The sequence below is a fragment of the Apodemus sylvaticus genome, chromosome 5 (assembly GCF_947179515.1).
Source record: "Apodemus sylvaticus chromosome 5, mApoSyl1.1, whole genome shotgun sequence".
Lineage (NCBI taxonomy): Eukaryota > Metazoa > Chordata > Mammalia > Rodentia > Muridae > Apodemus > Apodemus sylvaticus.
Window position 1 is genome coordinate 144,083,956 of NC_067476.1, and position 55,934 is coordinate 144,139,889.

General features: G+C 49.6%; 2 protein-coding genes across 2 annotated transcripts; both read left to right on the forward strand.

Annotated features, from left to right (window-relative positions):
• The first annotated feature begins 1,461 nt into the window (after positions 1-1,461).
• On the forward strand, positions 1,462-6,172 carry Slc32a1 (solute carrier family 32 member 1). Its single transcript, XM_052184160.1, has 2 exons — positions 1,462-2,101; positions 4,194-6,172. Exons 1-2 carry the CDS (start codon positions 1,712-1,714, stop codon positions 5,379-5,381), a joined length of 1,578 nt encoding a protein of 525 aa, XP_052040120.1. The 5' UTR covers positions 1,462-1,711; the 3' UTR covers positions 5,382-6,172.
• Positions 6,173-16,760: 10,588 nt separating this feature from the next.
• Positions 16,761-31,938, forward strand: Actr5 (actin related protein 5). The gene is made up of 9 exons (XM_052184161.1): positions 16,761-17,385; positions 18,610-18,839; positions 20,284-20,453; positions 24,115-24,332; positions 24,967-25,149; positions 28,134-28,253; positions 28,827-28,966; positions 29,595-29,727; positions 31,354-31,938. Exons 1-9 carry the CDS (start codon positions 17,011-17,013, stop codon positions 31,603-31,605), a joined length of 1,821 nt encoding a protein of 606 aa, XP_052040121.1. The 5' UTR covers positions 16,761-17,010; the 3' UTR covers positions 31,606-31,938.
• The last annotated feature ends 23,996 nt before the right edge of the window (positions 31,939-55,934 follow it).

Genomic DNA, 55,934 nt, shown 5'->3' on the forward strand with positions numbered 1-55,934 from the left:
GAGACTGGGGTTCCCAGTGAGAAAGAGTCTCCAGAGGGGAGAAGAGGAGCGGGAGTTGTTTTCATTTCTGTGCGCTTTCTTGGGCCCAGGGACGACGATGACGCTTCTCCTTTATCTAGGCTGGGACTGCTGCTAGACCCATGTCGTGGTTTGCTGCTTAGGAGTTTGAGAGAGAACCCAGCTGGGGGACACAGAAAGCAGCCGCGGCTGACCGGTACCTCACGGAGACTACAAAGGGGTTCACGCCAGCACGTACGTAGGCAGCTCCATTCAGAAGCATCAGCTCGGCAATGAAACTCAGCTGCGCACCAAGCCACACACAGAATACACGCACGGTTACCAAAGCTCACGCTCAGAGTTCACACAGCGCCAACCCACAGCGGTATCTGCTGCGATGTCTTTGTCTCTGGATCTCTTTCGTCTTCGAGCTTGCGCGCACACGCACTGCACTGACACTCAACCGAAACATCCAAGCTCCAGCAGTCCGGGGGGCGGTGATCCCAGCTTGGCTGAGCGCACCCGTGTTTCTGAGCTCTGTTCGCAAGGATATAAGCTCGCCTTTCGTCTATCCTGACCTTCTCGGATAAGCATTTGCTTACCGAAGGGGCATCCTCAGAATCCTGTTCCTTCTGAGAGAGAGAGAGAGAGAGAGAGAGAGAGAGAGAGAGAGGAGAAAGGAGAGAGAGGGAGAGAGAGAGGAAGGGAGAGGGAGAGGGAGAGAGAGAGAGAGAGAGAGAGAGAGAGAGAGAGAGAGAGAGAGAGAGAGCCCAAGGTTAGCCTTTCGACTCTTCGGTCTGGAGAGCAGTTGGTGGTGAGGCACCACGGCATCCCTGGACGGCAGAAACAGCTCAGGTGGTCTAACCCGGGGCTGTGCTTCTTTAAAAAGTGATCCAAGAGGGTCACTTCTGTCATCAGGATGGATTTGCAGAACAAGTGATAGATGGCAGAGACACAAACAGACGACCAGCCGGCCAGCCTGCTCAGCTAGACTCTCACCTGTCCTGATGGTCATCCGGACGGCTAGCCAGAGGATCCGGAGCCCGCACAGCACAGCTCGGGGACTCTGGAACATAGTTCCGAGGATGCGGACCTTCAAGAACCAGCCCACACCGAACTCCTCCCTCCTTGTGGTGGCTGCGAGGTGGGATGGGCCAGGACGTCCGCTTAGCACCTCCTCCAGAAATGCAGCACTTGGGGGCCCCCCACCCCTTCGTGCGCTCCTTCCCACCGTCCTCCCAAGGGTGCACCTCTCCAGCTTCTGTCGCACTTTCGAAACCTTCCGTGCCCCCCCTTCACCTGGTCCGGGACCCCACCTCAGGCCCCCTGGTCTGGACAGCATCTCCCCCTCTCGGCCCCCGCCCACGCACCGCCTGACTCCAAGGGGTGCGAGCGCATTGGGCTGCGCCCGCGTGGGGGCGCCGCGCCAGCCTCGCGTAGCTGTTCTGACGCTGCCGTCGCCGCCGCCCTCCGCAGCCCAGCCGGCACCCGCACCAGCTCTGCAGTGCACTCGTCGTCTCTCGGGCCGGTCCCCACCGAGAGCCAGACTACCGTGACCGGGGGCCAGCCTCGAACGTCAGGCGTGAGGGTCATGAGCCAGAGCGCCCTGGGGCGCCGTGCCAAGACTCAGCGGAGATAGCGACCCTCGCTGCCTTGACGCGTGCCCGCCGCGTCCCCAAACCCTTCCGTCCTTTTCTCCCGCCCCGCCGCCGCCATGGCCACTCTGCTCCGCAGCAAGCTGACCAATGTGGCCACCTCCGTGTCCAACAAGTCCCAGGCCAAGGTGAGCGGTATGTTTGCCAGGATGGGGTTTCAGGCGGCCACGGATGAGGAGGCGGTGGGCTTCGCGCACTGCGACGACCTCGACTTTGAGCATCGCCAGGGCCTGCAGATGGACATCCTGAAATCGGAGGGCGAGCCCTGTGGAGAGGAGGGCGCAGAACCTCCCGTCGAGGGAGACATTCATTATCAGCGCGGCGGCGCTCCCCTGCCACCCTCGGGCTCCAAGGACCAGGCCTTGGGAGCTGGTGGAGAGTTCGGGGGTAACGACAAGCCCAAGATCACGGCGTGGGAAGCGGGCTGGAACGTGACAAATGCCATTCAGGTGAGCGCGGGATTCCCAAATCTGCCTGCCATCACCCCCACCTGAGTTGTCGTTACCAAGCTCTGCCCCCACACGAACCCCGCAGGTCTATGTTTCAATGCCGTCTTCCCCCAGGACTCGGTGATCCTCTCCCCTTCTCTGACCTTCCTAGCCAGAGGGATCTACGCCCCCGGGTGGTGTTCTGTTCAGATCCACTCTCTTACTGTCCCCTCTACAGGACAGCCTGGCTGAGGTTTGGGGCGGGGGGGGGGCACAAATCCAAAAGCTGGGGACATGGAGAAGGGGGGAAGGGAGGCGGGGAGAATGAAGGAGAAAGAAAATCAGCATCCGAAGGAAGAGTTTGCCTTGAGCTCCGGAATGGAGTCACAGCTGCATTTTCGGAGGACAGGGAGAAAGAGTCTCCCCCCCCCCCCTGACACACACAGAAGTCGTGCACGGGGACAGCAGACATGTATCCACGGTCCCCTTCCTCACTAGCAAACAGGCATATGACGTGCATCTATTTATAGCTCGCAGGGTTACCCTAAATGCACTCGACTACACCCCAAGACGCTGTGCAATTCCTTTACATAGCAAGTATCTCTGCATTAGCTTAATCTTAATGAGTGTATACACACACACACACACACACACACACACACACACACACCACATGCAGATAGCATTCACTTGGCAGGTGCAGCTCTGTTGGAGACATACAGGCGGGTACATAGGAACGTCCATGGTCAGAGATACTCCGCGGTACGAAGCTGCGTAGACTCGCTCCTCTCCCCAGAAATCCCGGCTGCACCGCAGAAGCCTGAGCACCACCAAGCTGCTCCAGAGGCTGAGAACCGCCTTCAAGCCCGCCACCTATAAACTCTAATCCCAACCCCTATCCCAGTCCCGTTCCCACCAGGAACACGGCACTCCTCCGCGGGAGGAGTTGGAGTTCACAAAACGACCCCGGAGGCTGGCAGGGGTTGGTGGGTTCCAACTTCTGAGAGGAAGGAGGCCCCGATGCTGGGCACCCCGGAGCTCTGTGTCTCGGCTCCCTAGCATCTCTGGAGCGTTGAATCGTTAAAACAGAGAACACAGGTTTCTTAGGGGTGGAAGGCATTACTGGGTTTCTCTGGACCATAAACTCAGCGGGATACCAAGGAGTCCTACCCGGGGGCACTTCCTACTCCAGGTGCTGCCAAGACAGTCTTGACAGAATACAGGACAGGGTTGGAGTCCGTAAGGCCTTTTTTTTTTATTTTTTATTTTTCTCTGTTGTGGGGTGATTATTCTCCTTGGGTCTTTCAAGGTTCAGTTCTGTAGCTCGGAGAAAGGCCACGTGGTAGGCGGGAGTTTGTCAGGCCTCAGGAAATCCTATATTTCGTTAGCTTTTCTTCCCCATGTAAATTAGAAATCGTATTGCGCAGCTTTTGCCATCCCCTGTCCTCGGTTTCTAAAGACCTGCTGGCTTCGGCTTCCCGCAGCGCTCGGGCTTGTAGCTCGGAAGGGTCTCTATCTACTCTGATCCCACTTAATGCCCTTCTTATGGGTTCTTATTTCCAAACTCATATTTCCACCCCGTCTCCATTCCTCAAGACCCTGTGCCTTCTATCCAAAGCGTCTGTGTGTTTTCTTCCGTTTTTGGCTTCCTTCCGTTTTCAGCCGCTTCCTCTCTGCCGGATCTCGACTCCTCTGGCTTGACCCTTAGATCTTCGTGTTTTTCTCGTTAATGAGCACCCAATTCCAGTCCCTTAAATCAGGTGTCCAGTTCTCCAGACCTTTTCAAAGCGCCCTTCTGGGTCCCAGCTTTTTCTAGTCCCTATTGTCCATCCCTTCTTCTGGTTGTATCCCCAGGAACCATCTACGAGGATTTCTACATTCCCCTCTTCCCACAGCCTCCGCCATCCTCCCCCAGGCACCGGGGCTTTTTTCTCAGATCCTGCCTTAGGGCCCCTTTCACGAGGATTCACCCTCATTCTCTCCTCCTAATGGCTTAGGCACAAGTCTGTCACCAGATAGCGCCCTCTAGCGATAGTTTGGGGCTTATACCCCAGGGTCCCCTTCCGAGAGGATGAGCTGAGCTCCTGGGTCTGGTTGCCTCTTTGCACCACAGGGTATGTTCGTGCTGGGCCTGCCCTACGCCATCCTCCACGGCGGCTACCTGGGGTTGTTCCTCATCATCTTCGCCGCGGTGGTGTGCTGCTACACGGGCAAGATCCTCATCGCGTGCCTGTACGAGGAGAACGAAGACGGCGAGGTGGTGCGCGTGCGGGACTCGTATGTGGCCATTGCCAACGCGTGCTGCGCTCCTCGATTCCCCACGCTGGGCGGCCGCGTGGTCAATGTGGCGCAGATCATCGAGCTGGTGATGACGTGCATCTTGTACGTGGTGGTGAGCGGCAACCTGATGTACAACAGTTTCCCGGGGCTGCCCGTGTCGCAGAAGTCCTGGTCCATCATAGCCACGGCGGTGCTGCTGCCCTGCGCCTTCCTGAAGAATCTCAAGGCCGTGTCCAAGTTCAGTCTGCTGTGCACGCTGGCCCACTTCGTCATCAACATCCTGGTCATCGCTTACTGTCTGTCTCGCGCGCGTGACTGGGCCTGGGAGAAGGTGAAGTTCTACATCGACGTCAAGAAGTTTCCCATCTCCATCGGCATCATCGTTTTCAGCTACACGTCGCAGATCTTCCTGCCCTCGCTCGAAGGCAACATGCAGCAGCCCAGCGAATTCCACTGCATGATGAACTGGACGCACATCGCCGCCTGCGTGCTCAAGGGTCTCTTCGCGCTCGTCGCCTACCTCACCTGGGCCGACGAGACCAAGGAAGTCATCACGGATAACCTGCCCGGCTCCATCCGCGCCGTGGTCAACCTCTTCCTGGTAGCCAAGGCGCTGCTGTCCTACCCGTTGCCCTTCTTCGCGGCCGTCGAAGTGCTGGAGAAGTCTCTCTTCCAGGAAGGCAGTCGCGCCTTCTTCCCCGCCTGCTACGGAGGCGACGGTCGCCTTAAGTCCTGGGGGCTGACGCTGCGCTGCGCGCTGGTGGTCTTCACGCTGCTCATGGCCATCTACGTTCCGCACTTCGCGCTGCTCATGGGCCTCACGGGCAGCCTCACGGGCGCCGGCCTCTGCTTCCTGCTGCCCAGCCTCTTCCACCTGCGCCTTCTCTGGCGCAAGCTGCTGTGGCACCAGGTCTTCTTCGACGTGGCCATCTTCGTCATCGGCGGCATCTGCAGCGTGTCCGGCTTCGTGCATTCACTCGAGGGCCTCATCGAGGCCTACCGAACCAACGCAGAGGACTAGGGGGCGGGCACCCTGCCCCCAGCTCCCTCCCCGCCCACCCCTACTCCCCATCATCCCCGCCCCCACCCCCCCACCCCCAGCCCCCTGCGCCGTCGCGCAAGGGAGGCCGAGCTTTAAACACCTCCGGTTCCTAGTTGCTGATTATTCCGGGACCGGGTGGGGGAGGAGGGGATAGACATCCAAGATCCCCTGCGTCTGCGTTTCTGTCGTCCTTTCTAATTCACATCACCCTGATTTGGGGGGGAGGGAGCGGAGCGTATTAGTGAAGGGTATTTTCTGTCCTTCCTGGAACACCCCACCACCACCACCAAACTTTGACTCCATTCAACAGTGGGGGTGGGAAAGGAGGGGTAAGGAGAGCGAGCAGTTCGCAGGCTGGGAGACTTGACCTTGGGGGTGGGGTGGGGGACATTTCATAGCCATTCAGTGCTTGGAATCTACAGCGTCCAGCCATTTCCAGCAAGAGCGCTTCCCCCGTGCCCTAGACATTTCAACCTTGCGGTCTGAAAGGCTGACCGGGAAATCCATTTCGGGCGGGCGACTTCTCTCTGGAGAAGCCGCGGCAGGGGCCCCGTTTGCCTGCCGATTTTCAGGAACCCAAACTCATCTTGTGCAATGTATCCGGTTGTGGAACTGTATACTGTGCGTGTGGTGTGCTCGTGGTGAAAAGATGAAATGTATATCAGAAAAAAAAATCTATCTCTAATTTAGAGTGCGGTGCATAATAATTATATCCGCAAATAAAGAAGAAACAAAGGCGTCTCCGGCCTCCTGTTCACGGCTGCCCGGCGCAGTGGTAAGTGGGAGGCAGGTGGGGTGGGAGCATCCAGATCTTGACAAGGACAACGGGGCAGAGGCAAGGAGCAATGTGGTTAAAGGGTCCCGGGAGAAATATGTTGGTTCACCCTGGGATGTCAGGAGAGCTAAGGGTCCTAGAGGATCCATGGCGAATGTGGTGGGTTCTTTCTGCTTCTAGCCCTAAAGCAGGAGGGGTGCAAGCTTACTGAACAAATGACTATTAGGGCTAGGGCTGTGTTGGGTAACAGAGCAAACTCTTAGCTTACGGTGATGGGCGGGGGGGGGGGGGGTTGGATTTCAGGGAGGGGGGAAGCCAGACAAACGACCCATGGGACTGCAAACTGTAAAGGAGTGGGTTGTGGATTTGCCAGGCCCCAAGGGACCAAGAGCCAAAACCATTGCCTTGCAGGCACCTAATACCTGAAATCACCCTGCCTCAAGCCCCAACTGGGGGGTATACAGCCCCAGCAAAAGGACTGGCTGTTTAGGAGACATTGACGGTTCACTTCTTGTGCTGTGCAGCCTGGGAGTGTGAGGAATTGGCTTGGGCTGCCTTGGATGTTTTAGTTTCCTGTGCTGCCTTCAGAGGCTTCTCCCTAGGACTGCTGGGAAAGATCGGGGTACACTTTCCCCTTGGGAGCTGAAGGGCTGAGTTGCCCCCCCCCTGCTGTGGGAGGAGTCTTCATCTGGGCAAGGGCTTTTAGAGTGAATCAGACTTGGAAGTGAGGTGCCATTCCCTGCAATGGGGGAGGTCGGAAGGAGGGAGGGGGAAAGAGGGAGAAAGAAGGGGAGGGGAGGGGAGGGGAGGGAAAGAGGTGTATCTGTGTCTCACAAAAACCTTGGTAAATGAGTGTGTGTGTGGGCTCGGTCTGTAATGAACCTATGACAGAGGTGAGCTGGAGTCACTGTGGGTCTGCAGCCCCAGAACAGGAGTGTGGAAGAAGGCTGCCAAGCCCCTCTAAGAAAGCCATCTGAGACGCCTGTCCCCCTCCCTGCCTCGTAGCTTTCTTTCCCTTCAACACCACTGCTGTATGCTCAGGCCCCAGCACAATCCAAAGAATTCTATTTCCGGTCCTCCATGACTACGGAAGCCTCCCTAACCCAGGGAGGAAGGCATGACTGTCCATCCTCCTGCCTTGTGTCTGTCTGCTCCTCAGCAGACCAGGGGTGCTCTTAGACCCAGAGCCTACAATGCAGCCCTGAGACAAAGCTATAAAGGGTGGTATTCTGTCCCGCCGTGCCACCTACGTCCTTCGGATCTTCAGAAGGACAAATGAGATTGTCAGCAGTGGCTGCTAGCTCTGGGAGTTTTGCTTGTATTTCTCCAGTGGATTTTGACTCCAATTTTTGAGCTCAACATGCAGGAGCTCAAGTCTCCAAGAGCAAATCCTGATGGTGGCAGAGAGCACCCTATACCCTAGGGAGTGGGTCACTACTTATCAAATTAGGATTCAGGCTCCTGGGAGAAAGGTGGGCCAGACAGGTCACTCCTCCACATTTCCTCCCTTCTCTCCAATGTGCATGAATAGAGATAAAATGCAGACATCCTGGCTGGGCAGAGTGGTGCTGCATGCCTTTAATCTCAGCACTTAGGAGGCAGAGGCAGGCAGATTTCTGAGTTCGAGGCCAGCTTGGTCTACAGAGTGAGTTCCAGGACAGCCAGGGCTAAACAGATAAACCCTGTCTCGAAAAACCAAAAGGGGATGGGGACAGTTCTAGCCACATAGCCACAGGGTACTCAGGCATCTGTGTCTTAGGAAAACTCAGACTTTGAATAGAGTTGAAGACTATGTATCAGTAACTCCTGTCCCCCATCCCCCACATACACACACCCAGGGTTGCCATCAGTTCTTACAGTGCATCGGACACCATTTGTTGTTAACTCCAATAAGCTGCCCCTATCTGTAGCAGAGAGATGTTGGCATTCCACACTTGTGCCCTTGTGCCACGAAGGCCCAGAGTCTGTAAGTGACCCTATCTCACTTCCCCAGTGGCCATAGCACAAGCTGCTAATCTTGAGGAGGCTTCCTTCTTTATGATTTGGGTAACTGTTTTGGGGGCATACCCCGGAGTTCTTACTGCTTTTTCCCCAACCCTATCTCCACCTCCACCCCCATCCTCACCCCTACCTCCAACCCCGCCCCTACTCCCATGACCCCCATCCCATCCCCACCCCCTGGAGTTAATTACTGCACCCTGATCCTCCAGTGCTTTGTGAGTCTCCCCAGTATCACTTTCCGATAGTGGGCTCTTGCCAGGCTGAGTTGATGCTCTATTGTGGGAGGTTTTGTTATAGGATTTGGCCTATCTCAGAGACTGACACGCTCCTTGCTCGAGGACCTTAGATCAATGAAGGAAGCCAAACAGGTCCAAGCAGTGGAAAGGAACCAGGCTTTGCTGTTGGGAGGGGGGTCAGGATTCAGAGAGGGACTTTGATAAAGACAGGAGCTTACTCCTATAAATGAGTGGGGTTGAGGACAGGGCAGGCTAAACATCCATCCAGGCGTTCCAGCTGAGGCTGGATTGATACCAGGGAGCTTGCCTTGAGCCCCCCTCCCCCGCCCTGCACCCCAGTGTTCTTTTATTTTTCCCTGTTGAATATTAAGCAATTTCTTTAAAATTTTTTTTAATTTTATGTATATGAGTACACTGTAGCTGTACAGATAGATGATTGTGAGCCTTCAGTGGATGCTGGGAATTGAATTTAGGACCTGTGCTCACTCCCATCAACACTGCTCGCTCTGGTTGGCCCCACTTGCTCCAGTAGGCCCTGCTCGCTCGCTTGCTCCGGTTAACCTTGCTCGCTCAGGCCCAAAGATTTATTCATTATTATAAATAAGCACACTATAGCTGTCTTCAGACACACCAGAAGAGGGCGTCAGATCTCATTACTGATGGTTGTGAGCCACCATGTAGATGCTGGGAATTGAACTCAGGACCTTTGGAAAAGCAGTCAGTGCTCTTAACCACTGAGCCATCTCTCTAACCTCCTGCAATTTCTAAAATACAAGTGAGAGAGAGAGAGAGAGAGAGAGAGAGAGAGAGAGAGAGAGAGAGAGAGAGAAAATTTTACACTCAACATGTTGACGCCCATCACCTAGACATAAAGATCACCATCCACCGCACAGCTGTCTATCCAGCAACCCACCTTTGAAAGCAATGCCCTCCAAGCTCACCCATGTCTACCTGTGTCAGTTTCTGATTCTTAAAGAGGAGGACCTAGATGTGACCTGGGGATGAGGGGCAGCATTAAGTCAAGGTCTCCTGGAGCGCAAGGCAGAAGCAAGTAACTAAAGCTGGTTCGGTCTTTATTTCCCACTTCCCTATTGTAGCTACCCGACTCTTGTGAATGGCAGGGTCCATTTTGTATTGGTTTTGATTTTAAAACTATTAAACAAAGGTTGGGGAGGTGGCTCCATCAATACACCGTGAACTCTTAGTGCACGGTGTGAGAGGACTTGAGCTCTGATTTCTGTCACCAACATAAAAAGCCGGGCACAGTGGCTCACTCTCATAATCCCAGCACTAGGGAGGCAGAGATGCGGGGATCCCTAAGGCTTCCTGGCTAGCCAGTACAGTTGGATTGGTTCTCTTTAGGTTTGGCGGCTGACCCTTTTTAAGAAATAAAATGGATGGAGCTGGAGAGATGGCTCAGTTATTAAGAGCTTGGACTGCTCTTCGAGAGGACCTGAGTTCAATTCCCAGCAAAAATGTTGGGAAGGCTCACAACCAACCATCTGTAACTAGCTCTAGGGTATCCTATACCCTCTATATAAATAAAAATAAATCCAAAAGAAGAATAAAGTGAGCTGTGCACGACTTTAGTCCCAACACTCAGCAGGCAGAGGTAGGAGAATCTCTGAGTTTGAGACCAACCTCATCCACAGATGGAGTTCCAGGATAGCCAGAGATATACAGAGAATCTGTGCCTTGAAAAACAAAACAAAACAAAAGTAAGGTAGATGTTGATAAGGGAAGATACTTGATGCTATCTCCCTCTGTCCCCAAGTATTGACAACTCAGGAGTAGTGGTGCACATCTGTGAGCCTACCACTTAGGAGGCAGAGATAGGGATATTTTAAGGTTCAGGCCAGCATGGCATACAGTGCAAGATTCTACCTCAAAAACAAACAAACAAACAAACAAACAAACAAACACAAAAAACCCCACCAAAACCAAAAAATAAAATAAAGCAAAACAATAAAACAGGCAAAAATATCAATTTAAAAAAAATCATGCAACTTACTTCTTGCATTTTTTGACATCTTAAATTTTGCTCCTGGGGCCAGTGTTTTACTTTGGCTTCAGGCTATATTCCCAGCCCTGGGTGTGGTAAAGCCTGGGAAAGGAGGAAGCTCTCCAGAGATCTGGCTTGAACATTTCTGACAGTCAACAAAGAACTCCACAGTGATGCTGTGGGTGCCTCTGCCCACTGTAGGGTGTCAAAAGGGGACAAGAGAGATGGTCTTCCGTCCAGAGGCACCCAGGAAGATAATCTGCAATGCAGAGAACCCAGCTTTGTGGGGTGGGATGAAACATGGCAGAAACTGAGGGTGCTCTAAAAGGGATGAGAGGTGCAGGCCCTGGGCTAGGGAGGGAAGCGGTGAGGGTGGGCACAGGAAAGGAATTGCCTGAGCTGAAGATCTCCTGCTGAAGGATGCCAGGGAACCACTTACTGACCAGGGAACCACTTACTGACGATGGAGCACCTGCCCCAGTTATCCCCGAGAGTCCAGCAGTAAACCAGACAGAAATGGTCTCTGTAACAACTGTCAATGCCACCCCTTCATCTCCTGGATGCACCCAAGTTCACCAGAAGGAAGCAGTGCATACTTAGAACTCTGATGCCACCCAGACCCTGAACTCCAGGCTTACCTCCCTGAAAGCTTCCTAGGGTATGCTGAGACACAATTTGGAGTTAGAGAGTTATCTTCAGCACTGAGCCAGTTTGTGATTCCTGTCTCTGGCCCTCCGACGGAGTGATCTGAGGTCTGTTCCACAAGGATGCTCCAGAAGGGTCTGCTGGCTCATCAGACAAGTTTTGTCTGACTCCCTTTGTCCCTCTACTGTAGGACCTCTTTTTAGGGAGACCCCCACTCCATTCTCGGGATAGCGTCCACCCAAGGAAACACAAGAGACCGACTTGATGCAAATGCATGAGGTAGTTTATTATCAGAGCTCTGGATCGACACGTATCTCACACAGGAGACAGTGGAGTCGACCCTGAGGCTCAAAAGTTAGGGGTTTATATAGGAAAAGTCAAGGGGGTTGTCAGGGGGGTTTGGCGCGGTTACACATGATTTGCTGATTCAAACATTGGCGGGGGATTCTGGCGCGCAGGGTGGGTTTTTTTTTGGCATACGTGCAGATAGGGCCATCAGCAATGTAGGAGGGCAGTTTATTTTTGTTAACAGGAAGGTCATTTTAAACTGCATCCAAGGACAGGAGACAGGAGACTCCAGTCCAGATAGTGTATGACCCATAGGAGTTTTCCCAGGCATGTCCCTTATCTTTTATGGCTGGTCTGTTTGTGAAATGGCTCAACCACAACCTTGCTTCAAGCTTGTCCAGCATGCCCAGGCTCTAGTCTGCTTGCTGCCTCAACTATGCATTCTGAAAAGTCCCAACTCCCTTCACCCACACTGCTTGGGATCTCCTCTTAAACAAATAAAGTACTCTTGAATCTAAGGCAAGACATTTATTTACAAGGCTTTTAATCAATTAACGGAGAAAAGAAGTAGGAAAAAAGAATAAAGAAAACAAAAACAAAAATCCAAGGCTTTTTTCCCCTTCTTCTTGGTTTTTCAAGATGAGGTTTTTCTGTATAGCTCTGACTGTCCTGGAACTCACTCTGTAGACCAGGCTAGTCTTGAACTCAGAAATCCGCCTGCCTCTGCCTCCCAAGTGCTGGGATTAAAGGCCTGTGCCACCACACCTGGCAAACCCAAGGCTTTTAACCTAACATGGTAGCACCCCACTCTCCTGAGATATCTACCCAGAGACATGGGTCAGGCTGGAAGAAACAGGGTCAAATGACAACAAGAACTTTAGAGACTTCTACCCTACCTCACCCATAAATACTGAGATATTAACCACCTCTATTTTCCCCTCTTCTTGATGTGCCTTTGGGATTGCTGATGTGAGGAAGACTGAGGCAATGGGCTGGTGGATATGTGGATGGATGAATGGATGGACAGATGGATGGATGGACAGACGGATGGGCCAGTGGGGTGGGTGCTATCATGAGTATCAGTGGTTGGATGAATGAGCAAATGGGTGGACGAGTGAGAGGAAGGAAAAGTGGACAGATAGTTAAATGAGCCAGGGGAATGATTACTGTCTAGTTCAATGGATGGGAGGAAAGGAAATGAGGGGTTAAATGCGTCCAGAGCAACTATCCTGTTTTGGTTTGGTTTGGTTTGGTTTGACAAGGTCTCACTATGATGCCCTGGCTAGCCTGGAATTCATTATATAGTTCAAGCTGGCTTTGAACTCACAGAAATCCCCTTACTTTTGCCTCCTCGGTGCTAGGGTTAAAGGTGTGCACCACTACACCTAGTTTGTTTAGTATTTAGAATCTCACCTAGTCCAGGCTGGCTTAAACTTGCTCATAGCCAATGCTAGCTTTAAACTTCCCATTCTTCCACATCTTGAACGCTGGGATTAGAGGTGTATGTCACCACACCTGACTCACAGTGACTATCTTTAAGCATAGTAAACTTCCAGGGCAGGTAGTCTCTGCTTAATCCCCTCTGTATCTTCACTAACAGAGATCTCATACGCAAAATTTGCCTGAATGTGTTTTTATAACAGATAGATCCATATGTTTACAAGAAGATTATCAGCACACTGAAATAGCAAAACCACAGGAAAACAAACATGCGGTCAGCCAGTGAAGTATGTGGGGAAAAAATTCCTAGGGCAGGGCTCTGGAGTAATAATATTTAAAGATTAAGCAGTGGAAGAGTCCAGACAGGTTAGAGGCAGCCTGAGAAGTAGAATTAAAACAGGCTGATGAGCTGGAACTGAAGACGAGGATTCAAGGAAGAAAGGGAAAGACTTTGTTTCTTTTCTCTGCACAAACACCCTCTTGTTTGTAAAGTGCTCTGTCGGGGGCCGATGTCTGCAGAGGGTTCTGCTGAGCACACAGCAGGAGGGCAGCTCTGGTACACAGGGAGCTTGGGTACCTGCAGTTGGGGTTTCCCTGCAGCGCAGCACGCAGGGGTCACACTGGAAGCCTCTGAGTGGGGCAGCACATTTGGGAGCCAATGCGAGGATCATTTGAGCCACCGCAGGGAAGTAAGGGACAGAGAGGGAAGATGAGCTCACAGGACAGGTATACTCCTATGGGAACTTGGAGCTCAGCCCCGCTCCCCCGCCCCCCGCCGCCCCTTCCCCCCTCGAAGCCACAGAGGCTCCATGATGAACACATTTGGGGAGCAGAGGTTATAAATTAGTATCCTTGAACCTTCGCCAGCTGGAGGTTCAGGGATGTGGTAGTTAGGGGGCACTTCCAGCCTGGAATGCCCTCAAAATGCACTGACAGAAAGGAGCCGGAGTGTGGTTGGTAGCTGCGCCTAGCAGAATGTCCTCAGGCTCCAATGTCATTTGTTACAGAGGCCTTGGCACAGGCCCTGGAGACTAAAATGAGAACCAGATCATTTGGCCTCAAGCTACCCCCAGTAGCTTCTATCAGCTCTAGCTTCTCCATGGGAGAAGCTGGGCTAGGAGATTTAACAGACCAGAGGAAATCCCTCACTCTGAAGACTTTAGATGAGAACCTCTCTGAGTGTAGGTACTAAAGTCAGTGAAGGTGCTAATGTATAAGGTGGTAATTTAGGGGCTTGCTATAAAGTTTAGAAGCTTTAGGGAAGGTTCTAGAACGATAGGCTAGAAGGAATGGCACTAATGTCACTGCTGATCTCCCAACCCAGATGGGTGACTGAATCTTCCACATCTGGAGCACACACCCTGTCCTGGCTTCTGGCTAGGAATTCTGCCAGTGTGGCCACGTAGTTGATTTGTGTGAGGTAGTGGGGAGTCTCCTGGCAGAGAAACAGTTCTGGGGAAGAAATACCAAGAAAGGAAGGTGTGGAGTGGGGACATTCTAAAATCAGTATGGCACCTGATGGCATATTTGCTCTAGAAAATAGACCTGTGGCGCTCGCCCTGGGAAGAAGGGTTATTTAGAAAAACACAAAAAGCTGTTAAACTTAAGTCCCTGCCATATAATAAATACCAAATCATGTTGGCTTGGGGCTCCGAACAATGAACATAAATGAAAAAACATCTGTCTTCCAGGACAGCGGTGTCTTAGTAAGGGTTTTACTGCTGTGAACAAACACTATGACCCAAGGCAACTCTTATAAGGACAACATTTAATTGGGGCTGGCTTACAGGTTCAGAGATTCACTCCATTATCATCAAGGTGGGAATATGGCAGCATCCAGGCGGGCATGGTGCAGAAGGAGCTCAGAATTCTACATCTTCATCTCAAGGCTTCCAGCAGAATACTGACTTCAGGTAGCTAGAATGAGGGTCTTATAACACCCACAGTGACACACCTTCTCCAATAGGGCCATACCTTCTAATCCTGACGCTCCCTGGGCCAAGCATATACAAACCATCACAAGCAGTGTTGGCACAGAATCTTGGGAGTTCTGCCTTGTGGAAGGACGCCATAAGGCAGAGGTTCTCAACCTGTGGGTCATGACCCCTTTGGGGAAATTGAAGGACTCTTTCACAGGGTTTGAATAGCAGATATTTATATTACCATTCACAACAGTGGCAAAATTAAAAGTAGAAACAGGAATAATTTCATGATTGGGGAGTGACTACAATATAAGGATTTGTAGTAAAGGGTTGCAACATTAGGAAAGTGGAGAACCACTGATGGCAAAAGGGCCTGAAGGATTCTGGGAGAAGAGATGTTTGCAGACACGTCTGGAAGGTTACCTGGGCAGTTTCAGGAAAATTGGGAGACTTGGGCAGGAGAGAGAATGATCATGGGAGGTTTCCAATAGGGAAACAGAAGAAAGTAAGGACCAAGGGAATTGGAAATGATAACAGTCCAATCTGCAGGCCTCTCTGGGTATGAAAGCAATGGGCGCTCTTCCTGGAAATTGAGGAGCATGAACTATGGCCCAAGGATGGATCAAACTACAACCCGGATTTCAGCAGGGTAATGTAACTTCAAGCTTCCTCTTCTTGGTGTGTGTGTGTGTGTGTGTGTGTGTGTGTGATGTCTATAACCCTAATATATAGGAGGCTGGAACAGGAGGATGGCTGGGAGTTGAAGGCCAGCATGAGATGATACAATGACGTCATTAAAGACAAAAACAAAGCCGGAAAACCAACCAACTGCGCCCCCCCTCCACCATTCCTCATAAAACCTACAACAATCAAACCAACCCCCACCCGGGGGGGGGGGGAATAAAGGGTGTAATTAGGAGAAGTCACAAGCAGTATGTGATGGAAAATCGGGAGTTCAGGTGACAGCCGTGCTGTAGCTGCAAGGGCCTCTACCAGGCTGTGGAGTTCTGCAAGCAGAAACAATCCCATGCCACTTACGGTCGGACAGTTAATGTTTTTGTTTGTTTGTTTGTTTCAGCAGGGCTTTCTGTAGCTGAGGCTGGCCTGGAACTGCCAGCCTCTTACCTCTACCTTCCCAGTGCTGGGATTACAGATAATCGACCCTGCCCCACCCGAGACTGCTTTCACATGAGTGAAATAATCGAGGGATGGCTAAGTAATTAGTGGAGAGCCTGGGGTTGGGTTAGCAAAAAGCACAGCTGTGAGGTCCATCCTTAGTGATGGGACCCCCTTAACCTGGAGAAGGGGGAGCACAGGCAATGAGCATGCCATGTTTTCTGTTAAAACTAGTCGTTTGGCACATCAAACCTCACCCTACATCACCACATCACCCTACTTGCCAGAACTTGGAGATGTGGTTATATCTAATAAGATGACTACATCAGAGAGTTAGATCAGGAAAAGGAAGAAAGGGAAAAGATATATGTCAATAATTAGCAGTCCTTTTCTCAGTATTTGAGATTTTCCTGAGAGGGCAGGCTGAGGGAACTGAATATTTGTAGATTTTTGTTCAGTAATATACATACTGAAATATGCAATCTTAAGTGACAGCTTGATGAATTTTTTACAAAGTCCTTAAATATTAATTGTTGGCTGCCACGCCCAGAAACTGAAGTTAGTAGTAGTACTCCAGAGTTTGCAGTTTGAGCCCTTGAAAGTCCTGAGTTCCATCCCTGGAGCCTATTGGGGTGAAGAAAACAGACTTCCACACATGCATCTTGCCACGCTCCCGCACCCTTGAAGCAATAAATAAATGAACAGAAAATGAAGAGTCAAAGGTGAAGGAGAGTAATTAGCTTGGTCCCAAAACTAAGGGCTAGATCAGCAAGATAATGCAGAAACCCAGGGAAGCTAGAGGAACAGGGAGGAGCGGATTCCAGTCTAGTGGGGGTGGAGCCTTTGGTTAGCTACTTAGAGCCAGGGGCGTGGTCAAGCCCGCCCCCCCCCCCCCGCGCGTTCAGAGCTGGGGGCGGGGCACCGAGCCAGCCATTAGCGCGAGGAGGCGTGGTCACACGGAGGCTGTTGAGGACTAACTAGAGCTATCATTGGACTTGAGGCGGGATCAGCGGGGAATAGAAACCCTCGGAAGGTTCTGGAGCACCAGAAGCGATCCAGGTGCAGAAACCAGCGAGTCCTCCCGTAAGGAGGAAGCTTCCGGACGCTTCGGGACCTTGAGAATCTGACGCGGCCCGGGCTTCGTGACGCACTCGGCGTCAGGGCGGGGCCGGCGCTAGCCAAGATGGAGGCCAACGTGTTCCGGTTCCGAGATGCCCGCTCTGCTCCGGATCCGGTGCTGGAAGCCGGGCCGGTGTCCTTCGGTTCGCAGCCGGTACCTCTGGTGCTGGACAACGGGTCGTTCCAGGCTCGGGCCGGGTGGGCGTGCCCCGGGCCGGACCCCGGGCCAGAGCCGCGCCTGCAGTTCCGCGCCGTGTGCGCGCGCGGCCGTGGCGGGGCGCGCGGCGGGCCGGGGCCGCAGGTGGGCAACGCGCTGGGAAGCCTGGAGCCGCTGCGCTGGATGCTGCGCTCGCCCTTCGACCGCAACGTGCCGGTCAACCTGGAACTGCAGGAGCTGCTGCTGGACTACAGCTTCCAGCACCTTGGCGTCTCCTCGCAGGTGAGGGTCTGCTGGGCGGGGCGTACCGGGTTTCCGCCGTCGGGGCAGGCTGTCAAGTACTAAAAAACGAGTGTGTTCTTGTGCTACGAGCTAAGGGTACACCACGATGTCTTTACCTTCCAGAGGCTGGGCTGTCATAGACGCAAGGGACCAGTTCCAATTATCCAAGTGAGATGGGTTTTACAAGCACCAGTCCGAACCTGGAAGTATTTTGAAGATAAAACCAACATGGTTTATCAGTTAACAGTTTAGCCAAAGCTTGACTTAATAAGTTTGAAATGAGCCGGGTGTGGTTTCACCGCCCTTTAATCCAGGCACTCGGTTGGCAGAAGCAGGCAGATGTTTGTGAGTTCAAGGCCAGGCTGGTGGTCTATGGAGTGAGTTCCAGAACAGCCAGGGCTACATAGAGAAACCTTTAAAAACCAAACCAAACCAAACCAACCAACCAACCAACCAACCAACCAAAAAAACCAGACAGACATACAAAAAGCTTAAATTGACCGTTGCATTTTGCCTTTCTAAAATAACCTCCAGTAGAGATGAAATGTATTCCTTTTTTTTTTTTTTTTTTTTTTTTTTGAGACAGGTTTTCTCTGTGTAGCCCTGGCTGGCCTGGAACTCACTCTGTAGACCAGGCTGGCCTCGAACTCAGAAATCTGCCTGCCTCTGCCTCCCAAGTGCTGGGATTAAAGGCGTGCACCACCACCACCGCCCGGTGAAATGTATTCTTAAAATGGCTTGTGGGCACCTTTTTAAAGACTTATTCATTTATTTTGTATAAGTACACTGTAGCTGTCTTCAGACACACCAGAAGAGGGCATCAGATTTCATTACAGATGGTTGTGAGCCACCATGTGGTTGCTGGGAATTGAACTCAGGACCTCTGGAAGAGCTGTCAGTGCCGTAACCGCTGAGCCATCTCTCCATCCCCTCGTGAGCACCTTTTTAAAGATATGTGTGAGAGTGTTTGTGTACAAGCGTGTAGGTGCCTTACGCTCTCCATCTTCTGTGTCTGGAGTCAGAGATGAGGTGCTGGGAAGCAGATGTGGAGTCTAATGTGTTCTCCCTAGTGCTCGTGTCTGGTCCTGAGTGTGCCCCTCTCCACCCCCTTATATTTTTAATTATAGATCAAAAGTAACTTCATCCCTGCAGTTAGGATTTGGGGTTATGTTTGCATTTCACGAATGCTTCCATTTGTTTATCTGTGCTTGTCCTTCAAAGTAGGGCTGCGTGGATCATCCCATAGTTCTGACAGAGGCCGTGTGTAACCCGCTCTACTCCCGCCAAATGATGTCGGAGCTCCTTTTCGAATGCTACAGGATCCCAAAGGTTGCCTATGGGATAGACAGCCTCTTCAGTCTCTACCACAACACGCCCAAGCACGCCCTTTCCAGTGGCCTCGTCATCTCCTCTGGCTACCAGTGCACACACATCCTACCCGTCTTGGAAGGGAGGTGAGCTGCTCTGTGGTGTCTGAGACGCATCCTTTCAGGACTTCCTGGAAACATGGATGGTGCCTGTTGGAAAGTCTGGGAAGTGCTGGGTGGTGAACTGATTAGGCTGGGCTCAGACCTACATCAGCGCTGTGACTTCACAAGTCACTCTACCTGCCCTTTGTCACCTCCTGGAGAGACTGCAAGTTAGTCTCATGTCTGATTGACAGTTATAAAATGTTAGAATTCTGATTTATGGGGGAATAGTTAACACGGTACCTGCCCATAGTAGACATTCAGTAAACATGGTTTGAGTGAGTTATTTATTTATATTTATTTCTCTCTCTCAAAAAAAAAATCTTTATATGTGTGTGCATGCCCGTGTGTCTGTGTCTGTCTGTCTGGACTTGAGAGTGCTTGGCAGGAATCTGGAAGTCAGGACAGTATAAGGGTGTTGGTTGTCAGTTTCCATCCTGTGGGTCTCAGGGATTGAACTCAAAGTCTTCAGCCTTGACAGCAAGTGCCTTTACTCCTGGGTCATCTCCCTTTCTCTTAATTGAATCATTTAATTTACACCATCTGGTATTAAAGAATTTTTGCCAAAAAAAAAGTTTGCACTGCAAACTCTTAATTCATATTGTCTATACCTTTTATTTTTGGTTCTATTACCTAACACATACTAGGCAATTATGCAACTGTTTAGAAGAATAAAAGGCAGGCATAGTTTTAGTCTGTTCCTGTCTCAGAGTTTAGCTTGTTTGATTTTCTTGTGCCCTTAAAGGTTTCACACATAGCCTGAAGGACTGTGTGCCACAGGCAGTGAGCCCTGGTTCTAGAGCAGGATGCATGTTTGGGTTTGCAGCCTTGCTGAGATGAGACTCTAGTCCCTTTGCCTTTGAGCATGTATGTGTTTGTTCGTCTAATTGTAGAGAGAAGCAGTTCTCAGGAAGCCTGTGACATGGAACTCTTAAGGCCCAGAGCAAATAGCTCTTGGGACCATTTATTATTATTATTATTATTTCTAGGCTACTTGATCCCAGGAGCCCCCAGAAGTACCCACTTGTCGCATGACACCTAGACATCCTATTGGACTGTTTTTTTTTTTCTTTTGTTTTTTTGAATTGAGACGGTCTTTACATAGCCCTAGAACTCACTCTGTAGACCAGGCTCTACCTGTGCCTGCCTCTCAAGTGCTGAGATTGAAGGCATGTGCCACTACTGGCCTAAACCTCTTTTGTTTGGTAGAAGTTAAAGGGCCACATGTCGGGGTGTGCAGGTGGAATTCTGGCCTTGGGTAAGAGGTTGCGCCAAGGGGATCTTCCTGATGAAGGGTTTTAGGCATCCTCACCCTCCCCTAGTCCGCCCTTTGTCTGAATTAAATTCTTCTGCTTTCCCCAAGACGATCTACATTTTGTCTTTTATGCTGCGTAGAGTCTCAGTGTTGTTCTTTACTACTTTGGTATAGACTGGACGCCAAAAATTGCAAACGCATCAATCTCGGAGGAAGTCAGGCGGCAGGCTACCTGCAGCGGCTTCTCCAGCTGAAGTATCCGGGGCACCTAACAGCCATCACGCTCAGTCGCATGGAGGAGATTCTGCAGGAGCATAGCTACATTGCTGAGGACTACGGGGCAGGTGATGCAGAGGAACTTGCTCCACCCTGCAGGCCTCTTCACCCTGTCACACTGTGACTCTTGCTTGCCCAGCACCCCCTCCCCTTTGCTATGCACTGGGTGAGATTATTAAGTAAACAACTTGTCATAAGTAGGTTCCCCTCACACAGCATAGCTCTTACAATTTGCCTCCATGGAGTACAGTGTTTTGGGACAGCCAGGGCCACACAAAGAAACCCTGTCTCAAAAAGCCAAAAATTGAAATTGCTTTATGTCACATCACAGTGATGTCAGAGTACCTCCCAGTCTTCCACATATCTTGAACTTTTATTTTTGAGTCAGAGTCTCCTTATATAGCTTCAGGCTGGCCATTGTCTCAGTGTGGCCTCAGATCCTCCATCTTCCTGCCTTAGCCTCTAAGTATCTCAAACTTCTGGTTTGTATGTTTGGTCAGTTTGGTTTGTTTTTTTCTGAGACAGGTTTCTTTGTATATCTCTGACTGTCCTGGAACTCAACTCTGTAGACCAGGCTAGTCTCAAACTCAGAAAGATTCACCTACTTCTGCCTCCCAAGTGCTGAGATTAAAGGCGTGCATCCCCACTGCCCAGAGTAGAGGTAGGAGGGTTTGCAAGGTTATCTCTGTGTCACAGGGAGTTCAAAGCCTGCAAAGACTTGTGAGAGCCTGTTTCAAAGAACCACACCCAGCGGGTGGAAGGACGGCTCAGGGCACTTACTGCTTTTACAGAGGTCCTGGGTTCTGTTTGGAGCACCAACTGCTGTCCCTGATTGCAGTTTCAGGGGATCTGCTGCCCTCTTGTGGTTTCAGTGGGCATCAGGCACGTACACGGTGCCCTTACACACAGGACGTACACAGAAAATGTAAATAAGTAATGTTTAAAAAGAAAAAAAATCAGAGGTATACATAAAACCCAACAAAAACAAAAAAGCAAAAAACAAATAAAGCCTAATCCTAATTGTGATAAAAAAAAAAACCCATAGGACACAGTTTTGGTTTTTTTTTTGTTTTGTTTTGTTTTGTTTTAAGATTTATTTATTTAATGTACGTGAGTACATTGTAATGTAACTATCTTTAGACACCCCAGAAGAGGGCATCAGATCTCATTTCAGATGGCTGTGAGCCACCATGTAGTTGCTGGGAATTGAATTCAGGACTGGAAGAGCAGTCAGTGCTCTTAACTGCTGAGCCATCTCTCCAGCCCAGGACATAAAATTTACTGCCTTTTTTCATCAGTCTGTATCTGTCTGTTTCTGCCTGTCTGTCTGTCTTTCTTGTCTTTTAAACAGTCTCCCTGTGTAGGCTCAGTCTAACATCAAATGTCTGACTCCTGCTTCAGCTTCCCAACTGAAGGGTTCATCTTAACCATATTCAGGGAATTGAGTGGTATTTACAAGCTGTGTGTTCAGAACATTTTTGTTAAGCACTTGTGGTTTATGGGGTACAAAGAAGCTGGGGAGATAGACATGGAAAGAAGATTTGTGCAGGGCAGTGGTGGCGCACGCCTGTAATCCCAGCACTTGGGAGGCAGAGGCAGGCGGATTTCTGAGTTGGAGGCCAGCCTGGTCTACAGAGTGAGTTCCAGGACAGCCAGGGCTATACAGAGAAACCCCTGTCTCGAAAAAACCAAATCCAAAAAGCAAAAAACAAACAAACAAAAAAAGAAGATTTATGGGTGTGGGTTCCCTTTTCTTGATATACTTTGATATTTGCTTTTTTTGCTTTTGTTTATGTAATCCTAGCTCACAAACATATGTAATCCCAAATCCAGGGGGAGCTGATGCCCTCTTGTGGTTTTTATGAGCATTACATGCGCGTGGTACCAGTACAAATGCAGGCAAAACACTCCTGCATAGAATAAGTAAACAAACCAACCAGCATGTAATTCTGTGAATTTCCCTTTTCAGTGCTGCTGCTGTGTCTGCATTCCATGGGTTTTGATACATTTTTGTTGTTACTGAATTTACAAATATTTTCTAGTTTCTTCAAGTCTGCTTCTTTGATTGTTTACAAATATGTTGTGAAACGCCTTCGTGTGATTTATCTTTGGTTCAGTTCCATTATAGTGAAAGACTTTGTTCGATGTCTGCTCAACTTGTTTATTGTATGGCGGGCATGTAGCCATCTTTGACCGAAGTTCCTTACACACCTGAGGAGCATGCGCTGTGCCCTCGTGGCTCTGGTATTCTGGTGGCCTTTGGTGTCTGGTGGTGACAGTGGCCAACAATTGATCACCTGCCTTCTACTAGTTGTGCTGATAATTGGGAGGAGTGTGTTGCTGTCGCTAGGAGTGGCGGTGGGCCCCCCATCCTCTCGGTTCTGTTACTGAGAACAAGACATTGGCAGGGCAAGCACCCCTGTTTCTGAGCTGTGTTCCCAGCCCAGATCTGTCAGGTGTGCTGTCAGTATCCGGCTTTGTCTTGTTAGTATTTGACATGGTCATAGCTTTCTGTCAGCTGACCTTTTGTCATTCTGTAGTGTATTTCATTTTATTTATTTTTATTTTTATTTTTATTTTAGACACACCTTGAATCCTAGCACTGGGGAAGCAGAGACAGGCCGATCTCTGAGTGTGAGGCCAGACTGGTCTGTTAGTAAGTTCCATAGTGAGATCTGTCTCAAAATAGCATAACAGCAGGCCACTGGCTTTCTCTGGAATGCAGTTTACATTGCCATATTTTCCCATTTATTTATTAAGCAACAGGGTCTCATGTGGCTCATGCTAGCGTCAAAATTCCCTTGAGTATATGAGGGGCAACCTTGAGCTCTCAATCCCCCTGCCTCCACTTCTCACGTGCTAAGATGCAGGGCAGGAGCCGCCACCCCCTGCTTGCGTTCCTTTACCTCTCTGATCTACTCTGTGTCATCAATGTGAGCTTGTGGTCGAGGAGTTATAGTAGATATTCATTACTCTTTGATTCCATTGGGGGCGGCAGCAGGGCCTGTGCCCCTCCCTCAGCAGCATCTTGTGTGCCCTGGGACCATTTGCAGTTAGTGTGTTTGTGTTTGATTTTATTACACTATTTTATTTTTTGTCCTTTTTTCTCTGCTTTTTAGGTTATTGGATTTGTATTTTATTTTATTTTTGAGGCAGGCTTTCACTGTGTGCTCTAGCTGGCCCGGAGCTCACTCTGTAGTCCACACTTCCCTTGACCTGGGAGAGCCTTGGACCAGTCCTAGGTTAAAGGTAAACATCGCCATGCTCGGCTGGGCTTCCTTTGCCTTCCTCCCGCTCTGCGCTGGATTACTTAGGTGGTTACTAGAGTGTACAGGAATGCATGGCTTTTCTTCATCTGTGTAGACTCAGTGTTTACCAGGGTAGCAGTGTTAGCACTTGTTTGTACTGCTTTGTCCAAGTGTCTCCCGTATTAAACCTGTGACCACAGGGAGCCCCATCAGACAGTGATGTTACAAGTTTTAGTTCAAGTTATCAAACATGTTTTCAGGAACTCCTGAGGCGATCAGCCCGTGTGTGTAGCAACCTTTCCCTTGCCCTGGCAGTTCCAGCTTTCCTGTGTGGTTTCTGTCTGGAGACCCTCAGGGCAGCTCTGTGTATGCCCGGATGTGCTCAGAGGTTCTGAGTGTGTCTGCTCACAGCTGACGCCGAATCTCCACTTCACTGCTCAAGGCTTTTACCCTCTAACGGCTCCAAACTGTTTGTCTGAAGAATTGCAGAAGTGGCAGTGCCCTGATTACTATGAGAACAACGTCCACAAGATGCAACTCCCGTTCTCCAGCAAGCTCCTGGGCAGCACGCTGACGGCTGAGGAGAAGCAGGAGCGGCGGCAGCAGCAGCTGCGCCGGCTGCAAGAGCTCAACGCCCGGCGGCGGGAGGAGAAGCTGCAGCTGGACCAGGAGCGCCTGGAGCGGCTGTTGTATGTGCAGGCAGGTGCTGTCTGAGGCTGGGCCCTGGCGCTGCTCTGCGAGGCGCTTCCAGGATGTTCTCTCCCTGTCTGGTTCCCTTGGCCGTAAATGTGCACTGGCTGTCAAGTCACCTTGAATTAGGGAGTCCAGAGACCAGAGTCATGCAGATGATTAACATGCACAGCAGCAGGTGTCTGAAGAGAGCCGTGGACCCAGGCTCCGTTTATTGATTTATTTTCTTGTTTTTGAGTCTTTCCATGTAAGTGCGGCTTGTACAGTTCATAGGGTGGGCCTCTCAGTGTCACAAAGTGACACACGTAATGTCTCTGCTGCCAGATTGAGGAGCCGCCTTGCCGTCATCTCCCCTCAGTGACTCCGTTCCCACTCAAGGTGGCAGCATCTTTGATGTCTGTCATCATAGATTAGTTTTGCCTAATTAGATGGTTCTGAAACCGGTTTGTGATGCTAGTGAGGCCAGACAGTTGGAGAGGAAAGCAGGAGGAGTCCGGTGGGCCTGGAGGGGCAGTTCGTTCTGCTGGGGGCTGACTAGGCCTCCCCCCCTGCACTTCTGTGGGCTGTCTTGCTACCTTCCCCTTGCTGATGACCACACTCCCCGTCGTTGAGTGTAGCTTGTTTGTGACTGCTCTGGTTTTAGGAGCTCCTAGAGGATGGACAGATGGACCAGTTTCACAAAGCTCTGATGGAGCTGAACATGGACTCCCCAGAAGAACTGCAGTCCTACATACAGAAGCTCACCATGGCTGTGGAGCAGGCCAAACAGAAAATCCTGCAGGCCGAAGCCAACCTGGAGGTGGATGTGGTGGACAGCAAGCCGGAGGTGACCGGGCCCGGGGAGGGAAACCTCTTGGGTCCTTAGGCTTGGTGACAAGCCATCTGCCCAGCCTTCAACTTCCTCTTTTTGAGATGGGGTTTCATATAAGGTCTACGCTGGCCTTGAGCCTCTCATGCAGCCATGATGACCTTGAACTTCTGATCCTCCTGCTTCTGCTCCCCAGTGTTGGGATTCTAAGCATGTGCTGCCTCCATGTCTGGTTAGTGGGGTGCTGGGAGTCGAACCCTGGGCTGCCTCATAAATGCTAGATAAGAACTCTGCCATTCAAACTGCCTCTCCAGCCATTGCATCAGCTTGCTTTAAACTCTTCAGCACTGGTATTTTTAGAACGACATAGTGGAAAAGTCAGGGTTTGTGCCATTTGATGCCGGGTATAGGGTAGTGTGTCTCCAGATGTCCCAGCTGTGTTGAGTCAGTGTGGAGCTGCTTTTACACACAGGCTCCCGACTGGAGCTGCACCGAAGCTCAGCTCTCAGCCCTGCATTCCTGCCTCGCTGACTGCTCTAGAGCGGACTTTTAAACCTTTTCTGCTGATGACCCCATTGCCCTAGAGAAAGGTGTACATAATCCCAGGTGTGGAGATGCGGTTCCGCCATCTACTAAATGAAAGCAATATTGCATGCTGGTGAGAGGGTGTGTTTATCTTTATATAGGAATTAAATCCCGGGTAAGTGTCGATACTGTGGGACGCAGAGGGATCTTCAGCAGTTGTACAGTGGTCAATGTTGAGAACTCTCTTTGCATAAGCATGGGGCTAAGTGCCATCTGTCACCATGTATATGCCTGGGCATTTATAGCCTCTGAATCCTACAGTCTAGGAAAGAAGGGGCCTCTGCTCCGTCACTGTCACCAGGCACCAGGACCAGTTCCCTCGGAACCACTGGGCGTTCTCATGTGCTTTTCCAGGCTTCCTGCTGTGTTCTGATCCGAGCTGGCCTTCTGGGGCTTAACAGCTACGTTGTCTGTTGTGCATTCAACCATTAACAGCTCCCCCCCCCCCCCCACACACACACACAGGGTTTCTCTCTGTAGCCCTGGCTGTCCTGGAACTCACTCTGTAGACTAGGCTGGCCTCAAACTCTGAAATCCTCCTGCCTCTGCCTCCAAAGTGCTGAGATTAAAGGCTTGCGCCACCACAGCCTGGCATTAATGTGTCCTTAAGATGTGAATGTACCGCAGGCAGGGTCAGATGTAGGCGGGGCTTGGCATCCAGAGGAAAAGCCGGCAGCTGAAGATGGGATCCGGGCAGTTAAGTTGGGGAGCTGCTTTTCTTTGTTGCTTCTCCTGAATTATGTGCAGGTTCCTGTCAGAGAGCTTCCGTCAGCATCTCTCTGTTTGATCAGGGGGCTTCTGCACACACAGCAGGTCTTTGTGGACTGGGGAAGGCTTACGTGCATTTCAAAGCTTGTGAGGGGCTTTGGCCCCTCAAGCATGAACACTGAGTTTGCTTTTTGGATTTGGTTTTTTTTCTAAACAGGGTTTCTCTGTGTAGCCCTGGCTGTCCTGGAACTCACTGTGTAGACCAGGCTGGCCTTGAACTCAGAAATCCACCTGCCTCTGCCTCCCAGAGTACTGGGATTAAAGGCGTGCACCACCACTGCCTGGCTGAACACTGAGTTTGGATCCCCAGTACTGGGGCGAAAACGGCATGGTGGAGTGTGCCTGCTTTCCTCGCCCAGGGACGCAATGACAGAAGGATCCTTGAGGCTCTCTGGCCAGACAGTCTAGCTGAGCCGTAACGTCAGGTTGAGGGAGAGACCATCAGAGTTAGGTGGAGGGACCAGAGAGATGGATGGTTCAGCTCGTGAGAGCATGCCCTGCTCTTTCAGAGGGCCTGAGTTCAGTGTTCACTGTCCGCACTGGGTGGCTCATAGCCTCCCATATCTCCAACTCTAGGAACCTGATCGCTCTGGCCTCGTTGGGTACATGGCCACACAAGCACACAACCCCACACAGACGTAGACACACACTGTATATGTGTCTAAGATAGAAACAGTAGAGGAAGACACAGGCCACATGTGTGGTGTGTGTGTGTGTGTGTGTGTGTGTGTGTGTGTGTTGCTCTCTGTTTAGCAAATCAGATGCAGTAATCTGTTATCAAATCTTGAGCAGCTGTTGTGCTGTTGGAGCCTGACTGCTGTGGTGGAGTGAGCTACAGTTCTCAGTCCTGATGAACACAGCCATGGCACCCCTAACCTGTTATTGCCACAGTGTAACTCAGTTAGGATGAAGTGAGTAGTGTGGGCCCTGCAGGTCCCTGTGGGGCGGAGCCCCGCTGTGGACTGCAGGCTCAATAGATGATGCAGCTAGCCGTGAGTTTGAACCAGCATTCCCTACTAGCGTGGTCCCCGAAGTATTCCCATGAGAATGGTATAAGGACTAGATGTAACAGTTTGGTAGTGTTCTCCCCTTCCCCCTTCCTTTCTCTCTCCCTCTTTGTCTCTCCCCCCTCCCCCGTCTCCAGCTCTCCTTCCACTCTCTCTCTTTTCCCTTTTCTTGAGACAGGGTCTCACTCTGCCGCCCTGACTGGCTTCAAACTTCCTTCCTTCTGCCTCTGCCTCCCGAGTGCTAGGATTGAAGGAGGGTGCCACCATACCTGACCATTTTGCTGTAGGTGTGTGTGTGTGTGTGTGTGTACATGCTGTAGCTCACAAATATGACAGTCAGGACAATTTTGACGGTTAATTCTTTTCTTTCCCCGTGTAGGTTTCAGGAATTGAACTCAGTTGTCAGTTTTGTGGCAAGCCCTCTTACCCTCTGAGCCATCTTGCTGGTCCTATGCTAGTCTTTTGTTAACTCTGGTTGTCCCCACCCCGTCCCATGTGAATTGCTTTGAAGACTGTTTAGTTTCTGCACAGGTGTTTGGAACATCGGGTGAGATGGGACCCCGATTCCAGGGTCAGATAAGAGCTGAGATTTGCTGGTGATCAGATCCCCTGGGGTTGCTTACCTGGCTGTTCTGTCCTCAGACCCCTGACCTGGAGCCGCTGGAGCCTACCCTGGAGGACGTGGAGAACATCAACGATTTCGAGCCCTTGTTCTCAGAGGAAACGCCCGAAGTGGAGAAGCCGCAGGTCACCACAGTCCAGGTTTGCATAAGTGACTGGCCCAGTCTGCTCCTCTGGGAGCATTGGAAAGTCTTGCTGTTGTGCCCTCAGCGTCAGTCAGAGGCTTTTCCCCTGGTGGATGGTTGAGGGGCTGGCAGCACCCCTAATGTGAGCGCTGCCAGTGACTGAGGTCTCCAGACTGGCACGAGGACTCTCAGTTTTTTCTTTTACGCTTTAGCCAGTATCACCTTTCTTACTGGGGTCTGTGCCTCTGTCATGGTGGTAGCAGCTAGATAAACTCACTGTACCTGAGCTTTGGGAGATGGTGCTAAGCCAGGGTGAGCAGAGACAGGGTCTGTCCCTCTGGGCCACTTGACTACTGTACTTCAGAGTCCCTCCTGCAACTTGGGGCTCAGGCAGGACACAGTATATAGGGCTCTGTCACTCTGAGCTTGAGCAGAGGTAGAAGGTGTGGTCTTGGGGGTGGAGCTTAGGATGGATGGTTCCGGCCTGAACGGGGAAGCTGGGCTGGAGGAGGGGATGTGGTTTGAGGAGACTGTCAGCGTGTTAATGGTCATCATAGTCTAAACCATCTCTTAACCCTTGGGTCTGAAGCCCGCATTTAACTTGGCAGCGTACCATCAGCTGTTTGTTGGGACGGAGAGGATCCGTGCACCAGAGATTATTTTCCAGCCATCTCTCATAGGAGAAGAGCAGGCGGGCATCGCCGAGACCATCCGTTATGTCCTGGATAGGTGAGCGGAGCGGTGACACCACCCCATCCTCACAGGGCCTCTCCCTGGCTTCTACGTGGGAAAGATGACTGGTAGTCAAAGGGAGATCTGAAAGCTCTCCCCATTGCCGGCCCCCATTGCCAGCCCCCCCATGCCGGCCCCCCCATTGCTGGCCCCCCATTGCCGGCCCATGCGGGTAGTCTGCGCCGACCTGGGCCCGTAGGCAGAACCTTCATGAGCCTTCCGACTTAGCCTGTGAGTCCCGGTCAGGAAGTGACCTGGCCTTTGTGTGAAACTTGCTAGAAACCAGTGAGCATCTTCTCTGTGCTCATTGAGACGCGGACTCCCTGTGTACTCGGCGGCCCTGAGCTTGAAGCTTCCAGAGTAGCTGGGATCCTAAGTGTAGACACCGTGCCCAGCGAGACCAGTGACTTTTATTTAATCTTGTTTTTAACTGTGGGGGAAGTTCGCACACATGGCCTGCAGTACGGAGCTGGGAATGACAAGTAGAAATACTGCTTTAGTTTCTTTTAATTTGTCCCGGAGACACTGACAGTTGACCCTGTACAGGAGCTTGCCTGCTTGCCTGCTTTTCCAGGTCTTTCTCAGTGTGTTCCTCAGCCAGGTTGGTGCATCCTTTCTCTCCTAGGTACCCAAAGGCCGTTCAGGATCTCCTGGTCCAGAACGTCTTCCTCACTGGTGGGAACGTGATGTACCCCGGCATGAAGGCCCGGGTGGAGAAGGAGCTGCTGGAGATGAGGCCCTTCCAGTCTTCCTTCCAGGTACTGACCGCCTCCCTCCCACCCACCGGTGCCTTTCCCCGGCACTGCTGCCACAGTCAAAGTCAGTGAGTGGACCCTGCAGTCCGTCGGCCACCGCAGAGGTCTGTGGCTGGCCTTGTCTTTAAGCCACATTGAGCTTAGGTGGGATGGGAACCACACGGATGGATCCCTCTGCTTGTCTATTAGCTGCCAGCATTGCGCATGTTCTGAAACCCTCCTCAGCACAGGGGTTCCCACGCCTGCCGGCCATGAAGCAACAAGACTTCCCGGGAAGTGGAAGTGCGCGGTCTCTGACTGTTTACTTATCTCTGGACAGGGTCTTGTTTTTCTGACTAACCAGGAAAATGCTTTGATGGTTCCTCTCTGCATAACTGTTACTTTAAGTCCTGTGGGACCTTGAAGGAGTTGGAGCCATGAGTCAAGTGATTAATTTACATTTTAGGGAAGGAGGTATGGTCAGCGTGAACTAATGAGTGAATCCAAGTCAGCCTAAGTTGTCAGAGATTTTTCACTAGATTAGGAATAATGGACAGGCTTGAAGTGGAGGAAAACGCCTGTCTCAGGATGTGGTATGCACGCAGGGAAAAGGTAAGAGGCCATTAGGAACTCAGGACTGGCCCTGGGAGAGCGGGGAGCACCACCGAGCCAGCCCTAACCGCAGCCTGTAAGGGCACTTGGGAGCGGGAGGACATCTCGGTGGAGTTGAGGGAGGCAGCTAGGAGAGGAGGGACTGCAGTGTTGGCGCCGAGGAGTGGCATTGCAGGGTGAGCCTGAGCCTGACTGAGCCTGGCAGGGCGGTGAGGAGGAAACCGTTGGGTAAAAGGCTCTTGGGATGGTTCCGCTCTCCAGTTTGGTGATCCCAGAAGTCGCCTGCAACGCTGGGAGAGCCTGGGAGAGCCTGGTTGTAGGAGCACTGCTGCTTCCTGCCTCAGTTTGGTGGGATGGCGGTGAGTATCATGGAGCATTGGCTCTTGTCCAGTTATTTAACACTTACTTCTAGGGCTGGGCTGCGGCTCAGTGCAGAGCGCCTGTCTGGGCGCCTGAGGCTCGGAGCTCAGTCTCTAGTGTGATACAAACTGGATGGATCGTATTGTTTTTTCTTTTGCTGATTTTTCTGTCTTTGTTATTTTTGTGGACCCTAGAGCCACTGACATACTGTGCAGGCATGTTACCCAGTCAGCCATGTCCCAGACAATTTAAATGAGCTAAAGTGAGAATAGGAAACATAGCAGGGCCTGGAGAGGCGGCTCAGTGGTTAGAGCACTTTCTGCTCTTGCAGAGGACCTGGGTTTGGTTCCCAGCACCTGCATGGCAGCTCACAACTGTCTGTAGGTCAGGTTCGTGGAGATCCACTGCCTCTTCTGGCCTCCATGGGCACTACACAGACACCCATGCAGGCACACGTGCACACGCAAGCCTGTGCAACTGTGTGCTCTGAGGGGCTGTGCATGCTGGCCTAGCTTAGAGGGGACAGAGGCTGCTCTCACAGTGGTGGCATCACCTGGGCCTTTGTGTGTGCTTCTGAGGATGTATAGATGCTTATGGCTGGGGCTGCAGAGCCTCCCTGACTGGGCCTGGGGCCCTGGCAGGAGATCCTTTCTTAGAGTCCATCTCTTTTTGTTCCAGGTCCAGCTTGCCTCGAACCCTGTGCTGGACGCATGGTACGGAGCCCGTGACTGGGCCCTGGATCACCTAGAGGACAGTGGAGCCTGGGTCACCAGAAAGGACTATGAAGAGAAGGGGGGCGAGTACCTCAAGGAGCACTGTGCCTCCAACACGTATGTCCCCATCCGGCTGCCTAAGCAGGCCTCGCGCGCCTCAGAGACCCAGACTTCCGGGAGAGGCTCCGGGGCCAGTGGAGCTGGTGATCAGGCGTAGCAGAGGACTCCAAGATGTCCTTGTGCCTCACCCTGCCTCACCCAGAGGCAGAATTTGGGACAAGGACAGTGGGCTGACCAGCCTTGTTTGGCTACTGACTGGATTTCTCCTGGGAGCCCAGCAGAGGACAGCGGGTGATCTACCTCAGTGAAGGACACAGTGGCCTCTGGCCCGAGAACTGCGCACAGGCTGGCTCTGCTCTCCTCAGCAGTGAGGGAAACAGGTGGAGGCGGAGTGGGCAGCGCTTCTCTTTGCACCGGAAAGCCTTTGTTCCTGGTTGGTGTTTGGTTTTTGGTTGTTTTGTGGCTTTGTTTTTAAAGCTCTAAAATTATCTATGAAGTGTTTATTCTTCCGTGTGTGTCACTGACCTGTGACTGCCCAGTGTGCTCCAAGCTGCTGTTGAAGCTGGGAAGTGGCCATCCGGAGTCCCTGGAGTGGGAAGACCCACCCCATCCCGACCCCATTCTCTGCCCGGTGCCTGTCCTGAAGGGAAGGTGCATTTGTGCCCAGCCTTTTAACTGTTGCTCTGCTGGCAACGCTCCCACACTATGAGGCCTTGCCAGAGACTTTTCCCTTCTGTTTTGTGAGTTGTCAGTCAGTGACCTGCCCTTTTCAGGCCGCTCTGCAGAACCGATGGCGGGGAGCCTATTCCAGGGACTTCTCTTTTGGCTGTGTTCCCCCGCCCCCCCCCCCCCCAACACACACACCTTTGCAGTGTGGCCTTGACCAGGTAGGTGTCCTCTTCCCCTTGTGTTGCTTCAGGACAAGGGTCTGTCTCACAGTGCAGCTCAGGCTGACTTCAGACTCAGCCTTTCTGCTTCAGTCTTCATAGAGACGCACCACACACCCTGCCAAACACCATCTTTTATAGATTGTTGGTAAGAGAGTCAACTCTCAGACACACCCAAGAACTGAGCCCAGTGGCTCCAGAGCTAATGGCACCACAGAATCCACATGTCCAGACCCCAGGGCACCTTGGCATGCTGCTACGGCACGCCCACCGCACAACCTATTGGCTCTGTTTGCCTGAGTAATCTCCATCTCCAGTCTTCAGGCTGGGACACTGCAGGCCCAAAGGGGCGGTGTATAGTGGGAAGAAGATTCTGGCTCCTGGCCCATGAGTTCCCAAGCCATTTCCTATTGAGTCACTGGTCGTGCTAGGATGGGCCAAGGACTGATGAGGTGGCAGAAGGAGCATGGAGCAGTCTTCATAGGAGAGGTGTGTTCATAGCACCATCCAGGGCAGCTGGCTGCCTCAGCCTTCCTTCAGTTTAAGTGAGACAGCCCTGGAGGGCAGGCAGGGGGGAGGGGTCCTGGGCAGGGGAGCCTGGTGCTTCACACAGGCAGACACACACACAACGGGTAGAAGGCTGGATTGCTCAGGTTTTAAGCGGTGATCAGCTCAGGAGATGAGGAGCTGAGGAGCTGAGGGACGGGGAGGGCCAAGGGGCTGAGGTGCGAGCTCTCTAGTTTTGTCTCCTGTGAAGTATGTCATGACCTTTTATCCTCAGCCTCCAGTTGGCCCTAGGGAATCCGCCCGTTCCGAGAGCTAACCAGGAGTTTGCTCCCTGCAGTTTTCCTAGGCCTTCACACAAGGGTTCACCATCTTCTCTGGGCCTTAGACTCTAGCTGGTCCTTTCGAAGCAGTGGTATTTCTCCCAAGACCAGGAATTATCTCCTGCAGGGCAGAGGGTGCCTTGGCCTTCAGAGCAGAAGAAACATCTCGCCTTGTCCCCTACACTGTCTTTGGAATTTGTCATGGCAGCCTTTGGAAACAAGTAACAGTAGCGTGGGTCGTGCAGTGCTCATCCTGTGAGTGGCCTGCTTTACCTAGCGTGACGTCACAGATGACAAGAGGAGCAGTTGTATACATTGTCTCCTGTCTCTCTCCCTTGTCTGCTGCGGGCAATATTAGAAAAGATGGCACCATCCCGCGCTCTACCCAGCTAGTCTCTGCCCGTGGTCTCTCCGCATCTAGGCTAGCCCCAGTGGTGCAGTCTTCGCAGCTCCAGTACGCCTGCCTCAGAACCGCTCGTACCTTCGCAGCCATCTACCCCCCTCTACTAGTTGTCACAAATCCCCTTAACCCAGTAAATCAAAACTCTAGAAGCTTCTAATTAATCAGTCAGATTTATATATTAATAAGTTCTCAATTCATAGGATGCCCATATAATAATTTCAGAGCCAATTGATGCTGATATAAATTGCCCACCCAGAACAGACAAGTTATCCCAACTATTCTACCCTTTATTCACAGCTCTCCGTGGCTGTTGAAGCCACGCGGAATCTGGATTGTCTTCCTCTTGCTCCATCTTCCTTCTCTCTTCCTGTCCCTGTCTCCAGAACTCTTTGTTCCGCCTCCATTTTTCCTGTCCAATCACAGGCTTCTTGTTGCACTAATATTTAAATTAATTGGACTGGGAAAATACTGCTACCTACCTCACCCCCCCCCCCCCCACTTTTTTTCCTTTAGGAATGGTCTGGCAGCCATTGGCTGGCCTGATACTATGTAAACCTGGTTGTCCTGAAGCTTGTGGCGGTCCTGCCTCGGTCTTCAACGCTGGGATTGTAGACATGAGCCGCCACACCTGCCTGTTCTATGCTTGCTTTGTGAGGTGCTGGGCATGTAGGTCACCTCTGTCTCCGCTGTTGCTACCGGCCTCCTTAGGCAGTGGGTACTGGGTGGTGGAGGAGCTGGACTTGAATGTCTGAGGAACCTCTTTACAGAGCAGCAGGCTCCTTTACATCCCACCAGAAGGCCCCGGGTTCTGGTTCCATAGCTTCACCAGTTCTTACTTTTCAGTGTTTTCCTGCTGCCATCTTTCCTGGTGCCTGTTAACCATGTGTGTGTCTAGTACGTTTAGTTTCCCAGGGTTCTGTTTCACGTGTACTGGGTTCGGCCTCTCTGCCAGTGCCTGGTGGCTTCTCGGCAGTGAGAGCCCGCATCCTCAGCTGCCTGCAGCCCGCATTCAGCCCGTCCTGTAGCATCACGCGTGTAAGGAGGTAAAGTCTCCACCCAGGTGCTTGGTCTTAACACGTTCACTGCCGTGTCTGTTCTATTAATACTTGCAGTCACTCTTCTAGAAGAATCGAGACAAGTGGATCCGGCAACTTAAAATATTCATTGACTGGAGAGTTCCCCAGAATGTTGAGGGACCTTCCTCCCCTCTGGCTGCTGTCTGACTTAGAGAATCATTTAGAATTCGTTTGTGTTTCATTTTGGTTCCCATTGCTAGGAACAAACCAGGGGCCTCGTCCTGCTAGGCCCCACCACTGGGCTACACTCTCTCGAGCCCTTGGAAGTGTGGAGGAGACAGAGCGACTCTCCTGAGAGCTATTTCTCAACCTGGTTCAGTAAGAGGACTGAGTCCGGTTGCCTGTGTCTTGCCAGCCGATGTTTGGATGAACAGCTGGCCAATCCTGGGATGTTTGTTTGGATGAACAGCTGGCCAATCCGGGTTTTTCTTTGTCAATATCCCACCTTGATATCACCTGGCGCATGGTGGGGCTTGAGGCTGGTGGACATTCTGTAACCCAGACAAACTGCGGGGAACTAGTTTTAATCCTATTGGGCAGGGGCGCCTTCCCTGCTCTTCCTTTCCACGTCCGTGTGGGCGGGCGGCGATTGGTCCTGGGTTCATCACAGGCAGCGTGACGGTGTGATGTCTGTGAGGCTGACAGCTACATCAGCAATGGCCACGCTTGACGGTTGCTAGAGAGAATATTGCAGGCTGAGGGCAGTGGTAGAGTGAGTGCCTTGCACGCAGGAGGCCCTGACTTCAGTCCATAGTAACGGAACTGAAAAGAGCATCCAAGGGTCTGCCTGGAGCCCTGTTGCTAGCACCCTGTCGGCCCTTGAGACTGGTGTAAGCATTCTCAGATGCTGGAGTGCCACGTGCATAAGCCAGCCCCCCAAAACAGGGACATTACAGTACTGCTGAGCTACACAGGGAAAATTGGGAACATACCAGTCAGTCCTAGAGCCCTTCACTGTGGAAATAGACTGAGCCAGCAAGTCCTGGTCCTCTAGTGCCACCTGGTGGCTTTCTGAGGAACTACAATGGCCCGGATGCAAATGCACAGGCCTTCTGATTTCAGGGCTGCTTTTCGCAAAGGACTAAATTTATTTGTAAGCACACAATATGCTCTGAAACCAAGATGGTGCCAACTCAGACCCCAGGGACTCTCGAGAGCTTCCACCACTTCACCACCCACTCTGTTCCCTTGTTTCTGTGTCAGGGTCTTGATACATAGACTGGCTTCAAACTCTAGATCCTCCCACACTGGCCTCTCTGTGCTGGGATAGCCATGGCAGTGGCGGTGGTGGCACTTGCATACACAATTTGGAAAAGCCAAATTTGAGAGCACTTTCCGAGGAAGATTGGGTGAGGAGGCTGAGTGCGCAGGTGTGGTCTGGGGTAGGACATGATATGGCGCTGTAGTGGAAGAGTCTTCAAGGAGAATTTCAAGTAGGTGTAACTGGAGCCTATAATCCCAGCCGTTGGACTGTGTAAGATGCTAAGAGTGGTGGGATAGGGGTAGGGTGGGGAGGGAGAGAGGCAGGCAGGCAGAAGTTTGGATGGTTGGGTGGCTGCTTTTCTCCTGCCGTCTGGGTGCCCCTTTTATTCTCTACGTGTGGGATTCTTGCACGTGGCCTCCAGAAAGCAACTGATTGGCAAGGGAGAGCTGTTCCCCTTCTCCCTGCAAGCTTGAAAAAGCTGTGCTTCCGAGAGCATCTTGAGGCTGCTTCCAAGAGCCTGGTGGGACGAAGCCTTATGTGGCGATGTCTGGCAGCCCTTAGCTCCGGGATGAGCTCTTGCACGGAGAGGCACGATCCTGTTTTGAGTCTCTTTGAAATGCAGTGTGAGAGAATGGAGTCACATAAGCCACCTGGGTTTCTGGGCAAGCCATGTTCTCTTTTTCGTTGTTTTGTTTTTTAACTGCTTTTGGGCGGAGGGTGTAGCTCAGGGGAGCGCTTGCCTCACGTGCACAAAAGGCTGGGTTTAGTCACCAGTGCAGCACAAACATGGGTGGTTTCATAATCCTGGCGGTCGTGGGGGAGGGCGGGGGATGTGGTGGAGGTGGCAGCAGCGGCAGGAGAGGCACAGTGATGCTTGGTGATGCATGGTGACTTAGAGGCCAGCCTGAGACACCATCTTCACTCACTTAAATCATCACTGTGGCTTGGTTGAATCAGTAACAACCCTCCTGTATACACCCCTGCTTTTAGAAATAAAGGTATAAGTTGCTGCACTGGCAGAGTTCACATTTTCTTCGCCTGAGAAGCTGGACAAGAGTCTCACATGCCTACATTTCTAGCTCTTGGCTGGCTTGAGACAGGAGGATCACAAATTCCAGGCCGTTCTGGGCTACTTATTAGCAAGGCCCTGTCTTAAAGAAACAACTAAAATAAGTATTTAAAAATAAAACGTTCAGAGAACCCGTATCTCGTTTTACCTTAGCTTTGGTCTTTGAGGATGTCTCAAGGAGGCCACCTTGTCTTCCAAACTCTTCAGATGGCAGAGGATGACCTTGGACTCCCCCCCCCCCCTTTACTACCCAGTGCTCAGATCATAGATGTATGCTACCGCACCCAGTTTATGTTGTGCTTTATGTGTATTCCTGAGTTCATGTGCACCATGTCATGCAGAGGCCAGAAGAGGGCGTCTGATTCCCCCATCTTTGGCTCCCTGCAAGAGCAGCCAACATTTGCTCCAGGCCCTTAAATCTCATTTTAAATGAATACATTCTGCTAGGTGTGGTGGCGCATGCTTACAACCACAGCACTCAGAAGGCCCAGACACTGGCCTACACAGCAACTTCCTGTCTTAAAAACCAAAGTAAAAGAATCCATGTTTTAAGGAGCTGGTGTAGTGCATCTCGGGAACGCAGCCCTTGCCCCGTATATGGAGACCTGGACTTCACAACAGAGGAACCTGCGCATGTTTTGTGTGCTTGAGCTGGAAGTCATGTGTTGTGACAAAGAAACCCAAATAAAGACACAATCCACAAATCAGAAGTGAAGCCACGCAGAAGCCAGGCAGCCCAGTTATGTAACTGGCGGCTTACACAGAAGGGCTTATTTTAAATGACTTTAAGTAGATCACTTTATTTTTAAGTGACTTTCACAGTTGTTGAGGAAAAAAATAGTTGAGTGTGTATCTTTAGTGGGATGTGTTCTAAAACAGAAAGAAATGCCAAAGGAATCTTTTCATAATTATGTTAATAATAGTACAATATGGTTATTCTGAGGATCAATATATGTCTATATTCAAATAAATATTCTAATGTTAGGAGCCAAACATTTTAGTGCGACAAGACGTAAAAATATAAAATAAAGAAGATTCAGTTACTCTAAATTAGAATTGCAGATACCAATATGAACACGTGATGCATTGTCTCTTTAAAAATACTAGTTTTGGGCTAGGAAGATAAAGGGCTCAGTAGATAAAGGCACTATCTGGGAGGTTGTACAGCCGGAGTTCAGTCTCTAATCCACAGAAAGGTGGACTGGGAGCTACACACACAAGCCGTGATGAACACGCTTACACACATACACAATGATAAACAACTTTTAAGACAGAAGCTAGTTTTAGCTGGATAAAGTGGCACATGCTTGAAATTCTGCACTTCGAAGGGTCTCACTGGAGGATCAGGGGTTCAAATTCACCCTAGGCTGCATAACTAGTTCGAGGCCAGCTTAGGATGCAGATCCCTGAGGCTTCCTCTTGCTTATACTGTTGTTTTCAGTTCATGGTCTGAAGGAAAGAGACGCATTGCAGCATGGAGGTGTCGGGCAGAGGCATTTCCAGATGCCCAGGGAAAGAGAAGACTGGAGAGGAGGGGCTGTGGCTTCTCTGTCCCCTTCGAGGACACACTCCCAAAGACCTTTGTCCTCCACATAGGCCCCACCTCTTAAAGCTTGACCACCTCCCAGGAACGTGAAGCTGGGGGAGGATGGCTTTTATATTTCCTTTGGGACATCCAAACTCCAGATGGAAGCACCAGGCTAATATGCACCCCTAAGTCTTGTAAGAGTCTTCATCCATGGTGCTGGGTGTGGCTCAGAGGTTCTGCACCTGTTTAGAATGTGCTCATGTGTTGGTGCATGTATATACATGTGTTTGTGTGTGTTTTTAAGTGACTTTCACAGTTGTTGAGGAAAAAAATAGTTGAGTGTGTATCTTTAGTGGGATGTGTTCTAAAACAGAAAGAAATGCCAAAGGAATCTTTTCATAATTATGTTAATAATAGTACAATATGGTTATTCTGAGGATCAATATATGTCTATATTCAAATAAATATTCTAATGAAGTCTAGAGGTTGACGCTCATAATTATGTTAATAATAGTACAATATGGTTATTCTGAGGATCAATATATGTCTATATTCAAATAAATATTCTAATGAAGTCTAGAGGTTGACGCTTCTCTCCTGAGCTAGAATCACATCTCTTTGAGCTCACCACTTAAAGAGAAGTGATTCTTTTCACTTCTAGTCCAGTTAGTGCTTGCTCTGGGAATACCTGTCTCCTACTGTACTTGATCCCTGGAATTGCAGGCGGGTCACCACACCTGTGAGTTCTTGGGGTCCAAACTCTGGTCCTCTTGCTTTTTTATATGCACGGAGCCATTTCCTCAGCCCATAGTGTTTAATTTTGATTGTTAACTTGATGGGATTTATAATCACCAAGGTAACCAGCCTCTGGGTGTGTCTGTGAGGGATTATCTAGATTAGGCTAACTGAGATCTGAAGCTCTATGGCACGGTGTAAAGATTATCCTTGTGTAATTCCAATGCTGATTTCTCTGCCCTCCTATCTTGTCTCAATCTGGACACAGCATTGTAATGCTTAGGTCAAGAATCTCCTCTCTCTTGTGTAAACACTTCTTACCCTTTATTCTCTGCCTTATCAATAAATGCTGATCACCCAATAGTTGGGCAGAAGAGAGAATAAAGTAGTGAAAGTTTCCACCAGCCACCAGAGAGAGAGAGAGAGAGAGAGAGAGAGAGATTCAGATCTTCAAGAGAGAAGGAGAGAGTCTGAGAAGACACCATGAGAAAAACATCTGAAATCCAAAAATCCAGATCAATACTAATATACAAGTATCATGGGCTGGGGCTGGGAAGTAGGCAGATTAGCCAAAAGGATTCATATAGTCATTTAACTACCAGCTATTGAGGTGCAGCTTGAAATAAATCTTGGTTTCTCTGTGTGGTTATTGCGGGCTAGCAAAGGTAAAGAAATACAGTGCTGGATTAATTTACTATCTACACTTATATTAAAAATAACTCATCTTACAAAACCCGCCTGAGATGTGGGAGGTACAAATCCACGGGCAAGGGGGTCTTAGTGAGCAAGCCAAGGCCTAGCCTTCCTCACTCTCCTTCCTGACTGGTCACAGTGTGACCAGCTGCCACAGGCTCCTGCCCGCTTACTTCCCCACCATGACGGACTGTTACCCCTTGAACTGTAAGCCAAGCACAGGCTTCCTTAAGTGGCTTTAGTTGGGTATTTTGTCCTGGGAATGAGACATGGAGCTATCGCAGCATACAGGACCGTGTTCCACATCTGGCCTTGGCGAGACAAAGAATCCTGAGCTCTGGTTCACTCATCCTTACCCTTCAGTGGCTTGAGGGGCCAGGCTTTTGTCTTTCAAAGGACAGATTTTTTTTGTTGTTTTTTTGTTTGTTTGTTTTTTGTTTGTTTTTTGGTTTTTGTTTGTTTTTTTGTTTTTGTTTTTTTGTTTTTGTTTTTGTTTTTTTGTTTTTGTTTTTTGAGTCAGGGTTTCTCTGTGTAGTCCTGGCTGTCCAGGAACTCACTCTGTAGACCAGGCTGGCCTCGAACTCAGAAATCCGCCTGCCTCTGCCTCCCAAGTGCTGGGATTACAGTCGTGCGCCACCACTGCCCGGCAAGGACAGATGTTTTATTCATCTGCTTTTGCTGTGTGGTATTTTTTCCGACTGTGTGTAGCATAATTTACTTATTCAGATGGCATTTGCCTTGGTGTGGGATTGTGGTATGGCTCCGACTGAATGTCTTCTCAGAGGACTGGCCAGTCAGACCAACAGTCTTTATTGAGCAATCTGTCTTCTCTGCTTGCATTGTGTATAAAGGATTTATGTTCCCAGGTCCATTTTCAGACTCATTTGTTTGTTCCATTCATCTGTCTTTAATTCTGAATCACCAAGAGCAGCACGTTCATCAAGGTCACTTTATATATATGGTGGCACGAGCCTGTATTCCTAGGACTGGAAGCTGAGGCAGGAGGATCAAGGCCAACCACGGCTACACTGAGAAACCCTATCTTAAACAAACAAAATATTTTCCCCAGAGCATTCTGTGGCTCTCGAGTTCTAATTCTTCTTCTTTCCCCTCCCCCTCTCCCCTGTTCCCTTCTCTCTACCCTCAATGCTGTTTTTAGCTTTCTTCTATGATTACTTGTGTGTGTGCATGTGTGTGTGTGTGTGAGTGTGTGTGCATGCATGCTCATATGTACACCTATGTATATAAGTGTGTGTACATGTGTGTATATGTGCATGTGGAGACCAGAGATTGATATTAGATGTCTTTCCTGGTAGCTCTCTGCCTTAGTATATATGTGTGGGTTTGTGTGTATGCATATATATATATATATATATATGTGTGTGTGTGTGTGTGTGTGTGTGTGTGTGTGTGTGTGTGTGTGTGTGCGCGTGTATGTGTGTGAGATGTGTGTGTGTGTGTATTTCCATCCTTGAGTGTGCAAGTATGTAAACAGTTGCGCTTGCCTGTGAAGGCATGTGTGGAGAACAGAGGTTGACATTACGATAAATCTTCCTCAATCGATTTCTTCTTTGTTTTTGTGACAGGGACTCTTGGTGAACCTGGAGCTGGCAGATTGTCTGGACTGGTTGGCCATCAGGGACCCATCTACTCACCTCTGTCCCCAGAGCTGAGGTGGCAGGCACATGCTGCCATGCCTGGCTGCTTATGGGGGTGAGGACCCCAACTCAGGGCAGTATACCTGTGCGGCAAGCACTTTCCTGACAGAGCCATTTCCCGGACCTTATTTAATTTTTACTATTGGTTTTTTTCTCTTTGATGTGTTTGGAATTCATTTGTCAGGTTCCAAAATAATCCTGCTGCTATACTTATTGGCATCCTGTTATTGGTTCAGAGAGAGGTAGTGTCTTTCTTTTACTGACTCCTCTGCCCCTTAGTGAGGTGGCCCGATCTTTGCAGCCAGGCCTTCCGTTCACAGGTCCCCGCACAGTTCTCGGGAAGCCTGTCTCTTGCGTAAGCACTTGAATTGTATCCCATCATGCTTCACTTCATCCCACCGCTGGTTGTCATTTGAATAAATGTTTCTAATTTTACTCTATTATAAATAGTGCTGCAAAAAAAAAAATGCCCCTGCACAAATATGCATCTGGGTGTGTGACTGGGAATGTTGTTACTACAAATGGAATTGCTAGACCAAAAAAATTGAATAATGAAGCCAGGTATGGTAGCGCATCCCTGTATCCAGCACTCTATAGGCTGATGTAGGACGGATCACGGGTTTGAGGCCAGCCTGGGCTACATAGTGAGACCCTGGTTCAAAGAAAGGAAGGAAGCAAGGAAGCAAGGATGCAAGCTAGCCAGAGGTGGTAGATAGTTGTTAATCTCAACACTTGGGGGGGGGGGCGCTGAAGCAGGAGGATTGCAAATTCATGGCCAGCCTGGGAAACAGAGTAAGTTTAAGACCAGTCTGGGCTATCTAGGGAAACCTATCTCTCTGCCCTCCATAAACAAACACAAAACCCAAACAAACAAAACCCAACAACAACAAAGCAACCAAAACCAAGGGCAGTGTGAATATGAAGAAGGAAGAGGAAGGACATGATGCCAAGAAAACATCAGGGCGAGGCTGAGGATAAGCTCAGAGACCACACTGGGACAGACCGGGGTGGTCCTGGGCTAGCTACTCAGGAGGGGCTCACAGCGAGAAATAAAGTAACCCTCATCCCCTCTTACACTGCTCTCAACTGGGCGTCGCGGCTGGCCTGTCTCCTGGCTAGAGGCTGTGACTCATGGCCCGGCACCTCCATGGCTCTGTGAAGGCTTAGCTCTACAGCTTTCCCCACTGCTGTGGGCACTTCTCTAGGCTTTCCTTTTTTTAAATCTATAGTGTGTGTGTGTGTGTGTGTGTGTGTGTGTGTGTGTGTGTGTGTGTGTGTATACACCATAGCATATGTGTAGAAGTCAAAGAACAACTTTCTGTTTGTTCGTTTGTTTTTCGAGACAGGGTTTCTCTGTGTAGCCCTGGCTGTCCTGGAACTCACTCTGTAGACCAGGCTGGCCTCGAACTCAGAAATCCGCCTGCCTCTGCCTCCCAAGTGCTGGGATGAAGTTGTGCACCACCACCGCCCGGCAGAGGACAATTTTCAGGAATCAGTTCTCACCTTCCATTTTGTGGAGTCTGGGATTGAGCTCAAGTTGTTAGACTTGGCAGCAAGAGAACCTTTACTTGCTGAACCAATTTATCATGGCTGTCCAGTAGTTTGTCTGTTTTGCTTTGTTGTTGTTATTGGTGGTGGTGGTGGTGGTGGTGGTGGTGGTTGGTGGTAGTGTGTGTGTGTGTATGCACATGTGCACACGTGGTCCAGCGATCACCTCAAGTGTTTTCTTCAGCCATACCCCACCATAGTTTTTGAGACAGGGTCTCCCACTGAACCCCAAGAGCACCAATTTAGCTGGGCTGGCTTGCCAGTGAGCCCTAGGGATCTGCCTGTCAGGCCCTCCTCAGTGCTGGGGTGACAGGTACATTCTTGGCCTCAGGTCCATCCTCAGGTCCCCAGGTTCCCATGGCAAGTACTTTACCTGGCTGAGCCATTTCCCCCACCAGGCACATCATCAATGTCCTTTAATCTCCTGCCTGTATTCTCTTGGCTGACGACCCTTTGGCCAAAGCACGCCCCATGGATGCACTCTCAGCCAGGGTAGGGGCACAGTGAGGGAGCTCAGCCCTGTGGATATTGTGGGCATGTGGGGTGAAGAACAAGGCAGGCCTGGTTCACTTCTGTCTATAAGCCTGGGTCCAGGGTGGGTGTGGGGAGGCTAAGCCTGGGTCTGGGGTAGGGGTGGGGAGGCTATTTGATGGAGGCCAACCACAAGCATAGAGAAGATCCAGTGTAGACTGAGCTACCCTCAGGCCTAGCTGCCCTGAAGTAGGAAACTTGTGTTAACCCATCTCAATGGGCCGCCCTGAAAGACGGGATTTATCCCCCTAGTAATCACCGTCATTCACCAGACAGGTGATGTCTCCAGGTCAGCCATTGACTCTTTCCAGCTGGTGCTCAGATATGTGGGACAGAGTCAGGGTGTCCTGGATGCGCTCTTTCTAAATTTGGACCGGTAGAATTCACGAGCATAGTAAAAGGGTTGCTTCATTCCAGGATTCACAGCAATGCAACTCTCTCTCCAGGGCACTCCCAAAGCACCTCCCACCAGCCTTGATCTGTCCGCCAGGCATAGTGACACCTACCTGCCTGTGGTCTCAACACTGGGGCTGGGGCAGGAGGAGTGGGAGTTCAAGGCTAGCCCAGGCAGCACAGCAAAACCCTGATCTCAACAACCAACCAGACCCCCTGTGGAACACTCCCCCGCCTTGGCAGAGGGGATGCTGCCACCTGGTGGCCAACAGAATCTGCACAAACAGCTCTTTTCCAAAGCTCTTAAATAACTCATTGATTCCACAGACTTTCACAGTCTGTCACTGTTGTGGGTTAAATGTTGTCTTAAAAACTATATCGTGGCACTGGAGAGATGGCTCAGTGATTAAAAACATTTGCTGCTGTGCAGGGCGGGGTGGCACATGCCTTTAATCCCAGCACTCAGGAGGCAGTTCGAGGCCAGCCTGATTCAGGTCAGCCAGGGCTACACAGAGAACCCCTGTCTCAAAAACAAAACCAAACCAAAACTAACAACAACGAAACAAACAAACAAAAACAAGACAAAACAAAAAGCCAAACCCAAAATTTCCACACTTACTGCTTTTGCAGATGACCTGGGCAGTTCACGACTGTCTGTAACTCTTGTTCTAGGGAATCTGAAGCTTTCTTCCGGCCTCTGAAGGCATCAGGTATGCATGTGGTGAACATACGTACATGCAGGCAAATGCTCATAGCCATAAAATAAAAACAAATAAACAAATATTTTTAAAAGATCATATACTATGTAGAATACATAAGGAAGATACCAGATGTTTGCCTGTGGCACACACACACACACACATACACTTTTTATCTTGAGAGAGAGAAAAGGCTTCTTTGCAATGACAGAGAGTGGGCAATATTAAAAAGAATTTAATGTTTGCTCAGTGTTTCTAACCCACCAGACACACCAACCCATCTCTTATAGTCCACACAGTGACTATAAGAGATTTTATCATCCCCATTTTATGGTTAGGGAAACTGAGGTGAGGGGAGCGAGAAATGGCCACATTCCGGAGGGAACCACTTACAAGGTCTGGGGTCTTCAGCCGAGGGACACAACCATCTCACACGGCCTCTCACCTTCCAGCTGGTCTGTGGGACCTCCCTTTAGTCTGCTGGGACTGAACCCGTAAGAAGCCAGCAGAAGAGCGGACTTTACAGTTTTCTTCCCCAGCGATGCGGGATGCTGAGCGGATCTAATAGGAATCATGGAGGACAGCCAGCCCACCTTGTTCTAGTCCTCTGCTGCACATGTGCCTGTCACACACGGGTGGATCATGCTTCTAAAACACAGAGACATCCCACAGCAGGTGTCATTTCCAGCCTGGTTTTATTGTTCCTCCGTCCTGTTGGCCACACGTGACATGTTCCACAGTTAGCTCCATTTGAGTTTGTTTCTGTTGTTTAGAGTTCCATTACTTCCCTGTTGGCAGCCGTTTAGCCTGCTGTGTGTTTGCTCGCACAGACACAGCCGTAATGAATACCTTTAGACACTGGTTCTACTACACAGGTGGGGGATTTTTCTCTAGGCAGGCATGGCTGTTCCCTAGGTTTCCTATTGTTGTTGAGACAGAGTTTCGTGTACCCCAAGCTAACTCTTGAACCACAGTTCTTTCACCTCCACCACCCCCGTCCCTGGGATTACAGGTGTGCACCACCGCTGCACTGGGGATCGAACCCAGGGCCTTGCAGTTGCTAGGCAAACGCTCCACCCGCTGAGCTACATCCTAAGCCTCCTTGCTGGGGTGACAAGACGTGCGCATCCAACTCTCTTACATAATGCCGTGTTGCTCCAAGGTTCCACAGTCCTCATTTGCAAGAACACTGGCAGGCCTTCCCCCATCACGTGGCTGTGAACTTACATCTTTCTTGGCTGCAGCAGTTGCATTTCCTGACGGTCAGAAGCTGGGCCACTTGCTCTTCAACCTGCCTGCTCTCCTGGGGTGTAAACATCCTGTCTCACCACCTCTGCATTGTGTGAGTCTCTCCTAAGTCTAGATTTTTAAGAACTCCAAAGGCTTTCCCTCCCTTGCTTTAGGCGGGAACATTAGGGCTTCCACCTGCTGTAGATGCCCCACATCAGGACTGGGGAACAAGTCCTCTTTGCTAGGCGGTGACATCCAGTCTCAACTACAGACAATAGATAATGACTGGATAGCTGAAGGCTGCAGCCGCTGTACAGAGGAACAAAAACGGGGTGGGAGGGGGGAAGAAACGTTTGCCTCAAAACTTCTAAAATATTCCTTGGCTGCATTTTAACTTCTTTTTTTCTGAGACAAGCTGCCTTAAATTCACTAGACGACAACAGGAGACCTGGCAGAGCAAAACCATTTATGTCTCAAGTCAGGATGGGAAGATAATGAGGGAGAGACCAGGCTCCCACAGTGCCCTTTGAGAACATGACCTAATGACCTAATGACCCAGGAGTACCACCCAGGGGACCCATGTATTTAGCAAGTTGGCCTTTGAGGGGACATACCTTAGTCAGGGTTTCTATTCCTGCACAAACATCATGACCAAGAAGCAAGTTGGAAAGGGTTTATTCAGCTTACACTTTTCACATTGCTGTTGATCACCAAAGGAAGTCAGGGCTGGAACTCAAGCAGCTCAGGAAGCAGGAGCTGATGCAGAGGCCATGGAGGGATGTTACTTACTGGCTTGCTTCCCCTGGCTTGCTCTGCCTGCTCTCTTATAGAACCCAGGACCACCAGCCCAGGGATGGCACCACCCACTGTGGACCCTCCCCCCTTGATCACTAATTGAGAAAATGCCCCACAGCTGGATCTCATGGAGGCACTTCCTCCCCTGAAGCTCCTTTCTCTGTGTCAAGTTGACACACAAAACCAGCCAGTACCAGACACATATGTACTTAAACTATAGCAAAGAGCCTCTTTCCAGCCATAGCCATAGCCCGAGGATCTGAGGGTAAGAACTTGAGCATATGCCTTGGAGTGGAGGTTGGGGAACACACAGTTTGGCCATGACACTGTCTAATGTGAGGGGACATTAATTCACTGGTCACAACTGTGAGTAAAATCACAGCCCAGTTCCTGGGGCTGTAAGTGACTGTATTCTTGATGATTTTTTTTTAACTAAGAATTTTATTTCATGCTTTGCCCAAATGTCCGTGAGCTGCCATTGTAGGTGCTAGGAATCGAACTCAAGTCCTCTGGAAGAGCAGCTAGTGCTCGTAACTACTGAGTCATCTCTCCAGTCTTTGAGTGTGCTCTTGGAGGTCTTTCCTGAGGAAGTGGCATTTGATCTGAACTTGAAGGAAGGGTGGAGACATGGGCCAGGCAGAGGGGAAGGGTGAGATGAGTTGTCGGACTGAGCATCTGGCACAGGCTGCTGTGGGGACATCCAAAATGGCTCTGGAGGTGGTGACATCCTGTACCAGATGCCAGTCATCTGGGCATTTTTTAAAAGTGCAGATCCCAGGCCCACTCCAGGGCACAGACTCCAGACCTTCAAGGAATCTGCCTCCCCAACCCCAGTTTTTAATTTCAAAGCTACAGAGAAGTTAAAATTCCAAGGAAACAGGTCTGGAGCAATGTGCCAGCATTAAGAGAACTCACTGCTATTCCAGAGACCCAGGTTCAAGTTCCAGCACCATCAGGGACCACAACCTCTTATAATTCCAGCCCCAGGGGATCTGATGCCCTCTTCTGGCCTTCTCAAGCACCAGGCACATACGTGATGCACATACATGCAGAGAGACACTCAAGCACGGAAAATACAAACAAATGTCTTAAAATTAAAACAAAACAAAGCTCTAACTGTCTCCTCGTGGACAGAGAACACCTGAACTCCTGTCTTCCTACATTGGCTGTTTCCTTTTCCTATCCAGGATCTAATCAAAATGCATGCATTTATACACACAGGTGCATGCGTACCTACAGGAGAGTGAACTATGCCTCTTTAGTCTCTATTAACCTAGAATAACTCCCGCCTTTAAAAAAGGCTACTAACTTTTAAGAGATTCTAGGCTTCTAGAATGTCCCACATTCTAGATTTGTCTAAATTTTCCTCATGATTAAAATCAGGTTAAGTATTTTTGGCAAGAAAATGACATCGAAGATGCTGGGTCATCTCAGTGCATCGTGTCAGAGAGCAAACAATGTCACACTGTCCCCCTCTGGGTGACACTGGGTTTGAGCCTTTAGAAGGAGACAGATACATCTTTATATTGTGAAGGTGCATGTGAACCTCTTTTAAATTAGTAAATAATCTGGTTTTATGTCAACTTGACACAATCTGTAGTTATCTGAACAGAGAGAACCTCGGTGGAGAACATGCCTCCAGAAGATCCAGTTACAAGACATTTCTTAATTAGTGACTCACAGGAGAGGGCCCAGCCCATTGTGGGTGGTGCTGTTTCTGGGCTGGTGGTCCTGGGATCTCTAAGAAAGTAGGCTGAGTAAGCCATGAGGAGCAAGCCAGTTAAACAATTTCCTTCCATAGCCTCTACATCAGCTCCTGCCTCTAGGTTCCTGCCCTGTTTGGGTTCCCGTCCTGACTTCCTTCAGTGATGGACTACAAAGTAGAAATGTAAGCCAAATAAACCTTCCCCCCCCCAACTTGCTTTTTGGCCATGGTGTTTCATAGCAGCTGTAGAAACCCTAACTAAGACAGATGAGTTTCTTTGTTTTGGTTTTCTGAGCCAGGGTCGTCTATGTGGTCCAGGCTGGTTTTGAACTTGAGATCTTTCTGCCTCAAACTTCCAAGTGCTGAGATTCTAGGTGTGTGCCACCATGCCCAGACCTGTGTAGTATGTTGAAACAAGTGAATATTCCCTTAAATAATGATTCTTCATTAAATGGTTTTAGCATTTATTATTAACTCTTTTCCCCCTTAATCAATTATTGTAAAATGGACATGGCATTTTAATTAGTCATGTGAATATGCATGTGTATGTGTGCGTGTATCTGTGTGTGTGTGTGTGTGTGAGTGTGTGTGTATTGTGTACATGACTGCAGGTGCCTGTGGAGGTAAGAGATTCTCGATTCTCTGAATAGCTGGAGTTACCTGTGGTTGTGAGCACCCCAGTGCGAGTGCTGGGAACCAAACTGGGTCCTCAGCAAGGGCATTCAATGTTCTTAACCACTGAGCTGTCTCTTCAGACCCAAGAGATGCATTTTAATAATCATTGAATATGGTTATTTGCCTAAGGGAATTCGGGGACTCTGGGGTATTACTATCAAGGCACCAAGGCATTAGCTAAGATCGGTTGTTCATTAGACTTGGTTAAATGCACATCCCTAGTCTCAGTCATATCCCAAAGAAGAAGGGAAGCCCACAAACACTGAATGCTCTCCCTCAAACCATTCTGTGCTCAGTCAAGTGTGGGGGAAAAGGGACTTAGGCAGTGATCTCGAACCCTGGCTCCTGAAGTCACATTACATTTGCAGCATGTCTGAGGTTTTTCAAGTCTGTGCATGGACTTAGAAAGTCAACCTCTGATGATTCTAATTGTCATGGTCTGCAGTAGCCTGGGCAGGGCAGCCTGAAGCTGGCAGCTTGGTAACCACAGGGCTTGGGATGCTGAGGTAGGAGGATCAAGTTCAAGGCTTACCTGGAACACAGTGAGACCTTTTCTTCTTTATTTGTTTCTATGCAGACTGTCAGTGATACAGCCCCATTGGCCCTGAGCTTGGAGTAATCCTCCTGCCTCAGCTTCGAATGCTGGGATGGTAGGTATGCTGGCACACCTGGTAGAAGTCTTTTATTCAGAAAACAAACAGACCTAGGGAGAAATATAAACAGGAGTCCACCTCAACCCTTACTCACCCCCACCATACAGCCCTATAGAATGTGTTTATCTATTGGTACTGGTCACCCAGGGATCTCTTCACCCTAACTACAGTCCTGCTGTGTGCAAATGGCCTCAGGGAGCAGGCTCAAGAGGTAGAGAAAAGGCAGTTTCCCTCAAAAGCATGGGGGCCTGGGAAAACACACACACACACACACACACACACACACACACACACACACGCACACACACACACTGTACAATTAGAGATTTATGGAGCAGGAAATGGGCCTGGGGAAGAGGAAAAGGTCCGCCCAGGCAGCTCCTGTCAGAGCAGGCCACAGACTGGACAGGGGATGCTTTTCTCCACCCCCCTCTGTCCTTTCAGACCACGTAGCAGCTGGACTTTCTGTGCGCCTGTGGTTGTTTGAGCCTGGCCTGGGACCAGCATTGTCACCAGAGTCAGCAGCATAGGGAGCTAGAGCCACCTAGTCAGGCTCCTGTTAAGCTTCCCCAGGACTGAAAGGACTAGGTATGGTGAGGGAATGAATAAATGGGCCAGGCCAGCACCTACTTCTGGTTAGCATTAAGCACCAGTGAATCAAGCTGCCTGTAGCATGAATCCCTTTGGGGGCTGGACTTAAGTCCTTTCTCAGACCCTACAGCCTGTAGGACTTGCTTCATGCTGAAATAACCTGTTAATTCACTGAGCTGTACCGGTGATTTACATAACGTAGATGCTATATAATACACATGCTACTTCAAGTGGACTGGTGGTTGTGCAGGGGAGCTAACATCACGCGGCTGCGTTTTACATGTGGGGGACAACTCATTTGTTTTGGGTCCTCAAACATTTACTCTAGCCTCTTATGACACCACTGGCCTTGAGCCCTAAAGCTTTATAAACACCCACAGATGGCCTCGGACTGAATGGCTGGGATCCTCCAGCCTGGGGACAGGAGGAAGGACTCTGGAGTATTCCTAGCGTACAACACTCAAGAGCTGCTTTAAGAAAAAGAAACATGGGCTGGAGAGATGGCTCAGTGGTTAAGAGCACTGACTGCTCTTCCGAAGGTCCTGAGTTCAATTCCCAGCAACCACATGGTGGCCCACAGCCATATGTAATAGGATCTGATACCCTTTGAAGATAGCTACACTGTACTCATATAAATAAAATAAATAATCCTAAGAAAAAAAGAAAGAAGGAAAGAAAGAAAGAAAGAAACTTTGTTGTGACACAATTCATCTGCTAAATAATTCAGCCATTTGGAGGACATGACTGGGTGACTTCAGGGAGGTTCTGCTGTGTGACCATCACTAGAATCCACTGAAGAACTTTTTTCTTTTTCTTTTCTTTTCTTTATTCCTTTTTCTTTCTTTCCTTTCTTTCTTTCTTTCTTTCTTTCTTTCTTTCTTTCTTTCTTTCTTTCTTTCTTTCTCTTCCTTCCTTCCTTCCTTCCTTCCTTCCTTCCTTCCTTTCTCTCTCTCTCTCTCTCTCTCTCTCTCTCTCTCTCTCTCTCTCTCTCTCTCTCCGTTTCTTATTTCTTTTTTTTCAACAGAAGGTTTCTCTATGTAGCCCTGGCTATCCTGGAACTCAGTCTGTAAACCAGGTTAGCCTCAAACACAGAGACCCACCTGTCTCTGTCTCCCAAGTGTTGAAATTAAAGGTTTGGGTCACCACTGCCGAGCATGGAGGAAAATTTCATCACCTCCAAAAAGAAAGCCCTTTACCCATCGATTCCTCAACTGCCCCCAGCCACACCCTACCATCATGGACAGGCACCAGTTCACTCTCTTGTCTCTGTGGATCTTACTTTTGCTTTTTTGTTGTTGTTGTTGTTGTTGTTGTTGTTGTTTTAATTTTTGAGTCACTGTCTCCAGTATCCCAGGCTGGTATCTAACTCACTGTGTAGCCGAGGATGATTTTGAACTTCTGATCCTTCTAAATGTTGGGATTACATCATGCCTGGTTTATGTGGTGCTGGGGACCAAACCCAGGGCCTCGTGGTGTATGCCAGGCTAGCACTCCAACAACTGAGCTATGTCTACAGCCAAGGCTTCTCTCTTCTGCACATCTTAAACAGAATCATGTGGCGTGTGAGCTCACAATTTGCTTTTTCTGTAGAATTATGATTTCAAAATCTCATCTATGTCTCCCCAGAATGGCTGCCTAAATATGAGTTAAACAAGAACAACAATAGATGGGCCAATGTGATGGAGAAAGGCCCTGAGGCCTCAGCCCATGCAAAGAACTACAGGCAACTAAGGAAGGCTGAGGTGGGAGAGAGAGTCTTCCCCAGGGAAGAGCTCACCAACTGGTCATCCAATAAAGGGTCAACTCTGAAAACAAACATACAAGTGACTTTATACAGGTGCAGCAGGTGGTATTTTTGTATTTAGGAATATGTATGCATGTATTGTGCATGTGTGTATGTGTTGTTTTATGTATATGCATATATTAATGTAATAATAATTAGTGAAAATGAGGTTATGAATCTGAAAGAGAGCAAGAAGAAGTACAATGGAGAGTTAAGAGGGAGAAAAGGAAGTGATAAATAATATACTATAATATCAAAAAATAAGAAATAGGGGTTGGAGAGATAGCTAAGGGGGTAAGAGCACTGGCTGCTCTTCTTGGGGTCCTGAGTTCAATTCCCAGCAATAGGTCCAGACTGCTGTGCAGGTGGCTCTACCACTTGGACCATATGATCCAACAGACCTGATGGTACTTGAGGTGTTGGTGGTGAATAGAGATGCTGTTTGGATCCTCTGGCAGGCCCCTGTAGGCGAATCACAGAAGAGACCTTTGGGATTTTGGAGCAAAGCTCTACCGTCATCTGTAGACAACTACTCTCCCTTTGAAAAACTTTTGGCTCACTATTGGGCCTTAGTGGCCCAATAACTGAACGTTTGACAATAGGACACCAAGTTACCATGCGACCTGAACATAAGCTGGGTGTTATCAGACCCTCCAAGTCATAAAGCATGGTGTGCACAACAGCAGTCTATTATCAAATGGAAGTGGTATATACGTGATTGGGCCAGAGCAGGTCCTGAAGGCACAAGCAAGTTACATGAAGAAGTTGCTCAGATGCCTATGGTTTCTACTCCTGTTACAATGCCATCTGCTACCAAGCATGCGCCCATAGCCTCAAGGGGTGTTCCCTATGACCAGTTGACTGAAGAGGAGACTAGGACCTGGTTTACTGATGGCTCTGCACGTTATGCAGGCACCACCCAGAAGTGGACAGCTGCAGCATTATAACCCCTTTCTGGGACAACCCTGAAAGATACAGGTGAAGGAAAATCTTCACAGTGGGCAGAACTTTGGAAAGTACACATGGTATTACAGTTTGTTTGGAAGAAGAAATGGTCAGATGTACGATTGTTCACTGACTCATCGGCTGTAGCCAATGGATTGGATGGATGGTCGGGGACTTGGAAAGATCACAACTGGAAAATCGGCGTGAAAGACATCTAGGGAAGAAGTATGTGGATAGATCTCTCCAAATGGGCAAAGGATGTGAAGATATTTGTCCCAGATTCAGGCTTGGTGGCACACACCTTTAATCTGGGCCACACCTTCTGCTGGAGACCTACATAAGGACATTGGAAGAAGGAAGTTTCACTCTCTTTTCCTCATCTGTTTGCCATGTAAGACTGAGAGACTGCTAGATCCTTGGACTTCCATCCGCAGCTGCTGCTGACCATTTTCAGGGAGTTGGACTACAGATTGTAAGTAATGAACAAATTCCCTTACTATATAGAGACTACCCGTAAGTTCTGTGACTCTAGAGAACCCTGACTAACACAGTGGGTCACAACCATCTGTAATGGTGTCCTCTTCTGGTGTTCATGAAGACAGGGACAATGTAATTCATATACGTAAAATAAATAAATCTTAAATAAAAAATAACTCACCAAAAAAGAGAGAGAAAATTAAAAAAAAAATACTTCTTGTCTGGGCGGTGGTGGCACATGCCTTTAATCCCAGCACTTGGGAGGCAGAGGCAGGCAGATTTCTGAGTTCAAGGCCAGCCTGGTCTACAAAGTGAGTTCCAGGACAGCCAGGGCTACAGAGAAATCCTGTCTCAGAAAACAAAAACAAAAACAAAAACAAAAACAAAAACAAAAACAAAAACTTCTTTTATGTAGTGATATGTCCAAAACTTTAGCCCCCAACCTTTTAAAAAATTAAAAAAAAATATTTACATGATCTTCTTGTGTACACATCAAGTTCTGGGATACAGGTAAGTGTATGTGGAGATTAGGGGTGGGGGTTACCCATAAGTATGTGGATGCCCTTGGAGGCCAGGAGAGGGTATTGGATCTATTGGAACAGGCGATACCGGTAGTTGTGAGTCATTTAATGTACGTGGCTTGGAACTGAACTTGAGTCTTCTGGAAGAGCATTGCGTTCTTGACTGCTGAGCCATCTCTCTAGCACACTGGTTCTCAGCCTTCCTAGTGCAGCGACCCTTTAACACCATAGTCCCCATAGCCGTAAAACAACAACTATAAAATTAATTCGTTGCTACTTCATAACTGTAATTTTGCTAGTTATGAAGTGTAATATAACCATCTGATATACAGGGCATCTGATATGCTACCTCAAAGAGGTGGTAACCCACAGGTTGAGAAGTCTCCTCTCGCTGTCTCTTCCATTTAAAAAAAACATTTCGAATGTGTGTGTGTGTGTGTGTCTGCCTGCCTGCCTGCCTGCCTGTCTCTGTGTTTCTGTGTGTGGGGGATAAGATGCTCTATAGCTGGAGTCACAGACATTTGCAGGTCACCTAGCTTGTCACCCAAATGCTGGGATGCCAGTCCTCATGGTTGCATCCCAACTGCTGAGCCGTCTCTCCAGCCCCCATTTCATGTGTTTTGATTCTAAAAATAACATTGCTTTGTCTAGGTAGATCATTATTTTATTGCATAGCCATCATTTGGTGGGCTTTTGTCTTTTCCTGCTTGTTGGCTGTCATGGATAAAGATAATATGAGTATTTGCCAGTATTAGTGAAGACACTTACTTTCATTTCTCTTCAGTTCATACATGAGTGAACTTTCTGAACTGTCTGCCAACATGTCTAGTCTTTCTTTCTTTCTTTCTTTCTTTCTTTCTTTCTTTCTTTCTTTCTTTCTTTCTTTCCTTCCTTCCTTCCTTCCTTCCTTCTTTCTTTGGAACAGGCTTTTATGTAGCCCAGGTTGGCTTCACACTTCACTGTTCAGTGACCCTGGACTCCTGATCTTTCTGCCTCCATCTCTCAAATCCTGAGATTATAAGCAGGCGGCACCCCCTCCTTGCCCGGTTTTTTAACTGAGTTCTCTTTTTGTTACTGAGCTCCAAGAGTCCCTTATGTGTTCTAGATACAAACCCCTTACCCAATATTCCCTCCCACTCTGCAGGTCATTATTGGTTGACTTACCACAGTGGCCATACAAAATATCCTGGACTGAAGTTTTTTTTTTGCTTGGTCATGTAGGCTGAAGTCTGAGATGAAAGTTGCCAGGTTTGGGAGCCAGGAGTGCATGTCTGTACCTTAACGTTTGAAAAGCAGGTAGGACGATCAGGAGTTCAAGACCAGCCTTGGCCAGAGAGCATGTTCCAGGCTAGCCTGAGCTATAGAGTAAAACTATAGAATAAAACTCCAGAAGCAAGTAGGCTAGTCTTCTGATTCATATTAAGTTATTTCTGTTTGTAGTGTGAGGTAGGGGCCAGCCTTCATCCTTTGGCATGCGACTCAGTTTCCCCAGAGCCATTTATTAAAGACTGTTGCTCCTTCTCCACCGAGCTGCCTTGGCACTCTGAAAGGGGGCTGCAGATGCAAAACCTTCGAACTGGAGTCTCAGTTTCTTTTCATTTGTCTGTATGTTTGTCCTTACAGCTTTACCACATTGTCTGGATTGCTGTAGTGTCCCAGTAGGAATGGAATGAGGAAGCAAGGGCCCTCTGAGTACAGTACGCCTTCCCTTTGGGTGTCTAGAACTGTGAAAGATGTCAGTGAACTGTATAACACGCAGTTTCCGTACCCCCCACCGTGGTAAAGACTTCATTTCCAGGACCCAGGCTCTAAGTTCAGTGTGTGCCTAGAAGAGAGATAGAAGGTTTCCTGCCCACTCAGC

Excerpts from the sequence above, each read along its gene's own strand:
- Slc32a1 (XM_052184160.1), top strand. The coding sequence starts at position 1,712 with ATGGCCACTCTGCTCCGCAGCAAGCTGACCAATGTGGCCACCTCCGTG. Across the intron at positions 2,102-4,193 it reads ACGTGACAAATGCCATTCAG|GGTATGTTCGTGCTGGGCCT; the intron begins GTGAGCGCGGGA and ends TTTGCACCACAG.
- Actr5 (XM_052184161.1), top strand. The coding sequence starts at position 17,011 with ATGGAGGCCAACGTGTTCCGGTTCCGAGATGCCCGCTCTGCTCCGGAT. Across the intron at positions 17,386-18,609 it reads ACCTTGGCGTCTCCTCGCAG|GGCTGCGTGGATCATCCCAT; the intron begins GTGAGGGTCTGC and ends CCTTCAAAGTAG. Across the intron at positions 29,728-31,353 it reads CCTTCCAGTCTTCCTTCCAG|GTCCAGCTTGCCTCGAACCC; the intron begins GTACTGACCGCC and ends TTTTTGTTCCAG.